Below are 72,089 nucleotides of genomic sequence, written 5' to 3' on the forward strand. Positions count from 1 at the left end.
TTTTTTTTAGGATCTCCACAATGTCTGTAGGAATTTACATGTGTGGCAGTGTGCACAATTTCCTTCTCCTGTACCACCTGGCCAGTATTTGTTCCTTTGGATTCTGAAAATAGTCAGGATAAATGAAATAAGTTGAAATGTTGCTCTAGGTTAAGATTTGCATATCCTACATCATTCAGCATGTCAAGTGAAGTGTTTTTTCTTGTACTTCTTGGTCATTCATTTGTCTTTCTTTGAAAAATGAAGGCTGAGTTTCTCAATCTGCGAACAAATGAACTTCTGTTTCATGGATGCTAATCTGAGAAAGTAATTGATACTGGACTTTCTTATAATCCGAAATGTATTGCTTTATAAGGTATCTATTCTATTAATGATTTATGTGTTACATGCATATTTATTAGTAAGGAAGAGTTAAAGAAGGAGAAACAGAAATCTTCCATCTGATAAAGCCAGAAGCCCAGCACTTCTGAGTCTCTTCAAGGACTTGTGTAGGTGCCCAACAGCTTGTGTCATCTGCTGCTTCTTTGCCAGGCCCTTTCGCCTACCAAAGCTGGATCATAACTGGAGTAGCTGAGATTCTAGCTGATACTCATGTGGTGTGCTGTGAGCACTGGTGGCAGCTTTCTAGTTTGCACAGTGCAGGCCCCAGAAGGTGTCTTACAGTCTTACAGTCCCTAAAAGGAAGAATATCAGAAGTCATGCTTCACTGTCTTTTCTGCAGTTGCTGAAAGATGAACATGCCCATTTGTTAATTGGGTTTTTTTCCCCCTCTAATCTGTATTACTGCGTTAAATTAAAAGATTGGTACAAAATTGAGATCTCAGAGTGATAGTAAGAATTGCACTACGCATATGAAGAGTAATAATTTATCATTGCATACATCTTATTTTTTTAATATGGGTTTAATGTGGTGGCTCAGCAGCCTAATCCTCCACCGACAGATACTAGTAACCAATACAAACATCAGTTTCTGTTCTGGCTGTTCCACTTCCGATCTAGGCCTCTGTTTGTGGCCTATGTGATAAAAATACATCTTATTTTACAATATATACCACTGGTATTGGATTTAAACTTTAAATCATTAACCTTATCTCTGGTTACCATGATAACTGTGCTAGCCATGATTGGTGGAGAGGGAAAGTAATAAAGAGAAGTAGGCAAAAAGATGCCATAAAACAGTAGGATGTGTACATTTAGAGATCTAATGTACAACATGATGTATAAGTTCACAAAGTTTTATCATGCTAGTGATTTGTATTAAACAGGTAGAGTTTAGCTGTCTGTCACTTGGCAAAGTATTTGCGTGAGGTAATAGTGTGTTAGTCTTCTTCAGTATAATAAACACTTTACTAGCTGTTTTGATGCCATAGCATGATGTTCTAAATCCCAATACAGGCAATGCAATTTATTTTAGCATTCTGAGGCAGAGATATGGCATGGTGATGAAGTTGCTGCTTGGAGTGCCCACCTCCCTTTCAAATGGAAACACAATGAGCAAGTAAATAAAATAAAGAAATAACTTCAAATTCATGACTTACCTGTTACACTTTACATAGTTTAACTGAATAGTTAGTTGAATTATAAATTTCGTTTGAATAGATTGTTTTATTTAACTTATTTATGTGAACAATTGTTTTCAGAAAATTTGTTGGGGCTGTTGGAGTGACTTATTATTCTCCAACTCTGCCGGAAACAAAGCAACCCCGTATGGGTACTGGATTACTCTTCAGGACATGTTTAAACCTGCTTCTTAACCTGAGCTTGTTTCAAATTTTTGCTTCCACCTCTTAGTATCTGCAACAAAGTGGAAAGTCTTCCTTTTCTCACACTTATCACTTCAAATAGCTCTCCTGTTGTTTTTTTTTTGACACATGCTAGTGATGTAAAAGCTGTTCCTAACTCAAGAAACTACATGACATCTGTTCTTTTGTTTTCTCTATTCATATACTTCATACTGATAATTTTTTCTCTTTTCATCATGTTTATCAGCTGGCATCACCAACTATTTTATTTTGCTAAACAGTAGCAGAATTTTTATGAGGGTATATATTTAATTATTATTGAGTTATTTAACATCAAGAAATGTGTGTTTCTACATATGAAATTATTTTTCCTAAAAAATAATCTGTACTAAAGAAATCTTAGAATGATGCTTTAGTTCAACCTTACATAAAATTGATTTTGTGTCAAAAAAAAGGATGTATTTATAAATTTTGAAATGTATAAGTGATTTGTCAGGAGGTAATCAAAGCAAAAGCTGGAATTGCTTGTATTTACAAATAATCTCATATGGTATCAAGGAATGTGCTGATAAGCATTATATTTACAGTAAAATATTGACATAATTTTTGAAAAAATATATTAGCAATAAATTTTGCGATTGTTGTGAAATAAATATAAGCATGTAAGGCTTAGAAAAAGCAACAATGTTGTTAGAAAGCATCTGAAAATCTTGCAAGACTCTCACCTCTAGTAATACTTTCTTACCCGTCGTGTTTACTTAAGAGTGAATAAGTTCCCTACCCAAATCTGTTACTCTTACAACTTGTTGCATGGTTTTTTTTATCCGTGTTTTACATTATTTTCTAGAAATATGAAAATAGAATATTTATAGAAAATATAAACAGAAAGTCAAAATAAAAAAAATCACAAAAATTGACTTAATTTTCATTTGCATATGGTTTCATGATGTTTCAGTAGCTTCTGCAAACTTTCCAGAGCATTCCCACCTAATCATTTACTGGATGCGCTCACTGGAGGGTTGTACTTGTTAATATTAAACAGACAAGTGCAACCACTGTTCTTTTGATTTTGCTTCCTATGCAGCACCAGCTTAACCAAAGTGGGTAAGAACATAGAGTATCAGGCTTCTTACATATTTGTTTAAATTTGACCAAATTATTTCCCTGAATTTTCAGGATTATACATTTATTTAAATTTCACTCAGTTATTTCACTTAGATTTATATTTATTCCTGTAAAAATGCATGTCACATTTCAATAATTTAGTAATAGACTATATGTTTTGTTCCTAGTGTGTAGGAACAAAAAGGTTTTCGGATATTCAAAATGAGTTAGTGGTCCAAGCTGAGACATTGTTAACAGATGGAAGTTGTGTCATACATGTAGAATAGTTAGCTAGAGAAACAAATACTTGGGTTTTCCTTGTGACGCCTATAAAAAAATTAAATATAAAAAACAGATATCTACCTTTTTTTTGTATTTTATTAATGTCATGGTGTTTTACAGTGTCATCTACAATCTACAGTGAAGTAGAAAATTGAATTTAAAGTACCACTATTGTTATGCTCTCTTTTTCTAATAGTTAGCAGAACTCTAATTTTACCATTTTGACAAAGAGAAAAAAATCACGCCAGTTGTCCCCACATCTATTGCATTCTAACTACATTTTGTGTATTCCTTATCCTTTCATAATATTACGAAACAATACTGCTAATTCACAATCTAACACTCAGTAGACTAGCTTAGTAATCCAACTATCAGCCTATCTATCTGGAGCTGAAATGCTGCTAATTCACAATGTAACACTGGTAGGCTTACTTACAACTCCGAATATCAACCTATCTATCTGGAGTTGAAACCAAGTATCTATTGTCTGCAAGATAATAGTATAAAACACTATGATTTTTGGAACATTATCCTCACCCAGACTTCAAGTAAATCATTATATTTGTATAATTTCAGCTTTTCTCTCCTAACTGATCGTTGGTGAAGCAGCTGGGACATTAGCCGGAGGCCATATGGGAGGTAGGCATTGCAGGTGATAGCTTTATTTCTTACTTGTAATTACCAGGTACCTATCGTCACTCTTCATTTTATTATTCTTCAGGAATTTACCATGCAGCAAGTAAAATAAGTATCTTATATTCTACAACTGTGTTTATGTTTTCTTTTTTCACAGTTCTTATCTCCATTTACAAGAAAAAATGCACTATTTAGAGACATTGGAATGCAAGTAAGTTATTTATTTAAACTCACAAACATCAAAATCAAAACAGTCCCTATGTAATTGTTATATTCTCATTGTGATTATTAAGCAAGCACTACATTGCATGAGAAAATGAATGATTTTCTGATGAAGAGTAACATTGTATTTGTGAAGATCACTTACATGGGATAGTGATAGAAATCACCCCTTAGGAGTCAAGCTATGTTGAATATAAGTAAATAAATAAAGGATTTAAACGACAAAAAAAAAAAAAAAAAAAACAAAAAACGTTATTGAGGACCAAAATTGTGCAGAGGGTTGACTTGCTTCTTAGAACACCCACATTCCAAATCTGAGTGCCAATCCAATGGCTAACATGCACTTCCGATTCAGCTTCCCACGGATGGGCATTGGAAACAGCAGGTGACGCCGGGCACCCTGGTTAAAGGGCCTTCTGGAGGTCTTGTCTTTTGGCTTCAGTTTGACCAGGGCCTGCTGTTGCAGACATTTGGGCCAGTTTTCCAGTGGGTGGGAGCGTTATCTCTCTTTCAGAACAACATTTTTTTTTTTTAGATTCATTTATTTTTTTGGGGGGGGGGAGGCAGATATACAGAGGGGAGGAGAGACAGAGAGGAAGATCTTCCGTCTGAAGATTCACTCCCCAAGTGACAGCGAAGGTCAGTGAGGCGCCAATCCAAAGCCAGGAGCCAGGAGCTTCTTCTGGGTCTCCCACGCAGGTGCAGGGTCCCAAAGCTTTGCGCTGTTCTCAAATGCTTTCACAGGCCACAAGCAGGGAGCTGGATGGGAAGCAGGGTCGCCAAGATTAGAACTGGCGACCATATGGGATCCTGGCGCGTGTAAGGCTAAGACTTTTACCACTATGCTATCGCGCCAGGCCCCACAATACCGTTTATTTTAAAAAAAATAAGAATTTAAAAATATATCTGAAATTCAGTAGAAGAAAAATGAATGCCTCTTTGGCTGATGCATGATTAAAATTCCCTAAGAATTAATTTTTATATAGATGTATACAGATACACACACACATATATAGAGAACAAAAAGTAGTTAACAAAAGCAAAGAACAAATATAGTTAAAGATGTAGCTATCGAAAAAAGAGAAGTAGCTATCAGTATAAATAAAAGTGAAGTCTTTTTTTTAGGATTACAGATTTATTTACTTTGCACATCTAAAAGGAAAATAAATAATGGAAATTGGAGATAGAGACCAAGAAAGAGATCTTTCATCCACTGGCTTAGTCTCAGGTTGCAGTAACAGTCAGAGCTGAACCAGGAAAGGCTTGAGCTGGGAGCCAAACACTTCAGCCAGGTTTCCCACCTCGGGTCAGGTGCCCAGGCACTTGATTCATCTTCTGCTGCTTTCTCAGATAATTTTCAGCGAGATGGATCATTGGTGGAGCAGCTTGGACATGAACTGTAGGACAAATGGGATGCGGTCATTGCAGATGACAGCTGTATCCATCACAGCACAATGCTCTTCCTCTCATATGAAATATCTGGAGCACATGATTCTATTGATTCTATGAACTTAGTGAAATTGTGTTCATAGTCGAGCAAGCTGCTTGATTATATTTTTAGTTTTAGAAAATGACATTGGCGCACGTGCACACATTCACACACACACACTGAGAAATTTGGTATAAAATGAGAGATAGAGATAAAAATATTTTAGGATCACCAGAAAAAAAAGTGGTTTTAGGAAAAAAAGAAAACAAAACATCTTATGAGAGGTTTCAATGATTTCATCACTTTAATTTCATGATTTTAATGTTTTTTTATGCATAGTTATTCTTTATGGAAAAGAGGATTTCCTATTTTAACAATTATTTTGCTTTTTTTTTATTATAAACTTCTCTCTTATTTGCCATCTGATCTCCAGAATCACATAGCTGATGACAACAGGTGATAGATAACATAATATGTATCAAGATTTTAATTATATTTCAAAAGAATACCCGTAAGTATTAAAAGCTAATTCATCTCAAGCCGTACAGGAAGGATTAGTGACATGGTCTGACTGCCCTTCTCACTGTGGCTGACTATGGCTTTTTGTGCTGTTACCTATGAATGTTCAGGAGTGTAGATTCATTTCTAAGTGTTGATTTATACTTTTACTTGCTTTTTTTACATGTTGGAGTATTCTTGAAGAATATCATTTCAACTGTGGAAATTAGTAGGTCCTTTAGCAGAAGTACAAAGTCCTTTGTTTTATGCTGCGGCTCAGACTACAGAAGAGATGAACATAATTAGCAAATATAATTCATTTCCATTAAAATTCTATTCTTGAGAACTATTGTTTTAAATGGGAAATCCTACTATACTACTATAAAAATACATTGATTACTCATTTTCTTAACACAATTTGTAAGCTGTGCTAGTTTTTCCTTAAATATATTAGGCTGGTGAAATATTGGTATTCTATGGACAATAGCAATGTAATAAGTAAAATTTATGGAAGTTTACAATACAAAGAAAGAAGAGCGATAAAGAAGAGTATGCGGAAAAGGAAAACATGAATGTTTTATGTAAATGCATGTTTCCAATGTACCCATCGCTTGCTTTCTTCTTAATGTAATGCTCTAGCTGTTCATCAAAAGAGTCTAACATTTGTTTGAGCAGCCGAAGTGATGAGTACAACATGATCTTAAAGTAAGGACAAATTTAGAGTGCTCACATCACCCTATTTCAAGACTTACCAAAATGTGATAGCAATCAGATCAGTGCAGTAGTTGAAAACACATTAAATAATTCAAACGGGTTCATACCTTACAAGTAGATTGTCCATACATTCTAGTATTTCTTTTATGATACTGCAAAGCCTTTACATTAAAAATGACAATTTTCTTTGAAAAAAAGTTATTAGAACTATTGGATTCACAAAGAAATACAAGAATGAAATGTGGATCTGATCATACACTTCTCATTTATACTCAATTTGAGAAATTATACTCAAAATACACTTATGCAAATTACAAATGCACATACATTTTCAGAAAAGATGTAAGAAATTAAAATCCAAATTATTAGAGCACTTTTAATGAGTTTCATATGCCTCTAAATCTCAATCCAGAAAGCAAGAAAATGTTACAAAATTTGTGACTTCCTTTTTGTAAGACATTCACTCTACCTGAGACAGTATCATAGTAAATAATAAATATGGTTGAATCATATTAACAATAAAGGAAAATAGCATGAATCAACAAATTACAGATAAAGAAGCATATTAATAAATCACATAAAAGATCTGCAAGGTGGGAAGAAAAAAAAATGCTTCCTAAATGCAAATTTTTAAAGTAAGCAGACACTTTATCAAATAAAATTCACTGATATTAAACATGATCAACATCATTAGTCACTACAGCAAGAAAATTAAAATCACATTGAAATGTCATTATAAATTAATTTAAATGCCTAAAATTAAGAGAAAATGAAGAAAGTAGAAAATGTCTAATACAGTGACAAATTGAAACAGACCAATTACTAACAGTAACTTAAATTGTAGATATAATTTAGAAAGCAGCTCAGTACTGTATTGTAATGCTAGACACCATCACACAGAAATTTTTATTCAGAGTATGTATTCAAATGATTGAAGATGTGTACAAACAAAGGTTTTATACGGAGATTATAAAAGATTATGATCACCAAAACCTGGAAACAAGATGTCCTTCACCCAGTAAATAAAATCACCTCATCTGATTCTAGTTCCTGAGGAATGAGTCTCAACTACCTTCACGTTGAACTTGAGGGAATCAAATTATGATTATGACAAAGGGAGGCACAGACTTTCTGTATGTAAAAATATAGGTCAGAAAGTGCATTGGTGACTCTCAGTGTGTACACTTTTTTTTTCCTCCTTTGAAGTCTTTTTTGATATTTGTTAAGTCAGATATACAGAGAGGAGGTGAGACAGAGAGGAAGATTTTTCCCTCCGTTGATTCACTCCCCAAGTGGCTGCATCAGCCGGACCTGTGCCAATCTAAAGCCAGGAGACTCTTCCGAGTCTCCCGCAGGGGTTCAGTTTCCCAAGGCTTTCCTCTAATGATTTCCTCTACTGGGCCATCCTCGAATGGTTTCCCAGGCGGCAGGCAGAGAGCTGGATGGGAAGAGTGGCCGCTGAGATGAAATTGGGTGCCTATATAGGATGCAGGTGTGTGCAAGGCGAGGACTTTAGTTACCAGGCTACTGTGCCAGGGCCCTAGTGTGTAGATTTAAACAAACAGTATATATGATTGTGTGTCCAGAATTATGGAATAGATTATAAAAAGTAATGGAAATAAGCCTTTGATTTAATAAATAGTAATTACATTGCATGGATCACCTTAACCTCTTGATAGGTAACACTACCAATAACACCTATGGAGTACAATATGATGTTTTGTTACATGTATTTATTGAAGAACACTAAATCAAGGTGACTAACATATCCATCATAACAAATAATTCTTACGATTGTGTTTAAAATCTACTTTTTCAATGTTGTCATGTAATAATATGTGTTTTCAATATTTATTTTTTATTGAATGCCAGGTTTACAAACAGAAGGAAACACAGGAAGAAAGATTTTCCATCTCCTGGTTCACTCCCGAAGTAACCACAATGGCCAGAGCTGAGCCGATCTGAAGTCAAGAGCCATGAGCTTCCTCTGGGTCTGCCATGCAGGTGCAAGGGCCCAAGGCTGTGGGTCATCCTTTACAGCCTTACCAGGTCACCATCAGCAAGCTGCTTTGGAAGTGGGGCTGCTGGGACACGAACCATTGCCTATATGGGATCCTGCACTGTGCATGGCAGAATTTAGCCACTAGGCATCAAATTGAGCCCCTGCAGTATATTAAATATGATCAATATGTTTACAATGGATCAATAATATTATTTCCCTTGTTTTTAACTGAATGTAGGTGGTGAACGGCACATCATTTTTTCATATCCCACCCCCCAAACCAGTGTCACTTTGCTGATGATCTCTAGTTCCCAATAGCATAAAATCCCACTAGTTTCTCAATAGGGACAAAAGGGCTTGTCAGCTGACGTCTCTTCCAGGCATCATTGGAGCATATAAAGCATTCTCCAGCCTGGTTATTTATGTACAAATTAAAGCTCCTGTAAATGGTAATTTTAGCGCTGCATTTACCCAATGAGGTAGGCAGACTTCAGCAGAACTTTATCAAAGGTTAAAACTTTTCTGTTAACTAAATTACCCCACTCCTCTCCACCCTGTCAGAGATCCCTGATTGACAAGATTTTTTGTGCGGTGTCATGTGTTGTGCTATTTTCTTATTAACCATTATGGACATTACACACCAAAAGTCACAATTCTTTCTCAGTATTTCCATCCTTAATTGCATTGCTTATCCATTACACAGATTTTCTTTATCTCACTGTTATTTCAAAATCCTAAAGATGCATTACAGACCTGCAGGGAAAACAGAACAGCTGGAATTCAAACACATGTGCCAGATTAAGCAGCTGTACCACAATGCCAGGCCTTATTTCCATGAGATGTTTCTCACTCAATTTTACTCGAAAAATTTAATAAAGTTCACAAACTTTTGTTTTGTTAATTTAATTACACCTTTGTACTTCTTTATTAATGCAAAAGAAATGTATTTCATTTAATAGATACAAATCCAAGAAGACAACCATTCTGCCTTCAGCCCCCTATTTCCATCTTTTCTTTTTTCTTAAGTTTTGCAAAACATCTGGCTGCTATAGACGATGGTAAATAAATAAATAAATAAATAAATAAATAAATAAATAAATAAATTCATTGGTGCCCATTTTGTTCCTCTACATTTCAGTTCTGCTGAAGACAGAAATTATACTGGCATAAACTCTATGCAGTTGATACCAGATAAAGAGTTGCATGCTTAGGACCCAAATGCAAATACTGACTTTGGAGGCTATTCTGGATTTGCAATTTAGAGAAAGTCTGCCTGGCAAGAAATAGCTAGCCTAAATTTTAAACCATATGAAAAATTACTTTGACTTGTATAAAAGAATTTTCCTGAGAAAAGGAGAAGTATTGTTTCATCAGGAACTACAAAAATTCCAAAAACACTTGAGATAGGAAGAACATTATTCCTTAAGGAACCTCAGCCACCAAGGAAACCATTTATAGAAAATTCCAAGAAAATTGTGTGGATTATTTCAAAGTGAACACCTTTCAATCTCTTTTTTGCGTCATTTTGTGTATTTACATATAGCAGAAAAGATGGAACAGAATGAACATGATAGTGTAAGCCTTAGAAACCTCGATGCCGCTACTGTGATGGCAGGAGTTGCTGTCCTTTAAGGAAAAGCGTGGAATTATTAACACAGAAAAAGCAAAACTTTGCATAGCCTTGCCAGAAGAACAGATGTATAATAGGTAGCTAGTCATGCAGGGCCCTGCGGGATATGTAAAATGTATGAGTAAAAATGTTCTAAAAATAAGAAAAGTAATTGAAAAGCATTTAGTGGAAGTGAGGTAATATGTTAGATTGCCATTTTCAAATCATTACGGTTGCTACATTGATTAGAGAGGATCAGGACGTTTCTGCTTGGAAGTTTTGTTGCCAGTATGGTTGATGAGTATTATAGGAATCAATAGAACAGTTGCTTGGCTGTGAGATTAAGGAGGAATTAGCTGTCAAGTGACAAAAATGGAAGAACCTGGCTGAGGTCTGGCTTTGCTGCAAGCATGCAGACATACAGGGACACACAGATATATTGCACAGATTTTTCTAAAAGAGAAAGTGAAGACTAACAAATTGTGCTGCCTGTGACACTATTTTAATTGAAATACCAAGTAAAATCTAAAATTGTGCATGTATATGCTTCTATTAACTATATTGAATGTCAGCCTATTAGCAGTATCTGGAGACTAAATCATTGCCAATTAATAAGATTAAACTATCGTAAACCTTCATTGCTGTCTTTATGCATGATTTCTGCTAGTACTTGCACATTCTCAATTAATTCTGTCTAATTGATGGAGTTGATGCCAACATCTGCTGTTATGTCACTATCTGTGCAGAGAGGAATATCTATGCCTTTACAAATCATTGTTTTATTGACAGAGATTGGAAATGCAAGTGAAACAAGCATAAATGTACTTTATTCCAATGTCCAACCAGATCAGATTTTTTCTCAAAAAATAAGTAAATGAAACTATAACGTGTTGATTACATGCTTGGAATTATTCTGAACCTTAGTTAAAATGCTGAGCTAAGAAGCACATACCAGCGCCTAGCACAGCAGCCCAGAGCCTGGGATCCTCACCTTAAATGCTCTAGGATCCCATATGGGCACCGTTTCTAATCTCAGCAGCCCCGCTTCCCATCCAGCTCCTTGCTTGTGGCCTGGGAAAGCAGTTGAGGACGGGGCAAAGCCTTGGGACCCTGCATCCACGAGGGAGAACTGGAAGAGGCTCCAAGCTCCTGGCTTCTGAAAGGTGCAGCTCCAGCCACTGAGGTACTTGGGAGTGAATCCTTGGACGGAAGATCTTCCTCTCTGTCTCTCCTCCTCTCTGTATTTCTGACTTTCCAATAAAAATAAATTAATTTTTTGAAAAGTACATAACAAGAGAGCATAAAGTTTTAATTAACTATTGCATTCTGTTCAATACAGAAACAGAGTCTTGGCACTCACTGTGTAAGAGACCTTAGATATGTTCAGATCCTTGCTTGGTATTCCTGGTCCTGCGTTTGTTAACATTACACATTTTAAGGAAGACAAATACAAAACACTCAATATAAGATTACTTTTAAAAAGTTCAAAAAGCACTTTACAGTTACTGTCCTTAGAGACTTAGCAGTAATACCTCATTTATTTCTCGCAATGAGTATGCACTTCTGATTTTTTGAAATGACCCACATTTTAACAATGATTGAAAGAAATAATGAATAGTACTGCCTTAGGTTCCATAGCCAGTTATTAGAATCACATGATTTGAAACTCTAATACTGTGACTTCAGAACCCAGCTCTTAAGTGTTGTGACTATGTTGTTTCTGTCTTATTTATAACACTTTGCCATGTGGATCATGATATTTGCACATTTTTTTTTAAATTCGAAATTTTTGGAAGATGCAGGTGATGAAAATTGAAAGATTTTGTTAAGGAAATATTTAGTCTAGGCATAAATGTTTGCCAATTTTCTTTTTGAAAGGCTTTGTACTTTTTTGTTCAGATGTATTTATTTTATTGGATAAAGAGTTCTACAGAAAGAACGAGAGAAAAATATCTTCCTTCAGCTTTTCAGCTGCCCAGGTGGCTTCAAGGGCCAAAGATGATCATATCTGAAGCCTAGATCCAGGAGCTTCTTCCACGTCTCCCAGGAGGGTGCGGGGTCCCAAGGCTCTGGGCCAGCCTCTACTGATTTCCTAGGTCACAATCAGGGAGCTTAATTAGAAATGGATACTAACCTGGATACTAACTTACACACACAACGAGTCCTGACCTATGCAAAGCAAGGATTTAGCCACTAGGCTATGATGCCTGGGCCAAAAGTTGTGGTTTTTTAAGAGCTAAGTGTTAGGCATTGTGGCACAATGGTTTAAGGGACACGTTGGACATACACATTTCACATCAGAGCACCAACACAAGTTCAAGCTTCTCCACTTCACATCATTCCCTTACTTAGCAGAGGAGGTTGGATCAAGAGTCTGAGTTCCTGCTACCTGTGTGGAAGACACGACAGGGCTTAGGGTCATGTTTGGGCCTAATTAAGCTAAGTTGTTACAGATAATGGGGAATGAACTAGTGAATGGAAATAATCTCCTCTCTCTAGCTCCCCTCCACCACCAACTCCTGTATCATTTTGGTTTTGAAATAGAGAGGTGAATGAGTGAATGAATGAATGAATGAATGAATCTTTTAAGCTGAAAGTTGAAAATTTATTAATTTCCTGTTACCTGTGAGCACAGACCAGAGCCCTTCGTAGTCTTCCCCAAACCAACTAAAGCAAAGCAAATACAATCTGACAAAAATTGTATTTATAGCAAAGAAAGGAAAGATGTTTCCTTTGTAAGCTGCAGGTTTCTTGTGGAAAATTGTGAAGGACGTCTAGGGAAGCAAGGTTCAATGTTATGCTGGCCAAATTGGAAGTTAGATTAAAACACGCAGGAGGATTTGGAAGCTGTTGTAAGATGAAGGTGCTTTATGAGGTGAGAGGGAAACTGACAAATGTTGCCTGTTCTTTCAGTCTGAATAACAGCTGAACTGCTTTTCCTTTTCAGTTTAGACCTTATTTCACTCTTGCAGCCAGAGATAAAGTTTACGTGTGCATTGTATAACATACAAACTTTGAAGACAGCCTGACAATTTGCTAATTCTAGAAGCTTATTGATGCACTGCTTTCAGATATAGTTCCCTAGTTGGCAGGGTTTTGTGCGTATTGCTTTTTTTAATATAAAATGAATGGCACTCTTTAGCTTTTAGGTTGGCATCAGTGGTCGTCCTGGAGAAATCTTCCTCCACAAGTCATACAGATACTCAGGGCTCTAACTTTTCCACAGGAAAAAAAAAAGCAAAATTTTAAGAGCGGAAGAAATACAAAAAAAGTCAAATTCATAAAGCAAAGTAGATGCGCAGTATACCTGGAAACATGTTGAATGAACGAAATCTGTGAACATTGATTTATAACATACTCCTAGCAAGTAGCGTCAACATTTGAGTGGAACTGCATTTTCTGAAGAAAATATTTCATATATTAATAAGCATTGTCATGAGAAAAGGCTGTATGTATTCGGATGCCCATACGTGTATGTGAGGAAGGCCCTAAAGTTCTAGATATTTTTTTTACAACATCCATTGATCAATTGTTGTGTTCATGTAAGTGTACAACTATAAATCATGTATTTGGGGGTGGTCAAGTGTAACTTATATTGAATTCACATGTGATGGACCTACAGCAGAAAGACGTATGTAAGGCATAGCATACAACACATTCTAAAGGGAAATGATTAATTTGTACTTCATTCTTTATAAATAAATCAATGCATACTGAAATAAAATATATCCAGTGCAGAACTTGGCATTTTAAAATCCAAGTAAGGATAGCGAAATTATTTTGGAGATAAGTATTTGTTTATTGTATCGATTATGAAGGAGTTACATTGAGACAGCCAGAGAGAGGGAGAGAAAGTGTTTTCTTCTAATTGCTTACTTCCCAGATGGCCACAATGGCCAGCCCTAGAGCACAGCCAGGAGCCTGAAACCTCATCATGTCTCACATGCAGGTGAGAGAATCCCAGACACGTAATCATGAACCACTGTCGTTTCCTGGCCATTAGCATGGAGCTACATTAGAGTGGAGCAACTGGGACATGAGTCGTACCAATGTGGGATAACAGCAGACTCAAAAAGTTCTATTTTAAAGTCACTCATTCATTGGAAAGATAGAGAGACTAAGAGAAACAAAGGGAAAAATAGATATAAATGGAAGAAATTCTTCCATCTTCTAGTTCAATCCTCAAATGCCTTTGACAGCTGGCACTAGGCAAAACTCGATCGAATTTGTCACTGTGAATGACAAGGACCCAAACACTCAGGACATCATTTGGGCATTAGAGGGAAATTGGAATGGGAACAGGAGGCATGATTAGAAACCAGACACTCCAGTATGTGATGCAGCCTTTCCAAGCAGTATCTTCACTGGGTCTATCAATGATTATTTGATTAGTTCTCCTAAACACAGAAACTGAAATTATATATATATAATTAAATATATATATTTATATATATTTTATATATATTATATATATTTTATATATTTTAATAAATTATATATATATATAATTAAATATATATATTTAAAACCCCAATACCGCAGAACACCATAAACATCACAGAATGGTAACAGATTAAAGGAATGGTGCTGCTGAACTGTTGCTTTAGGATATTTTGGGGTTGGGTCATTCCCCAGTGCATGTGAAAAGCAATTGTAGCATGTAACTTCAATTTACTAGAGGTTTAAAAAACAAGAGGTCAAAAAATTTATGTGGCTCTATAGCAACAGGAATTTAAGTGAGAATTTCAAAAGTGACAACAGTCAAACTATAAGATCACACAAATCCGAATGAGGCTGAACTACACTGCATGATGAAAATTCAATTTGTCTAAACAGAATAGAGTATATTAGACTATGGAAAATAATTTCATTATTGGAGATTAGAAAATAAATACTAACTAGTATAATCTTGTTTTGAGAAACTCACAAAAATTCAGACTCTGTGTAAAATATTACTCAAATTTCATGGGGCTGCAACCCCCCTGCTAGTGAAGGTGATTTTATCAGATGGGTGTGTAGCATACAAAAAGTCAGTAATCGGAGTTGGTCCAGTGTACTTTATAAGTTAAGTTTCTTCCTGCAGTATCAGCATCCCATAACTGGTGACAATAAGGGTCCTGATTGCTCCAATTTCAATCTATCCCCATGAAAGAAGCGAAGGTCCTTGTGTCACTGCACCCACTTGAAAGATGAAAGAGGCCAAAGGCTCCTGTCTTCAGACAGCTCAGCTCCTGCAATTGGAGCCATTTGAAGAGGAACTCAGAGGATGAAAGATTCTGTCTCATCTGCTCTCTGTAAATCTCCTTTTTAAGTGACAATAAATAAATAAATCCTAAAAAACAAACAAAAAAATCAACTTAAGTCATGGAAAATATAAATTAGAACCGCATAGCAAATTGACAAAGCATGTATAAATCCTCATTATAGATACAAACGGACATAAAAACCAATCAGTAGGCAGATATTACAAGCATAAACACAAAAGGAAATTGATTTCACTTAATGAGATTAATTTTATATAGATCAACACTTTAATTAGAAATTTATGTTTGTGCAGTTAGTGAGGGAGAGTACTTTGTTATGGGTCATTTTCAACATCTTAACGCAGGATCTTGAATATTTAAAGTGTTTGATAAATATTTGTTTGAGTTAAATGAACAAATACATGGAGTTTTATTTCATTTTAGGTAAATATGAATACTTTTAGTTTGATGGATTGCAAAGCTTGAAACACATTTATCAGTATGCATCCCAGTATCTTTACAGGGCAATCTGGCTAGCAAATGCCCGCAAAGCAAAAATGCGATTTTTCTTATGTTTTTCAACTACCCATGGCATCTTGAATTAAAAAAAAATCTGATAAACATTCTATAATTGGATATTTTCATTTATGTATCATGACAGTCCCCACATTCTACTTACAACACAGAAAATCACATGGAAAATTCTGTGATTCAAATGTATTCAAAACATATTCATTCTAAAGCTTTTTGCAAAACTTATCATTTTACATGACCAAAATTGTGAGATTGGTCATCATGTTATGTTGTTGGATAGTAAAATAATTTTTTTTTAGCTTTTATTTTCCATTCTACATTTGGTATACAAAAATCATTGCATCCTTTTGAAGTCAATACAGAAGCGAGACAATGCTAAAAGTAGTAATGGAACTTGAAATGTTCGCAAAAGAGTTTCTGTCCAGACCTGCTTCCTGGTAAGTGGTGTTTTGCCTGGTGCTCAGGAGACTTGCGATGCACAGCAGAGATGAAAGGCCACTGTGCTTTGGTAACAGAAGAGAATAAAGGATGGTAAAATATATTTTTTAAAGGTTTATTTATTTTTATTGGAAAGTCAGATACACAGAGAGGAGGAGAGACAGAGAGGAAGATCTTCCATCCGATGGTTCCCTCCCCAGTGACCGTAATGGTTGGAGCTATGCCGATCCGAAGCCAGGAGCCAAGAGCTCTTCCAGGTGTCCCACGTGGGTGCAGGGTCCCAAGGCTTTGGGCCGTCCTTGACTGCTTTCCCAGGCCACAAGCAGGGAGCTGGATGGGAAGCAGGGCAGCAGGGATTCGAACCTGCGACCATATGGAATCATATCTTAACTTGAAGTAATACTTCATTCAATTTTGAATATGTTTACACCAAATTGTGGTTAAAATAATATTTCGAGCAACATAAATTGAGCCTATTTTGCAATTGAAAGGAGTCTTTGTTGTGGACACATCCTGCTGGGCTGAAACTCCTTCTAAAAAGGGATTTATTAACACAGAATAGAGATGATTAAATGAAGAATTTAGAAGAAGGAATTATTCATGGTTTTCTAGTTTGTCCTTACATTTAATGGCATTTGTTTTCAAAAACTTGAATCAGAGGGAGATTAGACAGAGAGGAGAAAAAGATAGCATAAAGGAATATGCTGTGACATGGTTGATGTGCTCACAAAGCAAGAAATGCCAAGAGGACAGCAGATAGAATCAGGATGAAACGCAGGTCTTGCCGCACGCGTTTCACAGGTCTGACTCGACTGTCAGAGTATACGTTCAGGATGTGACTCTATTTGCACACTTACGGGAATGTTGTACAGCAACTCAAAAAAGGTAATAGAGAAAGGAGCTTCCATGGCACTAATGATAGCAAAATTACAATGTTTTTTTAAATTTTTGAAAGAATTTAAAGGGATTATATTATAGAATATCAAATATAGTATACTCAATGTGCATATTGTTATCCAATCTCTGAACAAAATTATAAAATCACAAGTTAGTGGACATTAGATTTCTTTTGCGTTTTATAAAACTTTTCAAGTTTCAAAAATGTAAATTTTGACTGTAGATAAAAAGCTTCTGACTTTTTCCATTACCCACACAAATATTTTAAATTTACATTTGTGCTTCTTTGGACAAATACAAATGGGCTCTAACTCTGCACAAGTTAATATAATGTTTCAAAATTTTTGCTTGTTTCATGATGTTTGCAACATATAGAAAATGAAGTCTCTGGGCTCAGTAAGGTCTGGACAGTGAACATGAGCAAGGAGTCAGTCCCTGTTATATGATACTGTCTAACAGATTGAACACAACTCAGCGAAACAAGTCAATAGTCTTGATACTCGTTTGTCCTTGAAACTCTTCCATGCCATTTGTCAGGTTTATCTTCACGGAAAGAAGTCCAATTCATTTCTAACCAGTGAATACTACCTGCGGTGCAGGCCTTCTTCAGCTTTATCAAACAACATGCAGTGCTCTAGAGCCCCTCCTGCTTGGATCGTTTTGTCCAATCATCTCAAATCAATGAAAAAGCACTACTATTTTAGCACCTTACGTCCTTCTCACTGTTATTCAGCCTCACCGGAAAAGGGGAGTGAATTTATGAATTAAGAGGCAGGCATGCAATGCAACACTTTTAGTGGTTGCTGTGTGATTTGAGTAACAATGTTTTATTCAGCTTATGACTGATAAATTACAGACAGGCAGCCAACATAACTTTCCCAATGCAGCTTTCTATTTTGCAAAAAGAACAAATAGAATCTGTAAATTTATAACCCCTCTGTAAGATTTTTGAGATTCAGTTTGAATCAAAGAATTGTTAACAGCTTTTCAAATGTTCATATACTTGTTTTTCAAGGATTTACACCAAATTTGGTTTTCCATTTATGTATATAAATATTGAATGGTTTATTTCTCAAATGTTTTCAACTCCTTTACCTCTTTTTAAATTGTATTCTGGGAATGCTTCAGAAGATAAAACTCAAGCTCCCTTTCGCTCTCCCTTGCTGTAGATCTGCCTTTAAAGTACATGAATAAATCTTTGAAAAAAGAATATTCATGCAAAGGTATATCTGTTAATTAATGTAAAATATTTTTCATACATAATCAGCTCTTCTATGGTAATTTGTTAATCTAAAATCATATAGTATGTCTTAAAAAAATTTACTTATTTTTATTGAAAAGTCAGATATACAGAGAGGAGGAGAGACATTGAGGAAGACCTTCTGTCCGATGATTCACTCCCCAAGTGACCGCATCGGCCAATCTGAAGCCAGGAATTAGGAGCTCTTCTGTCTCCCACGCGGGTGCAGGGTCCCAAGGCTTTGGGCTGTTCTGGACTGCTTTCCCAGGCCACAAGCAGGGAGCTGAATGGGAAGCGTGGCTGCCGGGATTAGAACCGGCGCCCATATGGGATCCTGGCACATGTAAGGAGAGGACTTTAACCAGCACGCTATCGTGACCAACCCCATATAGTATATCTTAACTGGCACCTAAACTCTGCATATTGTTAAATTCATATCTTCTTGCAAGCACACATTCAAGATCAAAATTAGGATGAAAACTACATATTTCCCAAGATTAAAATGCAGCAAATCATGCATGCATGCATGAAGTTATGAAAAATAACTGCATCCACACATCAAATACTGCCGCTGAACTGATCAATTAATATCACAAAGACTTTATCCATAACACATGCTTAGGTAGTAGCTATACACACTGATCTGTACAAGTTTCACATACTGGTTATAGATGCAGTCTGAGGAATTTTTTAGTATTGAGTTCTTGTTTTTCTTTGCTTTTTTTTTAATGCCTAAATACTAGAACCAGCAGTAAGAATTATTCCTTATTCTTTATACTTGATATTTCTAAAACAAAACTTGTAACTTTGAAGAGAAACTGAATACCTAAGCAAACAAGCAAGCAAGCAAGCAAAAAGCAATAAGAATAGTAGATGTTCTACCCGCTGATTCACTCCCCCAAAGCCTGTCAGCATCCTGAACGGGGCCAGGCTGTGGACTGCAGAGAGAAACTTCATTCTGGCCTCTGCTCCTGGCTTCTCACGCACGTGGCAGAGGACCACGTACTTAGAGCACTGTCCTACAAGTTTTCCAGGCAAAATATTAGGAAACTGGATCAGAAGTAATTCAGCTGAGATTGTAAAGTGGCATTGAAGTGAGAGAAGAGACCTCATTAAGCTCTGGATTAAAAAGATGCAACACAGTGACTCTCGGAGGCTTCCGGTCATGCAGGCATTATGCTAATCACTGAAGTTTGTAGTAGCCACAGAGACTACGAAAAGGGATGTGTGTGATTGTCAATGTGCACAATTTCATTTGCTTGAAAATCAAATATAAGCAAAATAGACTTATTTCTATTGATTTGGCTGACTGAAATTGTATTATGACGGTTGCTAAGTACGAATTAACTACCAAAATAGATTGCATTTTTAATATGTCAGTTCCTCGTAGTTCATGTAATTCTGTAAGATATGCTCTCAGATACAGATTAAAAATATATACATATACTGTACACTCAGTTCTGTCAATACATAATTGATATTAGCAAATTACTGAATCTGTCGAATTGTTTTACCTGAAAACTATGTGAATAGAGTGCATGATATCTGGAGTTTTTTCCAAGATAGTCTTGTTTACTAAAACACAGAAGATACCAATTAGAAAATTCCATATAGCTTCATAATATTCAAGTCTTAAACTGTGATTCTTAGCATATTTTCTCTCAGAGTCCCTAGCACAGAAGTTTAACTTGTTATTTAACCAGAATAATGATTTCTGCTGGCCCAGCCCTCACTTACCATTTTACTGGCAATTCTCATTTGTTAGCACTTCCTAAATGGCTGATGTGTATGAGAAGTGAAAGTAAAACAAAGAAATAGAATTGAAATAAGCGTTGAACTTTCCATGAGTTCATTTTTGCTTCATAACAGATAGGGTAACTAATGCTGTTAATTTAAATAATGCAGGATAAATTTGCTACTTCCAATTCATATTTAATTGACTCTTACTGGTGGAAACATACATAACCTTATCAGATTATCTAACAAAAAACTTTCAGATTTTGTGGGTTCATAAGCAATCCTAAGCCGATATTTCATTAGGGAAGGAAGAAATTAAAAAGACACTTAGAATTTTTTTATTGATATAACTATGATTATAGTTTAAGTGTCCTATAGGTGTCCTATATTCAAAATCAAATTATCTACTGAATGACTTTGGAGTTAATATGATGCATGTCAACTGGGAAAACTACCTTGATTTTTTTTTTATTTTGACTTTTTAACAACTCAATCTTTAGTGGAAATTTTCCAATGCAGCTATTTTTAGTAAAACATTGCATATTCTGTAGCTGTTTATATGTATATTAAGTATGAAGACTTATGTTAGAATAAAAAGGTGAAAGCTAATTCACTCGATTAACCTAACAAACACAGCAGAAAAATTATTTATCTACTTGTGGTAAATATAAATCATTGCAATTATGAGGCAAAGGAAGAGGTTAAGTGATAGATAGCCAGTTGTTCAAAGTCTTGCAAGTTAAACACAGGAAACCTAAACTTGAAATGCAAACTAAAGCCTGTGAAAATCTCTTCAAGGCAAAAAATGCTCAGGGGAAAAAAATGTGGAGGGAAATTAATTGCAAAAAAAAATTGCATTGATATTTTAATGTGTCATCCAGACATCAAGTTGAAGATCTCTCTCACAGTCAACTGCTTAATATGAGATACACAGGTTTGCTGTGCTGTCAAAGAAACTGTAAACTGCATATTAAAACATTTAGTGTGACCATCTGGAGTGAGACTCCATGTTAGCAATCACCCTCAGTCAAAAGCTTGACAGACTCTACCAATGGTAACTAGACTAGGTGTCTTAAAATGGATTCTTCATTTGAGACGTTTCTCAGAGCTAAAGAAAATAAAACTACAAAAATCCAGGTAAATTGTATCAGGCCTCAGGAAATACAATAGCACACTATTTTGCATAAGTGTTTGTATAAAGTGAGCCATAGTAAATCACAATTGACCAGAAAAATAAATCAATTATATTGCGCTAATAAATACAAACATGTGTGTTCTTCACCATTTTTCTTTTTGACAAAACAAATACATCTGAAAGTGAAAGCCACAACCAGGATAAGTTAATGCCGGTAGCTTGAAACTCAGTTCATTGTCACAAGTTGCTGACATGAACCAACATACTGAAGACAATACCTGCAGCCTCTCAGGTTGTGCATTAGTAGGACATTGGAATTGGGCGAAGACCCAGGACCTGAATCTGCATATTCTGGTTTGGTGTGTGACCAGTCCCAGAGAAGTTTTATCCACTAGAACAGATATCTACATCTGTCCCACAAAATCAATACTATATATATATATATCTATATCTATATCTAGTATAGTATATATATATAGTATATAGTATAGTATAGTATAGTATATAGTAGTATAGTATAGTATAGTATATAGTATATATATATATATATATATAACTGGCTATCTATCACTTAACCTCTTCCTTTGCCTCATAATTGCAATGATATATATATATGTTTGTTTATTTGAATGACAGAGGGTCAGAAATGTAGGGAGAGATAGAGAGAAGGAGATTTTCCCTCCATTTTCAAAATGGCCATAAAAGCCAAGGCTGAGATTAAACTGGGGAAGTCCAAAATTGTATGCAGGCTTTCCAGGTCATAACTGGGGCCAACTTCTTCAGCTACCGTCCCATGCTTTCCAGATTCTTTATCAACTTAAGTACTTTGCTGGCACTCCAAAATAGGGTAGGAGTGTCCTAAGGTGACGTAATGCCATACAGAGCAACAGCCACAAAGCAACTTTAACAGACATCTGTTATGTAGTTCCAGTTTTTATGGCGATTATGATAACTGCAACTATTTGTCTTTATCCTGTGTAAGACATTTAAATTGGACAAGGTTTACAGTAGTATCGCTCTCAACTTTGTTGTGTGGCTCCAGCGTTTATAGGCTAAAATAAATATTTGATGACAATGATTCATAATGGAAGCATGGAGGCACTATGTTCAAATTAAATATACCAAACCAAACTCAACTGACAAAAATCATAGCTTATTACTGATGTCATTATTGTGATGTGAACAACTATTAACAGTCTCTTATTAGTTTAACAAAATAAAAAGTGGCATCTATTGAATAAAATATTAAAATTTCAGCTATACTGTCATTTTAGGCATATGCTCAAACATTAAGAATGCTAACAATATCAACTAGACAGTAATATAATTTAGAAAAATCAATAAATATTAGAAATTATTTCATCTAGCAAAAATTAATTCAAAACTTTAAATTAAAATAATGTACTGGGGTTGGAGTGTTTGTTCAGCTGGGTAATCCTCCATTTCTAAGTACAGCATCCCATATACTCACTGGTTCTTGTCTCAGTTGCTGTGCTTCCCATCCAGCTCCCTCTGTATGGTGTGAGACAGCAGTAGATAACGGCCCAAGTCCTTGGAGCCTGTACCTGGAGACCTGGAAGTAGCTTCTGGCTCCTGGCCTTGGACTATCTCAGCTCCAACTATTGAAACATATGGAGAGTGAACCACAAATGGAAGACCTTTCTCTCCTCTTTCTGTAAATCTGACTTTCTGATAAAAAAAATATAAATAGTTCGAAAAAGACACACTATAGCTACCAAAACATAAAAACAAATGTATATCCTAGTCATTGCAAAACAGTGAAAATCCAGGGTTATAACAAAAGTGCATGGCAGATTTAATTTTGATGAAGATGTTAATTATATCATATAAGAAAGAATATAAAATTGAAACAGATCTTGATAGAACTGAATTATAAAAGGGCAAAAAAAACTAAATGATTATTTCTTTATGATACAGAATGATAAATTTGGAATGTTACAGTATTGGTATATATGTATGTGACATCACAGTTCAATCTCAAACACGTTTTGATGAAACGGAGAATCTGGACATTGGAGATTGTTGTGTAGTCACCCCCAAATGAAACTTTAGGAAAAACAGGAGAATTTAATAGTAGCATATCATTACATTTCTAGGATTTGGGGTTAGGGCCTTAATTTAGGTAAACATAACAGGAGCTTTAATATAATGATCATTTATGCAACTGGTTTATGATTTTTACTCTCATGACTCACACTTTATCAACATATAATTGTATAAAAATAAAATGATATATTTTTAATGTGTTGTAAATAAGTGGACATACATACATATACTTCATTTAAGTGATAGCATAATTTATTAAGTAATAGGTGGTTAAAACTATTTTAATCATTTTAATATTAATATTTTTGAAACAATTTTTTCTTTAAAGATGATCCGACAAAAATATTGAAATATTATGTAACTTATTGGGAAAAATAAGACAATGCAAATGAAGCACTTTAAATGTATTCAGGACATTCAATAATTAATATTTTATTACCTAACAATGTGGAAATTAAATTAACAAAGAAATATAAATATAGATGTTATTTAATTCTTCTGATATACTGTCTGAATACCTTTTACTCATAAAGTAATTTAGTTTGAAGTCTTAAGCCAATTATTCATATTTAGTTTATGTAGAGTCTAAGAAATATTAACATTCCTGCACAGAATGATAAATTCAAACAGTGTATGAATAAGCCATTAATACTTCATTACCTTTTGATAATAAATTTTGTTCTCAGCAACAATGAGCATATGTCCTCTAACTAGAATAAAAATCCTTTTCCTTTATACATTTAGACATATCCTTTCAAAAAATGATTAAATGTGAAATGTTTCATTTCCTTATTCTCTTTCACCACATTTAATTCAAATAGACATCAACACAGTTATTTCTGGTAAGTTATTTTAGTCCCATTCTATTGCACAGTCTCAAGATGAGGTTCCAAAGATGCCAATAAGGTTTGTCTTAGGTCTTGAGCTAAAAGGAAGTATCAGAGACTAGGCAAAGAATTATAAAGAAGTAATATGCAGAAAAATACAAATATAGTTGGCAAAAGTTCACTTTCCAAAAGTGAAGTAGAAAATATCTTCAATATATGAGCATCAGACAGATTTCTTAACATGATATTTTTGCAATCCAAAACACAAAATAACATTTTTTTCTAAATATTACTTTGAACATGGCTAACACATATTAAAAGAGACCCGGAAGAACATATTACTCCCAGTACTTTATCACAGTGGTAAGATAAATCACATTACTATGCATCTCAACAACACAGAAAGGAAAAAAAAAATAACATATAGGAATAAAAAACTACTCAGTACAAGGACTGATTCCAATTAGAACAGGGAAAATTGGCGATGTCAAAGGGCAAAGTAAATGGCATGAAAAATGGTCTTATCAATAGACTTGTACACAAGATCACAGAAGAAATGGTAAAAAAGACGATTCAAAATCAAATACGAATGCTAAACTCCACATTCCCACGAACGGACCTAACAGGCGACAGGTGAATTTCCAAGTGATTTAGTTCCTGTCACCACGTGAAAGACCCTGCTAGAGCTTCTGGCTCCTATCTTCAGCCTGGCTTTGGCGTTGACTGTTGAGGGCATTCGAGGAGAAAACTAGAAAATGAAATACCTCATTCTCCCTGCTTACTCACGCTTATTTTCTTCCTTTTTCTCTCCTCTCTACCTTTCCCTTTTCTTCTTTGTTCTCTGTCACCTTTGCTCACTCTATTTTTCACAAAAATAAATCACTTAAACTGCAGTGGATAAATCGTTGGAATTTATCTCAACATTGTACTTGAACATGAAAACACATAGAGTCAGCTAGAATGAAACAGAGGTAAGATTCTGACAAAGGTAACACCCATAGAAAGCTGCAGCCAAGCATGCAGCTAGCTCCTGGATAGCGTTCTGCTGAAAGAGTGCGCCTAGATCTGAACATTTGGTACATTACTCAGAATGTCCAGAATATAATCCACAACTTTTTATCATAAAAACAAGAAACAAGAAAATCTTAACTCGATTGAGAAGAGATACAGTATCAATAATGACAACCAAAAAACACATTAGTATTTAGTAACAGACTTTAAGGACATACCATAGGAAAAACTGCAGTAATCACAACTGGAAGCTACTGAGAAAAAATAAAAACAAAAACCACAAAATAACCAAGAGACAAATATATTAGTAAATTTGAAAAATGTAGAATTAATAAAAATTATGGAATTGAAAATACACCTAATAAAATATTGCTATGAGGAATAAATACCATAATGAAATTACAATGAATTCTCAGACACATAGTGAATGAGTAAAGCTTTATAACTTTAACAAAGGTGGGTCAATTCCCCCATCTTTCTTAAGATATTATTCTTGAGGTGGAAAACACTAATTCAAACCCCAGAAAAATACAGACAAATTTATGATGACCGAATATAATATAATTAATATATGTTTCATTTTAATACAAGAAAAGCCTTAAAGAAGACAGATGCTATAAAACGATGAACATTTGAATACCAACAAATTTTTACTATAAATTTATGGGGACAATAATATCTGCCAAATTAAAGATGAAGAGCAGAAATAAAGCAGCTATTAGTTATAACTTCTTATTTTTGTAAAAAAATTATGGGTTTTTTTTTTAACATTTATTTTTTATTTTTATTGTAAAGTCAGATATGCAGAGAGGAGAGACAGAAAGGAAGATGATTCACTCCCCAAGTGACCTCAATGGCCGGTGCTGCGCCAATCAGCAGCCAGGAGCTCTTCCGGGTCTTCCACATAGGTGCATGGTCCCAAGGCTTTGGGCTGTCCTAGAACTGCTTTCCCAGGCCACAAAGAGGGAGCTGGATGGGAAGTGGAGCTGCTGGGATTAGATCCGGTACCCATATGGAATCCCGGCATGTTCAAGACAAAGATTGCAGCTGCTGGGTCATTGTGCCGGGCCCAAAATTACGGATTCTTAACCAAAATAATGTGTCCCAGGAGTGATATTTTAAGTTATATATTCAATTTTGCTCCTTACCAGAATATTAAATCTCTTTAATAGGCTTTCCACATGGGTAAACACATGACTTAAAATATGTGATCTGCAGAAAGCTCACTGTATACATAAATGTAATGACAGATAAATTATACATGATTGATAAATTGATTGACATTTGTACATGTAACAAATAACTGAAAGATTGGATGACTTTATCATTATCACAACCAGTACACATAATCAATACACTTCACAGACACATTTTAAAGCCTGATTGCTAGAATTACTTCCACAAACACATCAATCACGTTATACTGAGAGAAATCATCTTAAAACAATTTTTTTAGTTGATACATAAAAGTTAACATTTTTATGGAGTACCATGAGTTAATTTGATATATGTATTCAAAGAATCCTGCCTATAGAGCATAGCAAATATATCAAGTACATGTTATCAATTATTTGTGATAAAAACACCCATAACTCTTTCTTCTAGCTGTTTTTTTCCCTAAAGGACACAGGAGTGAATCAACATCTTCTATGATTCTATGAACTATACTTCTTACTCTTTTTTTTTTTAAAGATTTATTTTTATTATTTTTTATTGGAAAGGCGGATACAGAGAGGAGAGACAGAGAGGAAGATCTTCCGTCCGATGATTCACTCCCCAAGTGAGCGCAACGGCCGATACTATGCCAATCCGAAGCCAGGAGCCTCTTCCGGGTCTCCCACGCAGGTGCAGGGTTCCAAAGCCTTGGGCCGTCCTCGACTGCTTTCCAGGGCCACAGCCAGGGAGCTGGAAGGGAAGCGGGGCTGCCGGGATTAGAACCGGCGCCCATATGGGATCCCGGGCGTGCAAGGCGAGGACTTAACCACTTGCGCCACCGTGCTGGGCCCTACTTCTTACTCCTCACTATAACTTAATCCTTATGAATCATCTTGCCCCCTTATCCCACCCCATACATTCCAACCTCCTGTAACAACCAAGGTGCCTTCTTGAGAGCAACCTGGAGACTCTGTATGAACTCAGTCATACTTGACTTGTCTCTCTTTGCTTATTTAACTTATCATAATGAATGTCATTTCCAAAAGTTTCAAAGTTTCCAGTTCTTTCATTCAGGTTTTGATTCTATATTGCATTGATTTCCCTGAAGAATTTAAAAATGATACATAAGGAAGTCTCATGTTCTAATTAGAGTGCCTGCTACATTATGTAAAATACACATTATTAGGCAACACATTTGGCAACGTTGTTTAAGACCTTGCTTCTTGAGATGCTCATTCCGGAAGGCTTGGGTTAAAGTCTTGGTGCCACTCCCGACTCCAGCATCGTGTTAATGTGTACCACCTTGCACAACAGGTACTTCAATTCTTGCCTGCTGCGTGGACGACATGGGCTGAGTGCCCGGCTCCTGAATTATGTATGGACCAATCCCAATCCTGGATTTTGAGGGCAAGTGGAAATTGATATAGTAAATGATACATTTCCCTTTCTGCTTTTCATATGAGTATTAATTGATTCCAATATCTATCTTATTAAAGGATAAAATAAAAGTATTTTCTCTGATACTTGATTTTTATTTTAAGGAAGTGCTCAAGAACACTGTATTATTTGGATAGGTACTACTGAAAAATTATAAGAATTTTAATTATGCAGCTGAAATAATTTATTGTATAGGGGATAACTGAAGTTATTCAAATACATTTTCAAAAAAGTAACTTTTTTTGAAAAATCATAAGCATACCGCCATCAAATTTTCTTTCTGATTATGGTTCAAATTTATTTGATAACAGTCATGTTTCTTATTTGTATATTTTGTTTGCAACGTATTTTGCTACCATATGCCGCTATGTATTAATCTAAATTATATAGCATAAATTGCCATGTACTTCTTTTTGGCTTGTGTTATTGAAATTTCTCTGATATTACAGTTTATTGGTTGGTTTGTTTTCTAGACATCATACAATTGGGATTAGTTGAGGTTGGCACAGTGGCATAGCATGTAATGCTGCCGATTGAGACACTGGCAAGCTACATGGGATCCAGTCTCCTGCTAGTGGCCCAGGGAGAGCAGCAAAGTATCGTTCAGGTGCTTGGTTCCCTGCCACAGATGTGGGAGACCTGGAACAACATCCTGCTTCTTGGCTTAGACCCATCTCATCCATTGCAGCTAACTGCTGTGTGAATCCGTTGATAGATTTTCTCTGCCCTCCTCTCTCCCTCTCTCCGCAACTTTGCCAAGATTTATTTATTTTTATTTGAATGGGAGTTACAAAGAAGAGAGACAGAGAGATTCTCTGTTCACCGGTCAACTGTCCAAATGACTGCAAGAGCCAGAGATGGGCTACTCTGATGTTAGGAGCCAGGAAATTCCTCTTGTGCTCTTGAACACAAGAGCCCAAGGACTTGGACCATCCTTTGCTGCTTCTCCAGGCAAATGACCAGGGACTTGGTTTGGGAGAGGTTCAGCCAGAACATGGACCTACCTCAACAAGGGATGCCAGTGCCCCAGTTTGATGCCCGAACTGCTATACATTTTTAAATCAAATGATATGATTTTCTGATAAATTAAAATAGGTTCTAATTATGCAACCTTGTCTACATTGTATATTACTCAAGTAAGAGCCTGAAACCTTGTTTCTAAAATATCAGTTGCAGTCTAATTTGCATTCTAACACTCAAATAAAGGAAACATATAAATATTTGGACTCATGTGTACATATGTATATGTGAGTGTGATGGCATCATTTTAATATGTAAAATTTATTTCCAAGAAAATCATTTTTTCTCAACGTATCTTATTAATAATTCTTTGACAAAAAGATGATGTGAAAAATCATGAAAGATCATCAAAATGATTTTAATACAGAAGAGCTTCAAATTTATATCTCATTCATCTGAAGGTTAGGCTTGCTGCACTTAATAAATTACTACAGCTATGAATATAAATACTTGGTAATTTCTAAACTGTTGTATTTGAAATGATACACCGTCATTTATCATAAAATACATATTTTGTAACATAAGTTTCTTGTTTATGTATAAAAATGCTCACCTCGGCAGATTAGAAAAAACAAAGAGGCAGGCACTCTGACAATGTCAAGGAATTCTAGTCTTTTGCCTGAACTGCCACAATTGTTCTTCAAAACAAATCCAGTTTGAGAAGAAAGCAGCTGCTGCCACTTAAAGTCCCAGAACGATGTTCTCCGCCACTCAGAATTCTGCAATCTGGAGGTCATTGCCATGGCCACTGAAATGACCTTCACTGTATTTTTTGTTATTAATTCTGGGAAAGAAATTGGTGTGTGTTTTTGTTGCACTAGAGAGAATGGGATTGGTCATCTGGCTTCCCTGCAGAGTGGCAATCAAGGAACAATAATAGAGAGACAACAGACTAAAAGCAATGAAAAAATAGAAAGACAACAAATCAGTATGCAAACAAACACTGTAGCTTTTTTTAAAAATCAGCTTTGTGGGATTAATTATTTTAACTGCAGCATTTTGTGTCCCATTTTTTTCATTAGTCATTCTACTCAGGGAAAATATTCCCTGTCTTTAATTTTACACACTTATAAAGTATTGCAATCTAATTGTGCTGATCTTGTAACCTGATAATTAGCAAAATAAAGAAATCCATACACAAACTTGGCATTTGAATGTTGTTTGAAATCTTTCCTGAATTATGCATTCGCTATACAAGGACTTGCTCTACGTTTGCTTGTTTTCTTCTCTCAGTTCTCACTTAACATTAATAACTTGGGAATATTTTTGAAAATAAAAATGTATATAGCTTAATATTCTGGACTCTTCTGTACCTAAATGAATTAAATATTCCTCGCTTAGGGGAATGTCATGCCAATGAAGGAAGGCCTCCAACTTCAGCACTGGTATCCCATATGGGCACCTTCTAGTATCCCAGCTATTCTATTCCGAGAAAGCTCCTTCTGATGGTCTTTGAAAGCAGTGTAGGGTAATTCAGGTTGCTGGCCTCCACACCCACAACAGAAGACCTAGAAAAAGCTTCCAGCTCTTGGTTTCCAATCAGTTCAGTCCTGCCTGTTACAGCCATTCGGCCTGTGAAAGAGAAGATGAAAGTTCTCTTTTTGTCTCTTCTTCTTTCTCTAAATCTGAATTCAAATAAAATGCAAATAAATAAATAAATAGATAACTCTTAAAATATGCCAATTTAGTAAACAGAAATGTCATGGAATTGAAAGTTGTGACTTAAATTACATTTGTATGCAAGTGACTTCAAAAATAGTTCATAGTAAATATAAATAAATGTTATTATTGAGATTATATGTATTTAAGATGTGATTTTTTCATAATAGTAATTTCCAATAACTTTTTAATATATGCTAGAATATAGGATTGGGTCATATAATCATAAGTTTAGAATGTGCACGTTGGAGAACCAGGAAATCTGGTATTTTCAGTCTGCATGGGAAACCTAAGAATCAGGGAGCTGGACCTGAAACCCTCTACAACGGCAGGAGAGGCACTTGCCCCTTCTGGATCTATATACATATCCCACCTTACTCTATTTTCCTTTCTGATTTTCTCTCTACATCTTCCTGATGGATTGAAGTCAATGTGGTAGCTTCAGAGAGAACATTTTTTTTTTTTTCCATTGAAATGCAACTACTAAGACGGTCATATAAGCAAAGAGCTGGATCAACCAGTTTTGAGAAACTAAAAAGAGATTAAGAAGAGAACACTGTCATGGTGCCTATTCTAAGCTTCTGGTGGATGATCGTCAACCACACACAATGGAGCTCCTTGGAACGTGAGATCAGTAAGATGAATAACCCAGCTGAGTCGAGTGGAAGCACAGTCAACTTCCAAATGTAAGAAAGAAAACATCTTATTTTCTTGTATCATGGTTAGAAAATAGTTTGAAAATATGGTGACCCATAAATATTAACTTTTTTTTTTTTTCGCTGAAGTTTCAGAAATTGAATGGAGACTAACATTGTTAGGAAGATTCTTCATCAATTTCAATTGACCCTTTGAAATCCTCACGTTCATCATCCCACCATTGAATAGGAAAAAAAAAACTTTGAATTGCACTATTTTTAAATAAAAACTAGAACAACGGACAGAACAAGTAATAAGGAAACAGGAGATTTTGCTGCAAGTTATCTGCAAACAAAGAATGATGAAATGAAAAATTAATATGCAAGTTATGTTAGATGCTGCTTCAGACTTTTAGAAAAATGAGCAGTAATCAAATGAGGGTGTCACACAACACACAGCAAGCAGAGAGCCAATTATGTAAATGAATGCCCAAGGTTAGCATGATACAATGATTTTTAATTTGACAAATATTAAAATCAACTTGTTCTTAATGTAATAGATGGCTGTGACAACAGTTAAAGAGCACCAAATGTTTTCGTAATCCCCTGTCAAATTAAAAATGCTGTTGTGAGTGACCTGATTTTTTCAGGACAATGGCTCAAAATATTCAGTATTTCCTTGGCTTTAGAGACATTAGACTAAAGACTTCTGAGATGAAAGTCACAATGAGCTGTAAGTCACAGTGAGCTGTGTATGTCAACTGCCTTCAATTACAAATTCAAAACAATAAACTCCTGCTGCCACAGAGCATGTCTAAAATAAGTGCTTCTCATTCTTGGCTGGCTTCATTTGAATGAAGTGAACACACCCTGTCCCAATTATGTAAATTTTTGACATGACTCATCATTAAAATTTTTCGGTATAGTCTATGTACTCTTTTACTTTTCTTCTAACTAATCTACTTATCCAGCTTATATGTGTTTTGTTATTCTTACTTATATTATAAACATGGATTCAACGCAGTGTATAACTCTATGTGTATACATGCAGTGATAATAAATATATAAAAATGTACTTTAATGTGTGAAACACATAGCTAAATATTTTGGCATCAAAATAACTTTAAAATCAGACATTTTACTAGGTTTTTTTTTTAATTTATTAATAACAGTTCCCCAGTGGAGGGAGGTAATATCTTTATTTTAAATATTTAGAAATTTATATTTACTTCTCTGCAGCATTACAGACACAGGAGTCTCATAAGCTATTGATTATCTTCGAAGAAGAAATGACAAAATAAATGTGACAGTGTTGTGACAGGAAGTTGAGTGCTTTTGCATTTTCCTGTAATTTTGTGCAAAAGAGAAACAGGAAGAATAGTTTAGGAAAGGGATAAAGCTTTATTGAAGCCATTATTTGTAGTGATTAACTTCCATGAACCCTGTGACTATTGCTTCTAATTAAACACCTTTATTTCACATCCTTGAATGTGATGATGAAAACCAATAGCCATTTTTTTCAGAAATCTACTTTCACATCCTTAGAGAAGGTGAGTTTTCAATCAATTATTTCTCACTTTCTGTACTCATTTTCTGGGCCTAGTAATTACAAAAATCTGTGTATTCACCTTAAGAAAAATATATACATTTCAAATTAAAAATGCTTGTGCAGCCTCGAACTGCCGTGCAGAGTGAAGGCAGTTGAGGTTTCAGCTCCCTACCTGTGGAATCCCTTCTTGGTTTTATATAATGTTTGACCGTGACTCTAGGAGAAATCCCTGGCTAAATAGAGAGACACCAATAAACCTCCTTCTGTCTTAGAGGTGAATGTCAGAGAAATTAATATCAAAAAGTGGCTTCTAAGAAGGATGGTATTGTCATATGCTGTCTTAATCATACTCATCCAATGAGATATGACTTGCTTTAATAAAACTGAAATTTAAACCATAGTCCATAACAACGGTTCTGACTTAACTTTCTTCATTTTTTCATGATCCCGGTGTATTTAGTAGGGTTAGAGAATGTATGATTGCCGACTTGTACTGTTTTCCTCAATTTTTACTTAGCTTGAAAAGTTGTATTTCATTTTTATTATTTTACATGTAATCTCCACTTTACTGATTTACTTTTGTGTTTCTCTAAAGTATTATTATTATGTGTGTTGATGAATTTATATATTTATGGCAGTCTGTCTTATTGCATGTTATAAAATCATACCTTGTAAATTTGACTTCCATAATCTGTTTAGGCATGTGAGCCACTTGGATTACACTCCAGGTCCCTTATGATGCACCTGCAAGCAGCAGATCATTACTCAGACGCTGAAGCTCTTGCTTGTATTGGGAGACCCAGCTGGAATCCCTAACTTCCGGCCCAGTCCAGCTGTCTGTTTTAATCAATTACAAAGCTAAATGAACCAGTTGGAACTCCTCTCTCTCTCTCTCGCTCTCTCTCTCTCTCTTTCTCTCTTTTTCTCTCAAGCGACGAAATAAATCATTTTAAAAGACTTTAGATTATATTTGATACTTTACAACTTCAGTTTCTAAAAATATCCTTCCAGTCATTGTTTTTAAAATTTAATATAAATTGATCAAAGCTAAATCAATTAGGAAAATATTGCAATAAACAAGATCAGTGATCCTAATGGTTTCAGAAAAAAGTGTAAGTAGCAGACATATTGAAAGTGACTCAATTTCATGTTTAGTTGATGGCATATTCTAGAGAACTTCTTGGTGGAAGAAAAAAAGTAGATAGTGGAATGACTAAGTGTTCTTTTGTTTCTGAGAATAATAAAAAAATACATTAAATTGCAAACATTTATTTTGATGAAGAGAAGTTTGTGAGAGAAATACATTATAATAATGAGTAATTTCTTTTTTTAGATTTTATTTTATATTTATTGGAAAGACAGATATACAGAGAGGAGGAGAGAAAGAGAGCAAGATCTTCCATCTGATGGTTCACTCCCCAAGCGGGTGCAATGGCTGGAGCTGAGGCAATCCGAAGCCAGGAGCATCTTCCAGTTCTCCCACGCTGGCAGGGTCCCAAGGCTTTGGGCTGTCCTCAACTGCATTCCCAGGCCTCAAGCAGGGAGCTTGTTGGGAAGCAGGGCTGCGGAGATTAGAACCGGCTCCCATACGGGATCCCAGGCTTGCAAGGTGAGGACTTTAGCCACTATGCCATCGCGCCAGGCACAGTAATGAATAATTTAACGTAGATACAGCAAATGTGACAAACCTACTTGAAGTGCAAGTGGAAGTCCAGTTCATTAAAATTTTGAAGTTCAGATAGGAATTCTCAGTTGATCACATTATTGTCAAAAATTTAAATTATAAATTTGGATAGGATTATCAATATGATCTTAACATCTTAATCAATATAATATCTTAATATAATCAATAGGGTCACCAGTATAAAACACAGAGAAAAGTAGGTTGCCAATTTCAGTATTTCTAGAGTATCAGATAAGTGATCAAAGAAAGGCATGAAATGGCCGAGTCAATCAGCTGTTCACACCCTGAAAGCTCATCGAAGCAAGCGCATGGAGCATCTGTGTGTGGAACACAACATGATAGCTGCGATTCAAACTCTTGTAAGAGCTAAATAACGACAACATTTATCACAATTGACATTATTTTCGACTTTTAAAGTTATTTCAATAGAGTTAGTCTGATACATAAATGAGAGAAGACTCACAGATGTAATTCATGAGAACTTTGGTTTGGTAAAGGGACTTGATTGCTAAAGTTATATCAATTCCCTGCATCATCCACTAGAGGGCTCAAGCAAATTTTACCTTCTGCCTTGCTTTGGATTTAGTTGACTTTTCTCTAAGGACTTACTTTTCTTATTGGATGGTATTTGTTTAATACCTAGATTCTATCCATCCCATCAATGTCTTTAGTGTTTTCAGAAAGTCTTTACAAAACTATAATGGGAAAATTTAAGTGTCAAACTGATACAAAGTATCGATTAATATTTTCGTATTTTACACTTATTTGGCAAAGAGGTAACGTGATGACTTGGGAATCTGCGTATGTGAATGTGTTTCGGTAATTGCTAATTTCATACACATATCTAGTGAAAGCATCTGTAATCAATGAACAATTGCTTGTGATGAATATTGGGCAGAATGTCTCTCCTCCTCTCTGTATATCTGACTTTGCAATCATAAAAAATACATGTGTCTTTGGATAGGTGTCAGGATAAATTTTCTTATATCAGCAACAAGGACAAATATCACAAATGCTAAAATGGATGCTATGTATATGAAATAAAAACACATACAGGATTATTAGGTTACATATGCTTACATTTTGTGTCTAAAGCATTTGTACTTTCCATTAATCTAATGAAAAATACATTAATGCTTACTTGTATCTAGATAATTAGTCATAAATAACTGAAATGTTATAAATTTGAAGCTATTCTATTGCAGTGTCATCATAATGAATACAATCACATTATGACTTTTACAGTTTGCAAAAGCCTACAGTTTCCTGTATAGTATGTAATTTGTCTTATATTATTAAAACTATACAACTTTTAAAATTCATTTTCTTGTTTGTTTTTGCATTGCAGAGAGAAGGAAAGCTAGATCGGGATCCAGAGCTCCCATCAGCAGGTCTACTCCCATAGCAGTCAGGGATGCGATGAGCACACCAGCCGCCGGGGAGTCCGTCCGATCACTCCTGTGTGGCTGTGATTCCTCGTTTCGCTGGAGGCTGAGTCGGAACTGTGATCCAAGTACTCTGGTACACGCAGCCAACATCCCAAGGTAGTTCTTCACCACTGCACCAAAACCTGAGCACAAAGAATTGCTTTTTTATGCATATTTCAAATACATTGTTAATAAATGATTTGTAAGAATGTAAAAATATTTTCATGCATTCAAATGGTGGTTACACAACGCTTCTCAAAAGGAACATGGTAACAGCTTAACAGCAGAGGGTCCTGCTTGTTTTCGCAGCACATACACCAAAGTTGGAACGATGCAGAGATTAGCATGTCCTCTGAGCAAGGATGACACACTAATTCGTGAAGCCTTCGCATTAAAAAAAAGGAAAAATAGTAGAGGGTCTTGTTTTAGAGAGAAAAAAAAAACTTTGAATTTGATATAGATGGTAAGCACACAGACCACTGACTATATTAAATACCACTAACTTGTTCAGGATAAAACGGTTAATTTTATAAGCAACAGTTTTTGTATCAATTTAAAAATCTGTGAAAATAAAGAAGACAGTTTTTTTTTTTATTGGAAAGGCAGATATACAGAGAGAAGAGACAGAGAGGAAGATTTTCTGTTTGATGATTCACTCCCCAAGTGACTGCAATGACTGGAGCTGAGCCAATCCGAAGCCAGGAGCCAGGAGCTCTTCTAGGTCTCCTATGTGGGTGCAAGGTCCCAAGGCTTTGGGCTGTCCTAGACTGGTTTCCCAGGTACAGTCAGGGAGCTGGATGGGAAGCAGGGCCGCTGGGATTAGAATTGATGACCATACTGGATTCCGGCGTGTGCAAGGCGAGGACTTTAACACTATGCCATCGTGCCGGGCCCAAGAAGACAATTTCTGAACATACCTAATATGCAAGAATTCTCCATCTCAGTTTTCTGAATTAACAAACAATATGATCATATTATGTAAACTTCATAGCAGGGCACTTTATTTTGTGTTGGACAGTATAATATATGAATATTTAGGCAATGTGCTATTTATCATAATACAGAAAGTTTAACATTTACAAAATAATTACAGATCCTGGCACAGTAGCTTAGCAGCTAAAGTCCTTGCCTAGAATGCCCCTTGATCCCATATGGGCACCAATCCTGGAGGCCCCACTTCCCATCTAGCTCCCTGCTTGTGTCCTGGGAATGCAGTCCAGGACGGCCCAAAGTCTTGGGACGCTGCACCCGCGTGGGAGACAAGGAAGATGCTCCTGGCTTCTGATGGGCTCAGTGTCGTTGCAGCCACTTGGGGAGTGAATCAACAGATGGAAGATGTTCCTCTCTCTGTCTCTCCTTCTCTTTGTATATCTGATTTTCCAATAAAAATAATCTTAAAATATAATTACAGAACTTCTGTTATGAATATTTAACATAAATCTTGCCTTGCTAACCCATAACTAGAATTGTACATATCCTATAACTAATACCCCCAAATTTTGTATTAAATCTAATTACTCTGATAAACATTATTATGGATTATTAAGCAGTATCTAATAATTTGTTAGTTTTGAAGCAAATTATGCTTCTCCTAGTAATTCATATATTTTTTTTTACTTTGGTGTTTTGGGCAGTGATGTCTTATTTTAGTAAGTAATGACAGTAATAGCAAGTAACTGAATTTCAGTACCTTACTTTCAAATGAGTTTCTTTTTGTCCCTTGAGATCCATTAGATTTTGCCCTGGAGGCTAATGGTGCATAACTGCTATTTGACAAACACTCTGTGGTACTATTAAGTATGATTTTATTTCTGTGACACATCATTTAAAATATGCTGCATAATAAAGTTTTCTGTCTTATAATGAAGGATTTCACTTTTTTAAATGGCACATTATTAATAAATGGACAATTTTTATAATACCAATAAATATTTCTTTGTTAATGGCTACAGAAAATAAAAGGGATTGAGAATTAAAACGTTTTGAGTTATGAAACATCTAATTTTTTAAAAAGATTGATTCATTTTCATTGCAAAGTCAGATATACAGAGAGGAGGAGAGACAGAGAGGAAGACATTCCATCAGACGATTCACCCTCCACGTGGCTTTAAAGGCCAGAGCTGATCCAAAGCCAGGAGCCAGTAACCCCCTCCATGTCTTCCATGCAGGTGCAGGGTCCCAGGGCTTTGGGCCGCCCTGGACTGCTTTCCCAGGCCACAAGCAGGGAGCTGGATGGGAAACAGGGCTGCCAGGATTAAAAGCGATGCCCATATGAGGCATTCAAGGCAAGGATTTTAGCTGCTAGGTAATTGTGCCTGGCCCATGCAACATCTAATTTTAATATGTTGACTTTTCATTTGTCCAGATTCAAACAGCTATAGTTCTTTAATCCATGTAAAATAGGCTTTGATTTTGAAGTGAGAATAAAGTTGTTAAACTGTTGTTTCTTAGCATTAGGTGTGATAGTTGGGTAATGGTCACGTTAAAACAAAACAGCTTAAGAGAGTAACACTAGGAAAATTGCAATTATTGATCACACATAATCTATTTATATATTTGATTTTTTAATCAAAATGGTTATCTTTTACTTATATTTATCATGAACTTTTTAGTTCCTTGAATATTAAAAAAAAAGGAATTTTTTTCAACTACGAAAATGAGCTCATTGTAAAATGCCATTATAAATCTAATTTTTCCAGACTATTAATGAAGAATGAAATTATTACTATCACATGTACACATACACTCACGCATTGCTAAACTGCTTCAGTGGATTGAGTTTATGAACTGTGTGGTCATCGCTAAACTACTTTTAGGACATGTGGCACTATAAAAATGAAGCTTGAGTTATAAGTATAGCTATAATGCTAATTACTCATTTTTGCTTTTCTGAATTTTATTTAAAGATGTAATCATCTGCATTAATTAAACATTTTGAAACTGGTCAAGAAGATGGTCAGTTTGGTTAGAAATTATATTGTATAAAAGCATTTGTTAAACTCTAACCATCTTAAATAGAAAAACCTACTACATTCTCTCCTGCAGAGTTGTATCCTTTTCTGTTTGCATCCTTTGTCTTTTCCTTTCCTTCCTTCTCTTCCATCACCCAATCTTCTGTATTCTTTTTCTTGCTGGTTTGCTTCTCACAGAAATTATTTAGAAAGCATCAAAGAGTCATGCAATTAATATTGTGGATTATTGATATTACTGTACATAGACTATTTTCAGTTGGCTATATATTTATATGCATACATTCATGCATATGATGTCATTGTGTTAAGTAAATATTGATTTTAGAAAGCAGATCTTTGGGGCTGCTGAGATGGCATAGTAAGCTAATTCTCTGCCTGTGACACCAGCATCTCATTGGGGAGCCAGTTCAAGTCCCGTCTGCTCCATTTCCAATCCATCTCCTTGCTTAGAGGTTGGGACAGCAGCGGAGGATGCCTCAAGAACTTGGGTCCTAACACCCATTTGGCTTTTTCCCCAGCTTTGCCCTTGCCAGTCTCTGCCTGTGGCAACAACTTGGGGAATGAAATAACAAATGGAATTTCTCTCTCTCTCCTTTCTCTCTCTCTTTTCTCTGTCTTTTTCTCTCTCTCCCTTTCTTTAACTCTGACTTCCAAATTAAATTATAATTACAATTACATAAATGACACATTTTCTCCATCCCCCTTCATGGATAAAATGGTTGAGGTCATCTGGGTTAATTTCATATCCTAGCTTTTATGAATTGAATTGCTATAAATCCCGGATAACTCTCATCTACTGGTTACAGTTCATCTGGAAAATTCACAGGAGTAGGATGACTGTCATGTGATAAATTTGTTTTCAGATACATGAAGTATCTGTATACCATCTTCCATTAAGGTTGCAAAAGTCACAGAGAAATCACTTCACACCAGTTTGAATCAGTATCAAAGAAAAATTGCAAATCAATTAATGCTGACAGAGATGCAGGGGAAAAAAGGTGCCCAAGTTCAATATTGCTGGGAATATAAACTAGTGAAACCATTATGGTATAAATTTAATTCTACATTCTACCATTTTCCGAATGTCATTACCTGAAAAAAAAAAAAAAAAACTTTTCATTTGAAAGACTTACAGAGAAATCATTGTAGAAACACACACAGAGACCCACACACAGAAATAGAAAGAGAGACAGAGAGAGAGCTGAGCTGAGGAGAGCATCTTCGATCCACTGGTTTAATACGTGAACAGTGGAGATGGGAGCAGGTGGGCCAGACTGAAGGCAGGAGTCATCTTTTTCACCTGGGCCTTGCATTTGGGAGGCAGGCACACACACATGGATCAGCATCTGCTGGTTGCCCAGAAAGATTACTAGGCAGCTTGATCAGAAAACAAAAAGCCAGGACTCATTTTCACAATCAGTGGTTTAAGCTCCTATGCCCATGCAGGTTAGCTTTTTCTGAATGATATATCTTTATATTTTATAGTGCTGATGTTGTATTTAACCTACAAGTGGATTATATTCTAGAAGTCTTCACCACTTTTTATGTTGATTAGTGGTCAATGTGCAAATAAATATTTAATTACATTTAAGACTACTTAAAATTCTATCATTATACATTTCTTCCTATATTCCTTGTTTTCCTCCAGGGTCTCTTACCTTCTGTCTTAAGGATACTTTAATCCTTTTAATACAAGCCTATTTGCAAAACAAAAAATGTGTTTTCATCAGAAAAATGTGTGTGAACATTTTCAAATGATACGTTTCCAAATTCAATAAATTTAGCTTTTATATGATTGAGATTAAACATATTTTCTTAGATTCCTGTTAATGGCCAATGTCTATTTTCTTGATGGAGTACCAACTTTTTTTTAAAAATTTTATTCAGTTGTATACTGTATAATAATTATAATGTAAGTTAAAATACGTAATAAAATAATGAATACTTTCAAAAAGCTTAGCTTAAAAGTTATTTTCCTTGAGCATTGTAAAAATCATCATATCCCATCTTTTCCAGCTGGAATTGTGTTAAAACATTCCGTATCTCCTTTTCCCGTAGTGGTTCGTTCCCCTCCTACATGGATTTAATATTGGGTTTTTAATTTCTGGGTGTCTTTTCATTTGTGCCTTATGACAAGTAGGTAACCCTGACTTCATGAAGTAATTACCACACCATTCTTTCTTCCATATTAATAACAACGGTTCTGAACTCAGTTTGATTAAATAATTCTTGAAAATAAAAAGAAAAAATCTATGGGACACCACATTTACTGACCTTGAATAAATGATATAAAGGAGGAAACCATAGAGAATATTCAATAATAGCGTAGCAATGATCTCCAAACCCTGTGTATGCATTTGCTGCCCCGGCCATCCTGTGATGTGCCTGTTCACCCTGGCGCGGTTTTATTGATAACCTCGGCTTCAGAAAGCCGCCACCAGAGCATTATTTTGACTTAATCACACGTACCGTTCTGGTAAATAATCACTCAGGGAAATAAGATCAGCTTTCATTTTTCAAGTAAGCTGCCCCTCATAAATTCAAGTTACTCATTATTCAATAATCAATTTCAACAAGCAATTACAGGCCTTTGTTCAGATTCTCGTTTGTCTTAGATAAAACATCTCCAGACAGATCCTTATACATTTAACGAGCAAAAGTTATTCGAGTATTTAAAAAGCGCAAAACCTTCAGGCTTGTCTAAGGATATAATAATAATAATAAAAAAAGGTCCTCTTTTTAAAAGATGTATTTTTATTTGAAAGGCAGATTTACAGAGCGAAGGTGAAATGCAGGTAGAGCTCTTTTCTTCTGCTAGTTCATTCCAGAAATGGCTGCAAATGCCAGAGCTGAGTTGATCTGAAACCAGGAGCAAGCATCTTCCTGCAGGGCTCCCACGTGGGTGCAGGGATTCCAGGCTGTTTTCTCCTGCTTTTCCAGGCCACAGGCTGGGAGTTGAAGGGGAGAAGCCTGGACAGGCAGGAACCAGCGCCCGCAGGAGACCATGGGACCCCGTGGTTGCAAGGCAAGAACTTCAGCCACTAAACTACTGCTTGGAGCCCTTCTACTACTTTTAAACTGGTTTCCTATCACCTTGATCCTGAATATTTTTATTGAAGTTTATATTTTCTTCCCCAAACACATTAAACATGAATATTGCTTCGAAGTTATTGATAATCTAGTTTGCACTATTTTTTTCCAACAACTTTTGTTTGTTATTACCTAAAACTTATTAAATACGCTGATGAAAATATTCAATTGGGAGGCTAACTTTTTCAGAGTTAAACTAACTTCTAATCTCCATGCATATTATGGATATTATATAAGTTGTAATTTAAAGTCAATAATTCAGAATAGTTTCCTTGAGAATTTGTTCCCATAAGCCTGATCTCAAATATTCATACTGTTTGTATAATCCTTGGAAAAAACTTACTATTAATGTGATTCTTTTAAAGCATCTTGGGGAGAAAAAAATGTTGTTTCTATTTACTTATCTCACTACTCATTATTCTATGTATCCTAATTTATTGACTTAACACACAAGTATTCAGAGACTTAAAGTTCTGTCTTATCTGGTCCCATAACTCCAACAAGCCCCAAGCAAATGCTTTCTTTCACAATGTTTTTAGCTATCATTAGAAAGAAAATTATTTACTTTTCAATATATTGATTATTGATTATTAATCAAAATATTCCATCGTATTTTACCAAGGTGAACGTTTTCTACCTACTCTTGGCACAGTGGCTAACAGGACAAGCACTTACCACCACACCTGATAGTTTTGACTTTGAATGGTGCCAGCGGGGTGACACCAGTGAGTTCAGTCACTGAGACATCAACGTTCCATAACAAAGCACCTGTTCCACTCTGAGCTGCTCCACATCTGAACTCGCTCCCTTCCAACCTGCCCGGAAATATATGTGAATTCTTTCCACTCATGAGAGACTCGGAAACTGTCGTGGGTTCCTGGAATCAGTGTGGCCCAGCCTTGCCTTTATGGTCATATGGGGAGTGAATTACTAGATCAAGAATCAACTTTCTCTTTCACCTCCTCTCTCTCATTTTGTCTTTAAAATGAAATTTTTAAAAAGTATTTAAAAATATAGAAGAAGACTGAAATCATTAAGAACACTAATATTTTAGTATATGGTAGTGAATTTATCTTTGTCCACTGTTGCTGGAAATTTGAACTAGTAAGGTCATTGTTGAACAATAATATCCATTTCCTCAGAGATTTAAGTAGTTCGACCATATCCCCTAAACACCAAACACCAAGGAATCCGAGGGAATGAAATAGGAATGCTATCTGTACCACCATGCTTATTGCGATTGAATTCACAATTGCTAAGATATAGAATCAATCTTTGTGTCTATTAATTGATAATTGGTAAAGTAAGTGTGATAAATGTTTTGTATGCATATATATGTATACGTGTATATGAATATATGCATATATACACACACAATTATGTCACATATTAATATACAAACACTGTGAATATAGTTATAAAAAAATGAACTATTGTCTTTTGCAGCACAATGGATGCAACTAAAAATCATTTCTCTTAGTGAAATAACAAAGTCACTAAATCACAATAACATGTTTTCTATTACATGTAGTAGCTAATATAGAATATAAAATATGCGTATTAAAAGAATATCTAGAGATTTGATTGGGTTTATTTAGTGTTTGTTTATATTCATATGTGGTATGGTTCTCCAATTTTTTTTACTTTTACATATTATGATTATTGATGCATCAGCCTGTGATTAAATGCTGCATTGATGTTATGTTTCACAAAAATTAGAAAAGATGGGAGGAAAAATGAGTTTGGAGAAGATCAAAATTGAAGGGAGAGTGGTATGGTTACCTTTTTAGAAATGCATTTGTGAAATACATGAAATTTGTTCTCTTTGTATTAATAAAAGTAAATAATAGTGTATGAACATGTGAAGTATGTGAAATGTATAGCATTATAGAGGAAGTCATTTTTAAACATGGATTTCATTAAAAATAAAATACCAACAAAAGAATGCATAATACTGTATTATTTATACATAGAATTAACTGCTGTACTTCACTGTATAAAATAATATATAAATGGATTTCGTCTACAATGTAAAATATATATGAAACTAAGAAAAGCTGGTGGCTAGAGAAAACTAACTCCTAGGCATATACACTGCATAATTCGATTCAGCCAATATTATTGGGAGAAAAATAGAACACTGTGAAGCAGGGTTTTATATGTAAATAATTGACCTGAGAAAGCATAGGCATTATTTACATAAGCTTTCACTCCTTTTATTCATACTTAATTTTATAGGAATATGTTAATATAGTTATAATCTTACATGCCTTACATATAAGTTAAAAATACAGACTTACATGTCTTGTTTTAAAGCAGTGCTGGAATATAAGTAATTTTATTTTGCCCCAAGTCATCACATTGAAAAAAAATTGATATTTCTCGTCTTTGAACAAATAGATATAGAAAATTCAATTTCCTTTGCCTTTTCAGTTTTTTATATCAGAATCTTCCTCCTTCCTTCCTTCCTTTCTTTTTCTTTCTTTCTTTCTTTCTTTCTTTCTTTCTTTCTTTCTTTCTTTCTTTCTTTCTTTCTTTCTTTCTTTTTTTCTTTCTCTTTCTTTCATCTTTATTCTTAAAATTTTGTTCTTTTTTCTGTTTTTATTTCTTCCTATTTTCCTCTTCCTTTCTTTCATCCTATTTGTCTCCCTCCATCCTTTTCTCTCTTCTTCCTTCCCCTTTTCTCTCCCTCCCTTCCTTCCCTTCTTGCCTCTTTCTTTCCTCCCCTCCTCCCTTTTGTCTCCTTCCTTTCTTCCTTCCTTCCCTTTTTTTCATTCATTTTTTTAAAAGATTTTATTTTTATTATGTTTTTATTGGAAAGGCGGATATACAGAGAGGAGAGACAGAGAGGAAGATCTTCCGTCCGATGATTCACTCCCCAAGTGAGCGCAATGGCCAATGCTATGCCAATCCGAAGCCAGGAGCCTCTTCTGGGTCTCCCACGCGGGTGCAGGTTCCCAAGGCTTTGGGCCGTCCTTGACTGCTTTTCCGGGCCACAGGCAGGGAGCTGGAAGGGAAGCGGGGCTGCCGGGATTAGAACCGGCGCCCATATGGGATCCCGGGCGTGCAAGGCGAGGACCTTAACCACTTGTGCCACCGCCGGGCCCGGGCCCTTTTTCATTCTTTTGCCTTTGTTTCTCTTCTATATTTCTTAATGCCTCGTTTCAAGCTACCAACTGAAATTTTTTTCATAGTGAAACAAAATGTATCATTCATATTGAGAGTTAATTTGTGTTTGGATGACGAAGATGAAGCCAGAATATGACAAAGAGAAAATCAGCACCCATATTGTTATTAACTCTTGCATATATATATATGTGTGTGTGTGTGTGTGTGTGTGTGTGTGTGTGTGTGTGTGTGTGTGGTTGTGTGTCCACCTCCAGATGAAGACTCCTGTATGAAACATTCCAATCTGTTTCAGAAGTGCGGTAGTAGAAGATATCAGTGTGGGGAATCACATGCTGACCAAGTGGTTTCTAACTAAGCTGACATTAGCTAGTACAATTCTAACTCAATTTCCAGATTAATGTTAGAGCCACATCTGGGGTTAGCATGTTTGTAAAAGGGTAATTTTGTTCTCTTCCAACAAGGAGGAGTGAAAATTATTGTAGATTCCAGATTATTGTTTCCTAAGTAAAAACTGTTACGACTTGGAGTTGTCTGGAATGTGCACAGGACACTGTTTTAACACGTTTTAGTGAATGGGCACACGTTTATATTAATTTTAAGGGGTAGTTGGCATTTTATGTATAAATTTTGAAAAGTTGTTATAAGGACACATACTCAAGTGCCTTGTGTATGGTATGATGCATTTATATGTAATGGTTTGACACCAACACAGTCTTCTTTAATCATCCTGATTAGATTGTTATCACATTTAAAATATTGAGAGTTCTGTACTGCAAAATTACTTGATGATGCCACTTTGGTTGAGACAATGGTGTGTTCATTGGCTGTCATAGCACCTTCCACAGCCATTTACAGTGGTAAAATGTGTTTTTTTGTTGTTGTTGAAATTTATGATCTTTTCACATTTCTAGATTCTGAAAAAAATATTTTTAACATTGTTCCACTTAGATTTGATTTATTTAATGCATGCACATTTGTATTTGCATGATTAAGTTAATCAGTTCTCTTGTGCAGAATGTTAGATTTGATATTTTGCTGAAAATTAAGATTCTTCCCCCTTGAATTACAAGTCTCCTGAAGTACTCAATGTGGGATTCAGAAACAAGAGCCGTAGAAGAAAACACGCACCGATTGCTTGGGTCAATTGATTTTTCAATGTTGCTGTGTTGATAAAATTGCTTAACTTTCTTTCCTTTATCTCCTTTATCCCTAATCCCAGGCGTTGGAGTTTTAGTTTCATTTTTGTTTTATATTTCCCTCAAGCCTTAACTGTCTATACTCCCTTGTGTGTTTGCATTAAATTCTTCCAGCCTAACTTTAAATGCCTTTTTGATCAGGTGGGGATTGGGGTCCTAGAAATGTTTTGAAGATAAATTCCAAAACTGTACTCTACTAAATATGTTCTGATAAAACTATGTGAAATGTTCACATTACACAAGTAGCTACTTGTAGTTAAATCTCCAATCTGTTTCACTTAGTATACACACATTTCAGCTAACATTTTACATATGTAAAGAAATTATATATATATAATTTATATGTATGATTTTACTTCCTTTTAAATTATAAATTTTCTTTATATATAAATTATACATATATATGTATATATAATTCTAACTTCTTTTAAAAATATTATCATCATTCTATGATATTGTTACATAGGTCCTGGGATTTCACCTGCCCCCTTCCTCCCACACCGAATTTCCCGGTATTATTACTATAGCATAGTTCTTCATAAACAGTAACATGTTCATCATTATGGGCATGGACAGTGGCAGAGAGTTCAGCATTCTATCATCAATATACAGCTAATAGTTTCATTAGTAGACCGTCTTTGATCTGGAAATAGAAATGCACACTGCACTGCATCCTCACATCTGGATATGATAGTATCCATTACACAGTCACCACACATCCCTCTTAAATGAAAGGCAACAACATAAAATCAACAGTAGGAAGAAAAATAGAAATTTACAACACCCATGAATTATGCAAATATCTACTTGTAGTTAAACCTCCAACCTATTTCACTTGGTATACATACATTTCAACTAATTTTTCTTTAATACTCGTGAACAGCTTGAAGATGTATTATTAATCTGTGTTATCAATGTTTTGTTAGATATGAGGTATAACTTCATCATGATTCAGAACTTCAATATTGGAATTCAAGAGTCTTTCTTTGCACTATTAAGTTTATGAATATGAAATACTCAGCCATATTTGATATTTAATATGTGAGATATGAACGGGTTTGTGGTGTAGCTGGTGAAGCTGCCACCTGCCCACTTGAATCCTGGGTGCTTTACTTCTGATCCAGTTTTATGCCAGTACATCTGAAGAAACAACAGATGATGGTTCATGGACTTGGACCCCTTACCTTTACGTAGGAAATCTCGATGGCGATCTTGCCTCCTTATTTCAGAATTTCCAAATGTTGGCAATTGTGATGATTTGGTAAATCATAGATGTCGTTCAGTATGCCCCTTTGCTTTCTTTGTTTCTCTGACATTCAAGAAGATAAAAATAAATAAAAATAAACATTGAGAAGAAATGCAAGATTTTAAAAAAATACCAGCATACAGAGTACATATACATAGTTATAACTATAACTATATATATAGTTAATTCAAGATTGTGATTACATGATTACATGAAAGTTTTTTTTTATAAAAGTCATTGGCTTTCTGTTCTTAGATGTCTTTTCAAAAATGTATCTTTGTCTACTTGAAAGCAAAGATTACAACAGAAAGAGGGAAAGGAGGTAAGAGAGAATTTTCCTTTCACAGATCCATATGCCAAATGTCTGGGATGGGCCAAGTTGAAGTCAGGAGCCTGGAGTTTTATCAAGTTCTCCCACAAAGGTGACATGGTCCACAGCACTCAGAACCAATATTGCTTCCTAGGATGCATTAGTGGGTTCTGGATCTGAAAAAATTGGGAATGGTATGTTCAGGTTCTTTAATACATTACAAGAATCTGCTTCTAAGCAGAAATATTTTATCTAGCCAATCTGTCATTTAAAATGATGGAGAAGTTAAATATTCACAGTTGTGTAAAAGCTAAGCGAAAACTTTAACATCACGGGCAGGGCCAAACTGAAGCTAGGAGCCAGGCACTTCACTCTGGTCAATGCTAAATCTACATATGCAAACCAATTCCTATCAAAATTCTGGTGACATTACTTACACAATCAGAAATTCATATAGAATCACAATAGTCCTGGAATAGCAATAGCAAATCTGGTTTAAAAAAAGAAGTTAGCACAGTACATGGCTTTGAAGCTTAGTATTAATGTGTCATAATTAAAATAGCCTGGTACTGTCACAAAAACTCAGAATGGGATCAGCTGAACAGAACATTGAATCTACACATTACTCTCTATATAAACACTGATTTTTGGCAAAGGAACCCCGACCATACAATGTAGAATGTAATTATTCAATTAATAATGCTGAAAAAGCTGAAAGTATACATATAGAAGAATGAAATTAGATCCCTTCTTATTATGATACACAAAAATCATCTCAGGATGGATCAAAGACCTCAGTTTGATAAGTGAAACAATAAAGGTGCATGTAGAAAATGTAGAGGAAACATTTTAAGATGTTTGGTTATTTGTTGAGTTTTAATTTAAACGTCTCAAAACATAAAACAAAGGCAAAACTAAGCATGATATTATATTAAATTCAGAAGCTCTGCTCATCAAATGAAACAATTCATAGACTGAAGGGAACACCAAAAGAATGGGGACAAAAGTTTCAGATCATCATATGAAGGATTACTACCAAGAATATAAAAGCTAAAATAACCCAACAACTTCAAAACAATCCAAGTAAAACATGTGCCAAGGACTTTAATAGACAGCTGGCAGAGGATCACAAACTGCCAAATACATAAAAAAGTTATTCAACACCACTAACCACCAGGGAAATATAAATTAAAACCAAAATGAGACATCATCTCAATCTTGTCAGAATGGCTATTATCTGAAAGACCGCTGAAAATACGGAGCTATTCTCTACAGTGTTGGTAAGAATGCAAATTTGTATTGCACTGTAGAAAAGAGTATAGTAGGGTCCTTCACTATGGCTTAGACTCTAAATTTTTGCCTTGCAAGCACTTGGATATCTTATGAATGCCAGTTGTGTCCCAGGTATTGCACTTTCCATGTGGTCCCTGCTTGTGGAATGGGAAAACAGCAGGGGATGACTGAGAATCTTGGGAGCCTGCAACCAGCCCAGCTTCAGAAAGCCTCTGTTCCAGCTGCTGCAGGCACATGGACTGTGAACCAGCAGATGGAAGGTCATTCTGTTTGACTTCTCTTTGGAAATCTGATCTACCTTTCCAACAATAACAAATAAATCTTTAAAAGAAAATGGTATAGCATTTTCTTTAAAAACTAGTAAAAGACTTCCCGTTTAGTCCAGCAATTCTACTACTGGGTAAACACCCAAAAGACTTGAAAACTCAGCACTAAAGAGATACTTTCACTTCTATATTTATAGGAGCATTATTCACAATAACTAAAATACAGAATCTGCAAAGGTGTCCATTTTCAGATGTATAAGTGTATGTAGAACAGAATTCTATGACTTGCATCAAAACCATTGAAACTTCGAAGATATTATATTAAGTTGTTAAGTTCAGACACGACAACTGACATTATGGCATTGTCCATTAAGCTGTTGGAAGTGATAGCAGCTTTAGGTATGACTGTTTTATCTTCTTTCTCTGAATTTACTACAATAGTGAATGCTGGGAATTCTGGCATGTGAAGGTGTATTAATGTTCACTTTGATATGAGTGAACTGTTCACATTTTCGTTATAAGAACCAAAAAGCCTACCTTAGAAACAGATTTTATTCCAGTTTTTATTCCTCAGAAGACAGTTCAGTTTACTAGTAAAGTCAGTTTTCATTCTGTAAGCCCTTTTCTTATTGTTGTAAATATTTACAATGTATCAAAAGGTGCCACTTTCTGACTTGAGACATGAAAATCTCCCTATTAAAGGAACAACATGACCTAAAATGCACACCAAATTTGCTTGATAGGCAAAAGGAAAATAATATATTTTCAGTTTCAAATATAAGAAACTTCCTCAAGATCAATTCATCTCCTACAAAAAGATATGAAAACACATAAAGAGCCTTTTGTATCACATCTTCATTGAACTGTTTCTTTGAATTTAGCATTCACCACCTATGTCTCTACATACATGTATAAATAAAGGTGCATTAATTCATTTGCCATAATAAATGACTTATGAAAGAAAGTTCTGTTTATCAGTTTGAGTTGTAGTAATGACGGAAGCAATTTTGTCTATATTTGCCTTAAGTAGGACTGCATTAAAAATAGCAAGATTTTTAATTTATAAATCATGTTTTAAAAAATTATCATTAAATGAAAAGAGGAAAAAGGCTCATTAACATTTTTCAAAGATTTGTTTTCTTGAAAGAAAATAACAACAGAGAAATAGGGAGATCTCCCATCAGCTGTTCATTCTCCAAATACCTATCACTCCAGGGGCGGGGCCTGACACATCATTCTTGGTCTCCTATATGGGTGGCAGTGGCACAGACACTTGGTTTATTTTGCATTCTTTCCCCAGGGGAATTAACAGGAGCAGAAGAGGAGTAATTGAAGAAGTGACCAACACTCCAAAGTGGACTGTTAGCATCATAAGTCATATTTTATCTAATGCACCACAAGGGTACATTAAATATTTTCTGTAAAGAGACAAAGGACATTTGCAAGAATTGTATTATGAGATACTTTTCAAATTATTTATGTTTTGGAAATTGGTGAATGGAGGAAATCACACTGTTTTATCAAAGAATCACAAAAATCAAAGGGTTACATTGTGGTTTTTTCCATTGAAATGATCTGATTTACTGAGCAAAATGGGTTCTGGTTGGTACTATTTAGTTGCAAACGGTAAAATTTCATTCATTGAGTGGGTGAGTAGCATGCCATGGAGGAGATGTACCACAGTTTCTTTATTCACTCATCTTTTGGCACACATTTGGATTGTTTTCACATCTTTGGTATTGTATTTTGTCCTGGTATAAATATTGGATTACAGATTTTTTCTCCTGTGCATGTTTTGTTTCTTTTGGATACATTCCCAGCAGTGTAATAGCTAGGTCATATGCAAGGTCAATTTTCAGTTCTCCTAGCACTATTCTTCAGACATCCGTAAAGGTTGCACTAGCCTACACTCCAGAAAAGTGAGAGGGTATCTTTCTCCCCACATCCACGCCAGCAGGTATAATTAGTAGTTGAATCTCACTTGGAGTTATTTCATTATGTGCTCCTTCGCTTTATTGATCATCTGCTTTGCTGTACAGAAGCTTTTTAGTTTTAGGTAATCCCATTTGCTTGTTCTGACTTGACTGCCTTTGCTTTTGATGACTTTTCTAATAGCTCTTTTCAAATTTCTAAGTTTTATAGAGTGGTTTCTGCGGTTTCCTCTCAAAAGGACAAATATATGTTCTCTCTGATATAAGACAACTGTTAGGCAAAATACAAGAACAATAGCACCTTCAACACTGGTTTCGCTACATCTCAGAGAATTTGATAGTTGTGTTTTTATTTTCATTCACTCAAAAAAAAAAAAAACTTTTGCTTTTCTTGTTAATTTCCTCACTGACTCATATGTCTCACAGTAGCATAGTATGCTTTAAGAAGCTTTTGATTGCTTTTTATTTCTTCAGCAACATATTGGTTATTCAGTTGCATATTATTTACCTTCATTCTGTTGTAAATTTTCTATTTTTCTCTCTGTTGATTTTATTCTATGGTTTTTCATTTAAGGGGATATATAATAACTATGTAGAAGAAATTATCACATACAGTTGTAAAGAGCCAATGCACTGTGCATCTCTACTTCCAAATCAAAGATGAATTCCCAATGAAACTGTTGAATGCATCTTGACAATAGGATGCTGGGGACTTTCTGCTGTTGTCTAGACCTACATTGTCAGGATAAAATTAATAGTAGAATGATGAACGTATGACCGATTGTGAAGGACTACACTATTGTAATGATTTGGGGTGAATCGGTAGGGGCATGGGTATTTGGCAATGGGGATGAGAAATCCTGGAGCCTATGGAACTGTATCATGGAGTAATAGAATTAATCGATTAATAAATTGAAAAACTCATGGCTAAAAGAACAAATACATAACTCACATCCCACCACTAAAAGTGACAACTTTTCAGTCAGTTTCTGTAAGATACACTGTATTATAACAGTTTTAATATTTATTGACATAGATATTAAATAAATAAATATCAAATAAAGGCCATCATTCTATATTGGAGAAGAGCTGGCTTCTCCACATTTGATCCAGCATTCTAGTAGCATAACCAAAAGGGAACAGGAGATGATAAAAGTTGTTAAAACTCTGCCAGCCATATAGGAAATACAGATTTAGTTCCAGGTTCCTTTGACCTAAAGTAGCCCTGGCTTTTGCAATTGTTTAGAGAGGGAAGATGTCTCTCTCTCTCCATATTTATGTACATATATTTTTTTATATTTATCTTGATATCTTTATCACTTTGTTTTAATAAGGATTTTATCAATTTAAAAATAAGGATGAAAAAATGAATGGTGAAAATATTACTTGGAATGATATTTCGATTTTAAAACTATTTCTAAGTATAACCATGTATTTTCTTCCTAATATTTTAATTCATTTGATGAAGTCTTGAACATAGTGTTTTTTATATATATATATATATATTTCATAACAAGTAGATGTCAAATTTCCAGTAGTGCACTTGCTTATCAGCTGTGCAGTTATGGTAAATAAAGAAACATTTTAGCTTTTTGGAATATAAGTCATTGCCTATGTGGCTGGGTGAAAACTTAAAGTGAATATTGAAAGAAACATCCGCATTGCTGTATTATATGGTAAGTAGTTATTAGCATAAATAAGTGTGCATCATTTTTAAACATTGCACACACATATAAATTCATTAGAGTTTCCTTAAATTGCCTCATCAAGTGGATTGTTCCTCTCTATGCTCCAGAGAAAAAAAGATCAAGGATGAAATGACAGTAATCATGCATACATATCTTTATTTTTTTCTGATTAACCATTCATAGTTACATATCTTTTTGGTAATATTGAAGTGAATTTACAATATTCACTAATAAATATTGTCAAAGTGGTTTGTATCTGTTAAACTAGCCTTTGAATAACATTTTAGTGTTATTGCTTGTCAAATTGTATCTGTTCTTATATTTGCAAATATGCCACTAAAATATAGAATTTTCTTATGTCAAATTGTAACTCTGATGAGAGTGTACAGATCTTTTATCAAGTCAAGGATAAAGTTGATGAAAATGTTTTCTGATTTCTGTTGATGTCTCATTGTCTAATTATCTAAGAAAGATGTGATGAAAAAGTTCTGCCTCAACATATGTTGGGGTACACTGTAGAATAATTGAATGTGTTTCTTCATTTTTATTAAGAAAGAGATGATGAGTCAAATTTGATAGCAATCACCTGCATGATGAATTTTAAAATGCAATAGAAGAGTCTTTCCTTGATAATATAAAAGAAAGAACAAGCAAACACATCTTCCTAGTGTTTTATTAAAATACAACCTATAAAAAACAGTATTAAACCATGCATCTGCATGAAGTTGTTCTTTGTTGGTTCATCCTCATCTGTCAGTGCAATATGCTATCACTGCTCTGTCTCTCACAGTGAGATTTATTTATTTATTCATTTGTTTACTGTTTTTATTTTATTTTTAAATTGTTGATGATCTTTACATACTTGATTAGGGTGCAAAGGGTCAAAGGCCTGAGGAAAGTGGGAAACAACATTGTTTCCACATTCACTTTTTCTTGTATCTGGGGTAAGAGGAGAGATAAAAGGAGGAGCCAACCCAGCCTCCAACCATTGCAGGGTCTCTGATGTGGGGCGTGCTCCGAGGATACTGCTCAAGTGATATAGATAGTCCAACCATTCTAAATTGCTGCTTATCTCACCACTCCAAGCACAATGACATCTCTCCAGAATCCAGTAGCTGATGTAGTCCACCGTATAGTCTCCATTTGCCTCAATATTCACTGCCAACACTTGGCTGGGGTAGTTGATCAATTTGTTCTGTCCTCCATCCTCTGTTATGGTACCAGGTGTCCTCTGCAGATTCTAATGTACTGACATATCCTCCATGTGCAACTGGCCATCCTGTTCATATTTTGTTTAATGCACTGAGGAGGTTCAGCTGTGACAAATGTACACCACTGTCAGACCAAGGACCCTGTCATTTTCTCCCTGGTTGGAGATCTGTGTCCAGTGGTTCAGCTGGGAGGTCTCCAGAGAAGCTTCATCTGAAGTGATTCCAGACCTGATTTTTGTGTGTGCTTGCCAATACAAGGTCTGGCACCATCTGTTGCTCCAATCAGGTTGTGTACACACTGGTGGTTGCAATTGCTGGGTCATTCTTGTCTCTACCCCCATCCTCTAGGCAAACCAATGGGTTTTGCAGCCCAACCTGATCACACACACACTTGGCCACATAAACCAGTGAGAGCTGCAGCCTAGCCAGGGCGACCTGCAATAACCCCCGCCAGGCCTGCCCTTACTTTGTTTTCCATGCTTGTCAATATGTACAACAGACTAGTCCACTTTGTCCCGAATTCCAATCAGCTATCATCCATGCCAAAGGGCGTTGAAGCCTAGTTCAATCTAACTGGCCCCAGTATCCAGCCCATACACAATCTGACAGTTGCCACTCTCTGTCTAGCCATGTCTGCCCCCATCCTGGTTCTCATGTTCACTATTCAGAGTGGCAACCCATAAGGGAAGTGCCCACTGTTCCCCTACTAGTCTCATTCCCACTCCGGGATCCTACACTACCCTGGTGGTACTGGAGTTTAACTTGACAGAATTTACCCACTGTGCCAGCATCTGCCAGCTGATGTTATGGTGATGCCCAGCCAACCCACACCCACTCTGGATTATTATGCACCAATAGGAACAGTCAACCTAGACTGGCTTTCCCCTGATCCAGCAGGCATTCAGGCATTGTATCCCTGCTCAGCCTAGTCTGCCTTAAATCCCAGCTCTCACCCTCACCAGTGGGTTTAGTCGTCCAGCAAGGGAGCCATGAGCAGCCCTACTAATGTGTTCCCTCCTTAACCCTCAGGTCTCACTTGTGCTGATTGAGTGCTACAACCTATTCGGGCATGGCCCTCCTCACCTTGGCATTTGCCAGTGGGTGCTGTAGCCTGGGTTAATCCAACACTGCCCCTAGTTATGGCTCACACTGGTGGAGGGTACAGCCTAGCCCTGCCCAGCCCAGGGAGCCCCCAATCCTGGCTCTGATGTGAACTGGCTGATATTTCAGTCTGACCCAGCGTGACTCATGCACCATTCTGGCTCTTGGATTTGCCAGCAGGTGATAAGAAGTGGCCCAGTGTCTCACCCCTGACCTCAGCCAAATATATGTTGGTGGCTACCATTACTTGGCCTTGTCTAGACTTCTCCTTGTCTTGGTTCTTGTGTTCACTTGCAGAGATGGTGTCCCAATAGAGTTGTTAAGCTTCTCCATCAGAACCTGTCTCAATGCCAGTTCTTGTACACACTGGTGAGTCCATGGGCCAGCCCTGCTTGGTCTACCTTCTGTCCTAGCAGGAAAAGTGGTCTTTCCTGACCAGCCCTTACCCTTTCCAGTTCTTTCCGCTGGATGATACAGCCCAGCCTCTAGGCCACATTACACAGCTCATCCATGATTTAGCAGGGCCAGATATCTAGCCCAGCCCATTCTACACCCATCCTGGTTCTCACAGGCATCAGTGGGTGCTGGATCTAGCCCAGTCTTTCACACTCCAGATCCAGTCCACAGCCACAATGAGGTTGATTGCAGCCATGTCTAGACCAGATTGCTGCCTCCACTCCATCCCTCATCTTCAGCATTGGGAACCACAACCCAGCCAAGGCACCCCCTTTGCTCTCCTAAGAGGCCTGTTCTCACTCACAGATCTTGCATGTGCCAGTGATGCTCTGACCATGCTTTGCAAAGCCCCCACCTGTCTTGGCCATTGCCTTTGTATGCTACAGCTTGGCCTGATCTGACCAACCCGCAGTCCCTACTCTCGCTGGTGGCTGCTGCAACCTGAACCTGTTCAATCTGTTCCCATCCCTGCCTTTTGCATATCAGCAGGTATGGTAGCCTAACCCATAATGATCTGCAGTCCAACTTTGTTTCTGCACTTGCCAGTGAGCTAAGATCTGCTCAACCCTGTCTGGCCTGTCCCCTTCCAAAACAAGCCCACTCATTTGCCAACAGATAGAGCTACCTTGTCCAACATGCCCAACACCCAGGCTTGGACCATGTACTCCAGTGGGAGCTATGAGCTATGACCCAATTTTGGAGTTGCCCAGATTCCCCCACTTGGCTCATTCCCAGACCCAGATCTCACACATTCCAGGTTATGCCAGGTTATGCCAGGCCCTCATTTGGCACAGCCTGCCCTTTACATCCCAGGCTTTTAATGAGTTAGTAGATGATATGATGTAGCCTGCACCACACCCTGTTTTAGGCTGCACAGGCAGGTTCTATACCAATTATTTCTAGTATATGAATGCAATAATTTGTCTTACTATCTGTACACTCTGACGTTTGCTTAGTGTGTTGAATCCCAGGTTCCAAACACATGAGCATTCTAGCTTAATACTGAGGATCACACTTCTTCCTTTACCTAATATTTAGTGTTGTTTTGTTGAGATGGCAGCAAAATGAGTAGAAACTATGGAAGTGGCAGTATATTTATTGAAAGGAATGTCACTGAAAAGAATGACATTTATTTCTTTTTTTAAAAAAGGCTACAAACAAGAGGAAATCATTTTCAAACATCTCAGTTTTGTGAGATTTCATGGCTTCTATGATGTAATTTTACAGATATTTCAGAAGCTTATTAATACAACATCATGTGTTTCTTTAACATGAGTTAAATGAATCTGGGGATCATCAGCTCCTTCCGTTTGGTAGACTGCATGACACAATGGCATAAGGGCATGAGGACATGTTTTCCTTCTATACACGGGAATTACTGTGATTATATACCAATTTAAATATCAAAGTTACTGTATAAAAGAGCATTGCCCATATTCAATTCAGACATGCAATTTGTTTAAAATTGCTTACAATCTTTTATTATAGTTGTATGCATTCATAATCTCCATAGTGATATAATTCAGTTTAGTCAAAAGTGCTCAAGGTAGAAATTATTATGAATTTGAGCAGATGGATCGTGGATTTGACAGTATAAAACCTTAAGATCTACAAGATACTAACATTTTTCCTTCTGAATTTCTAATATTCTTCTGCTTTCATATTCCAAAACATTATTAATTTCCAAGTCAAAAAAACAATAAAAGTAATGTATAGTGAAAATCTAAAAATAAATGCTTTCTTTCAATTTTGTAATTTAGTGAATCTTCTTCATTTTTCCTGAGTAAACACCATTTTTAACCTCCATAAAAATTTTTACTTAATAGAACATTAAAGAGAAAGAGAGAGAAAGACAGAGATAGAGAGAGAGAGAGAGAGAGACAGGAAGAAAAAGAGAAAGAGAGATAAAGCATTGTTCTATCTGTTGATTAATTTTCCAAATGGCCACAATCGGCAGAACTGGGCTGGTCCAACGTTGGGACCTGGGAGCATGTTTCAGGTCTGTCCTTTGGGTAGAGGGATCTAAGGCTTGTGTCATCCTGTTCACTATCACATAGTTAATCCAAAGTGGAGCACCCAAAATTCAAACTGGTTCCCTTATGGGATGCTAACACCAGTGCACTGCTCTGGCCCATTAAATATATTTTGTTTATTTTATAGTAAGAAGGCACATACAAAAACAGAAATCTCTCATCTGTTCATTCACTCCCCTAATGTCTACATTAAATCATGTAACCATATGAAATGGAAAGTAGGATATGTATACTGTTTTCATAGGCCTGAAATATTGTAATATTGTTGTATACATGTATTGTCTCTTTTGTGGTATATACATGTAAATACATGTGCTGTATACATGTATTGTCTGTTTTTGCAGCCAGTAACCAAATCAACTGATTGTGGCTCATTACCTCTCGACAAGAGGCAATTTTTCTTTTATTTGTAAAGTCTTTAGCTTATCAGCAGACTTGATTTATGGAACTTTTGCACCTTCATTTTAGATATTTAATAACCAGGAATGGAAAATAAAATGAAGTGCCCAGAAGAAGCATTGCTTTCCACCATTATTTTTTTCTTAGCTCATTGTTTAACAGCAATCCAATTACTTTAACAACAGAACACATCATTGAAAAAATGGCCAGGGTCCTGATATGGCAGCCTGGTAGCTAAGGTCCTGGCTGCTGGTTTCAAATCGGCTCAGCTCCAGCATTACATCCCATAGGGGAGTGAGTCCGCGGATGGAAGCTCTTTCTCTCTGTCTCTCCTCCTAACTGTATATCTGATTTTCCAATAAAAATAAACAAATCTTAAAAACAAATGTTCACAAGCACCTTTTTTGCTAATGATATACTTGGCATAAAGAATACAACATGGGCGTTTGGTATCCTGTGACATAATTGCTTCCAGATGAAGCCATAGAAAGCATTCTATAAGGATTCCAGAGGCACACATATCTAATACATGGATAATTCAAAATAAAGGACATGACATGAATATTCCTCAGAATATTCATTTCAAATTAGATAAAACCGGGAAGGTGTGCCTTTTCTTGGAGAAGTTAATGCAAATGAAAAAGTGGCAGATTTCTAGAAATTCAAAAAGCTGAGAAGTATTTTCAGATTCAAAATGATGAAGAGTTTTTAATTTACAAGAGTTGAAAATTATTTTAAAACTTTCCTTTCATTATCATAATACCACCATATTTCCATCACAATTTTACAGCCACTCATCAGGTTTCAGAAGAATGAGTTTAATGTAAAAAATATTAGTAAAGCAGACACAGACATATGAAAATTGTTATCTCATTCATTTATTCATTCTGCCAATATTTAATTTCCTTTTTTAATGCTATGACCTGTGATAATATCATACATATATTTGGGTAGCAGAGTTAATATAGCAAGGCTGGGGCTATGTTTCCTTAGAAAAACCTGTTTACATGTTTGGCCTTGATTGATATTTGGAACTTTGGCTGCTACTCAGTTCCCTACACTGATATAAAATTCTCGTTAAGTTATAACTAAACCTCACTGTCCCCAAGCACTTACACTAATGGTGTGTTTTTGCTGAGTATGCTTTTCATTAGGGAGTTTGAATATAAATGCTAGACCAAGGGCACTTCTGTGACTATGCTCAAATGAAAGCCTTGGGTCCAAAAATGGCTTAGTGCATGTGGTAGCCAACACAGTCTATGTGTTGCCAGCACTCATTTTTGGAGAATTAAGTATCCTGGGTGACCCCACTTGGGCAGACTACCAAAGCATGTAGATAGCTTTTCTGAAACAGTTTTGTTGTAGGCTAGTTTTTCTTAGGTTCTTTCCTTTTACTTAAAAATAAACATTTCTGGTGCAGGCACCAACACTGCATCAATAAATGTTAAAATTTACTTAGAAGGTGAGATATAGAAACTAATCATGACACACAGAAAAAAAGAGGGGTAAGGGAGACAGATTGATAGTCTGCGTCCTAAGGCATAGGAATTGCTACCTTTTTCTGAGTCACTCCACAAGAAACAAGCAGAGCAGGGTAAGGGGAGATGAAGAGAGAGACTGTCTATTAAGGTAGTGGCACTCAAAACAGCCAAATGTCCACAAAGCCCAAAAGAGTCAAAAGGAGAAGCCCCTCCTCACGTGGGGTCTTATAGGTACGGTTTGAGAGGGGAGTGGCCAATCACAGTGCAACCCTAACTTGCCCAGGTAATGATTGTTAAATACAAAATGACACACTGACTAAAGAGTGGGTGAGAAATAATACCCTTGTCGGAGAATTGCAGCTTCCAGACTCGTGACCCTAAACTATCTGCCTGCCTAGACCTTATGAGTATCACATGGAAATTTCCCTTTGCCAACACTGTTTTGTATCAATTCACTGTGACAACTACGTGGGCAGAACACCTTCTGAGTTCTACCTGACAATACTATCTCTAACATGCTATTGCCTTTTGAATGTCTTTGGTTTTCATAATTTCTATGATATGTTTAGAATGCAACATAGCTTTGAAAAGAATGTTTATGATAATTATCAAGGAAATCACAGTACATATTTATGGCCAATTTAGCCATGATAAAATTCCAGATTAGTTTTCTATATCATTTAAAATGATTTAAGCATGCTTTATGGCCATTTGCAATTATGTATATATCCATTTATAATAGATATTTTTGAATGCTAATTCAAATACATGGATTAATATTCAGACATCACCAAAACTGAACAAGTAAAATTATGAAGCAAAAAATTAGTTCTGTAGCTTTTCTGACCTCGAAATTAATATGAATTATTTATTCATGAAAAATTCTATCTCTGGAATAAGTGAATATTGAAAAAAACAGTATTAATAGTGATTTTATGAATATCATATTCTGATTGCAATTGAAATAACAAGATGTGTACATAAATCCAACACACACACTTACATATAGAAAGTTTTAATAAATATTCTTATCATAGGTTATATGTTTACATAAATCATTGTATCTTGAATATAGTATCTTGAATGTTTTTCAACATACACTTCGATGGTCTTAGAACAGTCAATTCAAAATGGCCCTTTGATGGCATTTACAGCTGAATCCAAATGTTCAACAGATGACAAATTAAATATATCGCAGCTGGTAGTATAATACATTTTGGAGGGAGAAAGTGCATGTTGAAGATAGCAATAAAGCAAAACAGGAATACTAACAAGATATCATGAAATAATAGTGAAAGGTCAGGGTAAGTCATTATTAAAGTTTAAGTCTGAAAAAGAATAATGTTATCTAACTGTATGATTTTCATTTTTAATTTATGACATGACCTTTAGGCCAATATAAGACATTATATTAGAGATGTGTTTTTATTATAAGCTTGTTATAGATTCAATTCTATAGTAGCAGTATTTCACGTTCATGAGTGCATTAATTTAAGTCAAACTCATCAAAGCATACTATTTCAATGTGTTTATTCTGTTATATTCCAGCATGTAAAAGCAGATTAATATTTTTGAAAGTGATTTGCTACAAATTTTAAACACTTCAGCAATTTCCAAATATTATCAGAGCAGATGTAACTTATTTGCTGAATATTAACACTCTCATGTTTACCTTTCAGCTGTCCTATAAAGGATTTCCTGAAAATTACCTTTAAATTTCCATTTTCTCAATGTCGATGCCAGCATTTTTGTTATTTACTTTGGGAACTTAATGAACTACTCTCTACTTTTGCAAAGGAAGAAGAAAACATCTTTAATTAAACCAGTAACTACAACAAGATACAGTTGACCAAGTGACAAACGTGGTGACCTCTATCTGGAATGCTGGCATCTATATAAGTACAATCTGGAATGCTGGTATCCATATAGGTACTACCTAGAATGCTCGCATCTGTATAGGTACTGGTTTGATTCCAGAGTGCATCACCTGCAACACGGGTCTCAGCTAAGACTGGGAAAACAACAAAGAAAAGCATCAAGACATTACAAATAAAATAGATATTTTTATACAAATGATAGCTTATAAATTAACGATGGTTTGGCGGTAGAATTTACTTAGCGTCTATTCAACAGGAAGGTGAAATAATTGTAGACTTTCAAAGTTTTATAGGAATATAAAGCTTACTATCTGGAATTTCTGATTAAGCACCTACTCTACAGACAGTCCAGATTACTTGCTTTGATTTATACTATGCTGAAAAGCAGCTTTAATTTATAACGTGAGCAATATATGACATTGTACTAAAGATATATATGCTTGGGGGCATTTTAGAAGTGGGTTACCACTACCTACTTCTGAAAAGTTATTCTGATCCTTTTATCAAAATGTGGACATTTTCAGAGTTTCTTTTTAACTGATTTGTATTGGCTATGCACTTTATGCTGAATTATTTCTAGTATATACTCTAATTTAATTGCTTGATGGAATAAGGATTTTTCATTCTACCACTTCATGAAATGTGTGAGTACTAGGCCTGGTACAATGGCTCAGTGGCAAAATTCTCGTCTAGTATTTGCTGGTATCTCATATTGGTGTCTGATCATACCCCGGCTGCTCCATGGTTTGGGGACAGTGCTGTGGTGTAGAGGGAAAAATCCATTGGGGTCATTGGTTCATGTCCCCCTTTCTCCATTTTCAATCAAGTTTCTTCCCTGCTGATGTGCAGCAAAAGCTGGTCCCAGTGTTTTGGCTCCAGCTCCCATAGAGCACACCTGGAAACATCTCTAATTCCTGCCTGCAAAAAGGCCCAGATCCAACTGCACTGACTATTTAGCTATTTGTTATTGTTGACAGTTGCTTGCCAAAAGGTTTATAAATTTGTGCAAAAGCTTCATAGAAAATTTGATAATGAACATAAATAATGTCATGATGATCTTTATAAATTATAATGGCATCAGATATAAGATATTGGAAAACACAAAACAAATTGAAAAGCACCAAGAAGCATCATTTTTAAAGAATTCCTTTAGCTGTTAATGAAATGTATCAAGACAAATATACTGTCCATTGTCTTAACCATCTTTTTAAAAGATGATTAATGTAATAAAGCTTGGATTTTTTAAAAGATGCATTTTTTTTTAATTAGAAAGTCTGATACACAGAAAGGAAGAGACACTGAGAGGAAGATCATCCCCCAATCATTTACTTCCCAAGCAGTTGCAATGGTTGGAGCTGCGCCTATGTGGAGCCAGGAGCCTGGAGCCTTTTCCAGGTCTGCCATTGGGTGCAGGGTCCCAAGACTTTGGGCCGGCTTTGAATGCTTTCCTAGACCACAAGCAGGAAGTTGGATGGGCAGTTGGGCTGCTGTGATTAGAAATGGCACCCGCATAGGATCCTGGTGCGGTCAAGGCAAAGACTTTAGCCGCTAGGCCATAGTGCTGGAGCCCCAATTATTCTGGATATTCTTCTTTTCCTTCCCCTTGAGGGACTAGTTTTCTACCACAATGCTCTTAGTATATGGAGCTTATGCTTATAATTATGCCTCAAGTCACAAAAGGAAGGGAGACTGGGATTACAAGTTTTGTTGTAAAATAAATGTATGAAAAATGTCATGAGAACATGTTTTCAAATATTTAGTCATTTATTTACTTAAAAGCAGAGCAATGGAGAATGACACCTACATAACCTCCCCTAGAGAGAGAAAGAGAAAAATTGTACAATCACTCACTCAGTGACCCAACACAAAGCCATGAGTGAGGGATTCTGTCAAGTTCTACTGAGTGGGTGGAGGGAGCTAACATTTGGGATATCTTCTGCTTCCATTCTCATCACATCATCAAGAAGGAAAAGCGGGACAGGAACCAGGAGTCAAACTGTCATTCCCACATGGGATGCTGCCAGTATGATGGGCAACTTAACGCAGCACTCAACAGCATCTGCAATACATGCTCATGACTTCATATGAATACGTTTTCTGTAGGGAAATGATAAGTATCTACACAGTGAAATAATTTATTTATCTGCATTTGACTTTTACCCTGAGTCAATTTTCCAACTCTAGCCAGAAGACCTGCATGTATGAATATTAGTATGTGGTTTATTTGTGTAATATCATAATTGATGTCATCCTTAGGGATTAATAAAAAATCAAAACACCTTTTAACACATAGCATCTTTGTATCATAACATACTTACATTGTTGAGGCTTTGCCTTAAACTTCTTTCCTAGAATATTGAGTTTATGTACACCAAAGAGAAACCAATTTTGTTAACATTTGTTTATCTATGATGTACCTTATCCATCTGCAATCATTTTTTTGAACACATGTTTTATGGTCATTTTTTTCCCAAAGATTGTGTCATTTGCAAGGTATTTGATTGTATAGATCTCTTGGCCTGGAGACACATTTAGATTTATGTACTTTCATTCCAGCTACTGTTTGTCTTAATTTGCCATTGCTGTTTACTGATATGCTTCAGTAATAAGAGAAGGTCAAATCATCCTCCTCGGGGCTTTTCAATCTCAGGCAACCATTGCTATTTGCTGGTCATAAATGTACTTTAGATTTCTGCATTGTTATTTTATGTAATAATGTCAAGGACAAGCATTCTGAAGCATGTCTAATAACATTGAGATCCATTTTCTTCTCTCTACTATTCAGCACTCCATTAAGTTCAAAGATAACAGAAGATATCTTCAGTGTGATAGGGGTGTATTAGAGTCCCTTCAAAAAGTTTCATTTTGCCTTGGAATTTATCTCGTTTGTTTTAGTTTGGAAGAGCTGTTGCCCCAAATGGTCATGGGAAAAAAATCTTATGAAAGAAAAAACTCCACCACATTTTCTTTGCCATCTTTCTTCTAGATTCTACTGAAGTAATAAAGAAGTATGAGAGGACTGAAAGTAAATAATAAAGAATATTTTTATTAAAACATTGTTATGGCAGGATTATTTAAGATCTTTTATTGGAAAAGCATATATGCAGAGAGGAAGAGAGACAGAGAGGAAGATCTTCCATGTGATGATTCACTCCCCAAGTGATTGCAACAGCTGGAACTGAGCCAATCAGAAGCCAGGAGCCAGGAGCCTCCTCCAGGTCTCCCACACAGATGCAGAGTCCTAAGGCTTTGGACCATCCTCAACTGCTTTCCTAGGCAGCAAGCAGGGAGCTGTATGAGAACTGGGGCTGCTGGGACAGGAACTGGCACCCATATGATATCCCCGCATATGCAAGGTGAGGACTTTTACCACTAGGTTACCGTGACGGAGCCAGTATAAATATGTTTTAAAGACTTTTTTTTTTTAATTTGAAAGTCAAAATTGCACATATGGAGCAGGGAGAGAAAGTAAAAGAGAAATAAAAAATATATTTCATGTATTGTTCCAATTTCCAGATGACCACAACATCCATTGTGCACCAGGCCAGAAGTGCAGGTGGAAGATTAACTTCCTATGCACTGACAACAGTCCCGTAAATGATTTTTGAAAAAGAAACCATGAAGGTTTTCAAGTACTTAAGCAAATTGTGCTTACTACTGTGCTTTGTAATAAAGTATCAGCAAACCTTTTTTCCTCATGCTAATACCTGTACTTCTCATTTTCTGTCACTAAGTTCTTTAACACTAATGCACACTGCGGTGAGGAGACATTGGGGCAAGGGGGCATCCTTTTAAGCTTTCTTATGTATTTTACATGTGCAATTCTGACTTTCAAAAATAATTGAAAATCCAACACAAGAATTGAAATTTCATTAAAATGAATTGTGGTGCTCATAATTAAATTGTGGAGCATAGTTGCTCTGGAATTAAATGTAAATCCATGTTAGAAAGATAAAATACTGAAATGACTTAAAGTTTAATAAATTTGAATACCAGAGTTCATGCCACAGCATTCTAAAATACCATTGGGTTAGAAGAAAATATTTGCAGGTAATACCCTGAGAATATTCTCTGCATTGGAGTTTCTAAAATGGCATTAAGTGGACATTGCTATCCCCAGGTGAGGAAGTGGTTTGGCAACTGGAGCAGCTCCCCTACCCCTCCTTCACTTCCCTGCCTTAGATAAGGGTGAAAGGCGGAGAAAAGGAAAATTGGAGCCATTTGCTCCATTCATCTTTCCCCATATCTTGGCCCTCCCCTCCTTACTCTATTTGTTGCTCCTCTTGGGCCTTTGTTCTTGTCAACTAGGTAAACAACATAACAAATAAAATTAAATTTTAAAAATGACAGGCAATGATTTTCTTGTTCATTTGAATCTTCCATCTTTTTAAAATTGTCTGTACATTTACATTCTCTTTGACATTTTGAATTTGTATCTAAAAAATTACTCAGATTGAGCCCCAGCCCTATGTTTCCCTAGGATAGTTACTCTATCCTAGCCATGAATAATAAGAGCTGAACTAATAGTTAAAACAATGATCTAACATAAACAGAAGAAGGAATATAAACACGGCCTGATGATTTTTAAGTCATTCCAAATTGTCAATACTTTTAAAATTAATCACGCATGTTGATTGTACTCCATATATTTTGTGCAAATTGGTTTCTCAGTGAATTTTATGTGATCTACTAAAACCAAATTCAGTATTACTTCCAATCTCAAACCTTACTATTTTAAAATTAGGCATTGCAGAAATAGCCATTCTATGTTATACACCTTTAATTCAGTTGTATAAATATATGTTGCAGGATGACGTAAAAATCACCTCTTTGAATTTACGATGTTAGTTATTAAAGTCAGAGATAATTTCACTGTAAGTTTGTTGTGTCTCTCTGAGTAACAAAACTGCATAATCAAACAAAGGTAGTAAAGTGTGCACGATCATATTATCTAATTTTGGTTGTGATACTCCAGCGCAAGCTTCCAGGAAGCTAAAGAAAAATGTGCCGTTATTGTGCAAGTAATAAACAATAGCAATCATGAATAATCATAGAGATCAAATCCTAATTAACTGTCCACTTCAATAATATTCTTATCCAAAGTATTTTTAATGTTTTAATGACGTGAAAAAATATGAACATAACTCAAGGTACGAATTCCTATTATGGTTAGAGATTAAATATATTTGATTAGGAAGTTCTATATGTATTCAATATTAAAGCTATTTTCAAATTTAAAAAATATAGAATTATTCATACATTTGAAATGAAATACTTTCTTTGTATAAACAAACTTGTAAGGGTTACTTGTATTCTTTTAAACATTGATATGATTTTTTCCTGAGAATCCCAATGTCTGTTACTGTGACTGAGAGTAAGCCTATTTTATTATATTGTGTTTTCACTCCATGACAATTTCTTTCAACATGGAAATAATGCTACACATTTGTTTGACCTTACATGTCAGGAAATATTGTATATTTTATTATGTTGAAACTTTAATTACAAATCAGGTATTCAGGATATTGAGTATATTTTGTTGCACAGAATTTTTCCAGAAAATAAGACATATATGGAGAAGTACAGAATATAACTATTATTATATATTGCTTATAACTATATTATAACTATTAAAAAACTTTGTAAAAAGTGATAACTTAAATTTCTTAAAATGCTACATACTCATTTGAAGTTTAATTCCTAACATAATATTAAATACAAAGAATGACAAAACAAAGGGACACAAAATAAACTTTGTGAATTTAGTTGTAAACTGATATCTAATCATATTTGACACCAACTTTCCAATATTTTACTATACACGATAGGTTTATTTCACTTAGTAATCTAAAAAATATTAATGGAACTCCAAATTGAACTAGGAACACATTTTGTAATTTCACTGAGGATTTTGTGTACTCATAAAATATCTATCGTTTGGACAGAATGTAGACATCCAATTTTATAGAAGGACCTCATTAACAATCTCACAGCACATAATCATGCAAGTCCAAAATGGTGAAGCTCTGAACCTATATGGAGAAATTTTTTTGATAAATTAATATTCATGAGGAGTACAGCTGATAATACAACAATACCACTCATATTTGATCAGAAAATCAATGTTATCAGGAAAACAAATTAATATTTATTAAGCAATTTTCAAGAATTATTGTTACATATAATGTATTGAGAAAACATTATACATCAATATTTAAGCTCTGGGCTCCTGGCTTTGGATGGCTCAGCTCCAGCCTTTGTGGTCATTTGAGGCATTGACCAGACGATTTTGAAGATTTTTGAAAATAGGCTTTTGGGGCCCAGTGTGGTAGCCTAGTGGCTAAAGTCCTTACCTTGAATGCACCAGAATCCCATATGGGCGCCCATTCTAATCCCGGCAGCCCCACTGCCCATCCAGCTCCCTGCCTTTGGCTTTGGAAAGAGGTCAATGATGCCCCAAAGTTTGGGACCCTGCATCTGTTGTGGGCGATCCAGAAGAGGATCCTGGCTCCTGACTTCAGATTGGCTCAGCTCCAGCCATTGCGGCTGCTTGGGGAGTGAATCAATGAATGGAAGATCTTCCTCTCATTTTCTCCTCTCTATTTATCTGACTTTGCAATAAAAATAAATAAATCTTCAAAAAACATATGACTTTCCAATAAAAATATTAAATCTTTGCAACAGAAAAACAATGTGCCTAGGTACTTTCTGTACCTAGGTTATGATTTCAAGAGTTAAATTTTAAGGCAAAAATAACATTCATACTATAGCAGATAGTTTAACTGAAATTTTAGCTATTGCAATTGCATTATCTTAAAATCATTTTTTACTTGTTGAGTTCTAATTTACCCATAAACCTTTTCTTTGAAGATTTATTTATTTATTTGAAAAAGTGGTAGATGAATCATCTTCAAGTTGATAGAGCATATTTTGAGGGAAAAAATCTGTATTTATTTCATTTATTCATTTACATCATTATTAACTTATTTGGAAAGTGAGACATACAGAGAAAGAAGCAGATCCAGATGGAGAGGAACCTGATTCATTCCGCAGATGGAGGCACTGTCAGACCTAGGCTAGAATGAAGAGGGAGTCAGGAGGAGCTTCTAGGGTCCCCATATGGGTAGCCAGGCCCAGACACGTTGGCCATCTTCTGTTCCACTTCCAGGCCCGTAGCAGAGATGGATTGAAAGTTGGGCAGTTGGAATATGAGTTGGTACCCACATTGCAGGCAGTAGCTTTCACAGCTGCACCACAACACTAGCCTCTACTACAAATTTATAAATAAGTAAGCATTAGGGCCTGGCGGCGTGGCCTAGTGGTTAAAGTCCTCACCTTGAACTCCCTGGGATCCCATATGGGCACTGGTTCTTAATCTTGGCAGCTCCACTTCCCATCCAGCTCCCTGCTTGTGGCTTGGGAAAGCAGTCGAGGATGGCCCAAAGTCTTGGGACCCTGCACTCTTCTGGGAGACCTGGAGGAGGTTCCTGGTTCCTGGCTTTGGATCAGGGCAGCACTGGCCATGGTGCTCATTTGGGGAGTGAATCATCGGATGGAAGATCTTCTTTGTCTCTCCACCTTTCTGTATATCTGACTTTATAATTAAAATAAATAAATCTTAAAAAAAAAGCAAGCATTAGAATACCTGAAGTCTCCTAAAAATAGTAAACCTGTTATAAAAAATGGTACAAATTTGTGTTAGAAAATGCATTATTCTGCTTTTGTAATTCAATATTTCTAAGGAAAATGTTTACTTAATTTGTGGATAATGATTGTGCATTAATTTATAAGTGAAGTTCTAAATGTGTATGATAGTGTCAAAATTGACTTTCTACAATTTATTCATGAGGGTTAGTGTGTAAAAATTTGTAACTATATTAAGCATTCATCAAACCACAATCAGTGGAATTACAGAGTTCCCAATCCTAGAGCAATAAATTGGAAATGGACATTTATCATTTTGGTAAGATTTAAGTCAGTTGATCTGTTATGGGTGTGCATTTTTATTTCAAAAACTAAAGAATTAAAACATTCAAAGTTTTCTTTTCACGATAATCTGTTCATGAGGTACATGAGTGAAATTGACAATGTAAGATTATTTTTTAAAACATCTATCGATTCGCTTGAAGAACAGTTTACATTTACTTGCTGTGTGTTGACTTCCTAATCTCATGCACTGCGAAATCTTTCATTGTAGGTCAACTGAAAGTTTGCCATTGCAAAAATAAATAAATAAATAAATACACAAATAAAAGTGGAAAAGAAGCAGAAATTTGGATTGGAAATAGAAGCACGAGAGTGGGAAGGATGGTACTGTAGGCAGAATAACTATGACACTAATTGTTTATTCTGAAACACTTGACATCGGTTTAGTTTACATAAATAATATTTTTAAAAATTGAAGTTATAAAGTGAAGAAAGAGGGGCTGACGTGGTGCCTTTCTGGGCTAAGCCTCTCCCTCCACCACAATATCCCATTATGGATGCCTTTGCATGTCCCAGCTGCTCCACTTTTGATGCAGATATCTGTAATGTGCCTGGGGAAGCAGTGGAAGTTAGCCCAAGTCCTTGGATTCTGGACCCATGTGGGAGATATGGAAGAACCTGCTGGCTCCTGCCTGTGCCTTCAGACTGACCCAGCTCCTGGCTTTATACCACTTGAGGGATTAACCAGTAGTTAGAAGATCTTTCTCTGTTCCTTCTCTCTCTGTAACTCTGCTTTTCCAATAACAATAACAACACAACAAACCTTTTTGAAAAGGCGGTGAAAAAAATGAATAGACATGAAGTAGAATAAAAACATAATTTTAGAAAACTCAGTATCGGGATTCAATGAAGAAAACCAACAAAACCAAAAAGTAGCTTTTGAAATGATGCATATAACTAATATATTTTTGCAAGACTGACCCAAATTAAGTTTTCAATGGTAAGGTTAGATGTCCATGAAATCACATTTTTTCAAGCTTTTAGGTACAACAGGAATAAAGATAGTATTTGAAGCAGAATTCATGATTAGTTTCAGAAGATCTAATAGTGAAAATGCATTCAATAAGTACAAATTCATTTACATGCTCTCTATTCCCAAATATTCTGCAGCCATTTGTGCATTTTAGACTGGAGATCTGGGAAATGTTCATTACATTCATCTGGGTTTTTGCTTGATTCACATTGCTGTTTAGTCCTCATCTTGGGGCTTCTGTGAAGCCAGAAGGGCAGATCAGCAGGATCTCCCGGACCTGTTGGTAGTGCTTCTCATTCTGACAAATCAATATAAAATGTGAATCTGAAACCCGAGATCATCAGGCATATTTCTTCATTTTCCCAGCAGGAAAGAAAGTTATTTCAAAATCCAGGACACCAAATGCACAAATGTTTGTCGTAACATAATTTTGCCAGGCAAAACACTGAATTATCAGCTTTTGATGATACCTTAGCTTAGAGCAATTCAACATTTTGTGACAAAATGTTTCAGAGAATAAAATAGCGTGAATGTGCCATTTTAACTACCCCTACCTATTGATAATGTCTATAATAAATCAAATGTGAAGGCAAATCAGTCTTGTTCAAATTGTAAAAATGTGTTTTCAATAGTTTACAGTTTTAGTTTATTTTTATTCATGTTTTGTCCCTTAACTTTCAATACTCTGATACTACCTATCATATCAAACCTTTTTAAATTCTGAAGTAAGAAACGCCTTGCATGAATTTTTAAAGTGATCTCACCTTGATATAATTTCAATAAAGTAAAAGAGATACCTTGGCATTTAATGGTATCCAATTAACCATAATCTCCAAAATGAAGGTCATTACTTGCAACGCATGTCCTAATTTGTCAAACTCATAGTTTGATTATTAAAATAAGAGAATTATAATATTCAGAGTGATAAGCTTAATTGCCATGGCATATAGTTTAAGCCAAGTCTCACTTGTTTAAATTCTGCTTTCTTGACATTCTGAAAAAAAATCTGGGCAAATGCTTTATTGTTGCTTGAATATTACATTACGTTTTAGCCTATTTCCCAGAAAGATTGTACCAGTGTTTTTCATATTGTGCGAAGGCTTCAAAGTAACCTTGAGCATATGTTTTGTGAATCCTCAGAAAATAACTCTATAACTAGCCTATTCCTGGGGAAGACTTGAGACTCATACAATCGATGAGATATCATCACAAACTCAGGAGCCTTTTTCAATGCTAATATTTCTCCCAATCATAATTTCTGTTCTTGAAATGTAGCAAAATATGTTCACAATTTAAGTTTTAAAAGACTTGTTTCCTTTACGGAGAAAGCATTGTGACAGAATGTATGGATGTAAGTATAATTTTAAACACTGTATCCTGCAATATCATCTCACTTCTGTTTCTTAAAACAGCTGCAAAGAAACACTGAGGCAAATCTTTTTCAGAACTGGGCTGAATATTGTGAATATTTTAATGTGAATAACTTTTGATTCCCTTATTGTTGTTTGTGTTTATATT

General features: G+C 35.6%; 1 pseudogene; it reads left to right on the forward strand.

The window, feature by feature from the left end:
- The first annotated feature begins 36,230 nt into the window (after window positions 1-36,230).
- LOC121163831 lies at window positions 36,231-36,330 on the forward strand (annotated as a pseudogene).
- The last annotated feature ends 35,759 nt before the right edge of the window (window positions 36,331-72,089 follow it).

The sequence above is a fragment of the Ochotona curzoniae genome, unplaced genomic scaffold, assembly GCF_017591425.1.
Source record: "Ochotona curzoniae isolate NIBS_2020 unplaced genomic scaffold, NIBS_Ocur_1.0 contig_64, whole genome shotgun sequence".
NCBI classification, from domain to species: Eukaryota; Metazoa; Chordata; class Mammalia; order Lagomorpha; family Ochotonidae; genus Ochotona; species Ochotona curzoniae.